Source organism: Coenobita brevimanus, unplaced genomic scaffold (assembly GCF_032717465.1).
Source record: "Coenobita brevimanus isolate Jiangsu-jjx unplaced genomic scaffold, ASM3271746v2 jjx.HiC_scaffold_151, whole genome shotgun sequence".
In the NCBI taxonomy this organism is placed as follows: domain Eukaryota; kingdom Metazoa; phylum Arthropoda; class Malacostraca; order Decapoda; family Coenobitidae; genus Coenobita; species Coenobita brevimanus.
The window spans coordinates 66955-139043 of record NW_027642352.1 but is presented as its reverse complement, the minus strand read 5'-3'; the positions used below and the strand labels follow the sequence as shown (position 1 = coordinate 139043).

General features: G+C 42.9%; 1 protein-coding gene across 1 annotated transcript; it reads right to left on the bottom strand.

The window, feature by feature from the left end:
* Window positions 1-18648: 18648 nt before the first annotated feature.
* Window positions 18649-70010, bottom strand: LOC145389608 (pre-rRNA-processing protein TSR1 homolog). The gene is made up of 13 exons (XM_080264852.1): window positions 69998-70010; window positions 69393-69663; window positions 68746-68824; window positions 63858-64055; window positions 56016-56178; window positions 53239-53466; window positions 43090-43304; window positions 36486-36557; window positions 31902-31977; window positions 30980-31090; window positions 19638-19727; window positions 19109-19322; window positions 18649-18718 (listed from the first exon to the last, which is right to left on the bottom strand). The coding sequence occupies exons 1-13, from the start codon at window positions 70008-70010 to the stop codon at window positions 18649-18651; spliced, it is 1800 nt and encodes a 599-aa protein (XP_080120978.1).
* Between the last annotated feature and the right edge of the window lie 2079 nt (window positions 70011-72089).

Here is a 72089-nt window from a genome sequence, read left to right as displayed (position 1 = left end):
AGGGAAGGGGGAATCTATGTTTGGAAGTGTGAATGGAAGATTGTCAGGTGTTGATAGAGGAAGGGCAAGAGAAGGTGTGGCCTTGTTAGTGAGTCCGGAAGTACAGCAGTGTGTGATTGAATGGAAGGAGGTGTCATCGAGACTGATGTGGGTGAAAGCGAAATTTGAACGTGAGTTGTGGGTGTTTGTGAGTGCATATGGGCCTGGTAGTGAAAGGGATGAACAAGAGAGGGAGTCTTTCTGGAATGATGTTGATGAGTGTCTGCAGAGTTTTGGAGCGAATGTGAATGTGGTAATGATGGGAGATCTGAATGCTAGAGTGGGAAATGTAGCAGTTGAAGGCGTAGTTGGTATGCATGATTGTGCCTGGAAGAAATGAAAATGGGGAACGAATGATAGCGATGTGTGTTGAGCGAGAGATGGTGATTGGGAATACGCTGTTTGAGAAGAAAGATATTTATAAGTATACATGGGTGAGACAGGAGGGTGGAAGGGTTGTTGATAGAGCTTTGATGGACTATGTGGTTGTGTCTAGGAATGTAATAGGAAGATTGTTGGATGTGAGAGTTCTGAGAGGGGAGGGTGGAGGTATGTCTGACCACTACCTGGTGGAGGGAAAGTTAAGAGTAGGTAAGAGATGGGTGAGAGCTAGGAGGGTTAGGTGTGGCAGGGAGATTTTGAAAGTGAGTGAGTTGGATAAAAGAGAGAAAAAGATAGAGTATCAGGAGAAATTGAAAGGTGAGTGGAACGCAGTGAAAGATCGGGAAAATGGCAGCGTGGAGGAGGAATGGCAATTGTTTAAGAGTGCTGTGGTGGGGCATGCAGAAGAGGTGTGTGGTGTGAGACGTGTGGGTGGTGGTGTAAGAAAAGGAAATGAATGGTGGTGCGAGGAAGTAAGTATGGCTGTGGCAGAGAAGAGACGTGCATATGAAGTGTGGCTGCAGAGGAAGGATGAGATGTCATATGAAAGGTATAAGGAAAAGAGGAATAGAGCGAGAAGGGCTGTGCGTGATGCTAAAGTGGCAGCAGATGAGAGGTGGGGTAGGCGGCTGACAGAGAATTTTCAACAGAATAAGAAAATGTTTTGGAAGGAGGTGAAAAGGGTGCAAAAGGGAGAGTCTGGGAAGGAAGAACGAGTAAAAGCAGAGGATGGAAGGATGTTAATTGAGAAGGATGCAGTAAGGAAGAGATGGGCAGAGTATTTTGAAAGATTATTAAATGTAGAGGAGGAAAGGGTGGCTGAGATTGTGGCGGATGGAAGGGTGCAAGGAATAAATGTGTTGGGAGAGTTGAATGATTCTTTGATCACGAAGGAGGAAGTGGAGAAGGCAGTAAAGGAGATGAAAACAGGGAAAGCTGCAGGTATGGATGGGTGTGCTGTGGAATGCCTGAAGGGTGGTGGAGTGACTATTGTTGACTGGTTAGTAAGATTGTTGAATGTGTGCTTTGAGAAAGGTATGGTGCCAATTGACTGGGCAAGTGCTTGTGTGGTCCCATTGTATAAAGGCAAGGGTGATAAGTATGAATGTACTAGCTTTAGGGGTATAAGTCTGTTGAGTGTTGTAGGTAAGGTGTATGGTAGAGTGTTAATTATGAGAGTTAGAGAGGGTACAGAGGGAGTGATTAGTGATGAGCAGTGTGGCTTTAGGAGAGGGAGGGGATGCGTTGATCAGGTGTTTGCTGTGAGACAAGTGTGTGAAAAGTATTTAGCGAAAGGCAAGGATGTGTTTTGGGCATTTATGGATTTACAGAAAGCGTATGATAGAATTGATAGGGAGGCTTTGTGGACTGTTTTAAGATTGTATGGACTTGATGGTAGGTTACTAAAAGGGGTGAAAAGTTTTTATGTAAATAGTAGAGCATGTGTAAGAGTGGGAAATGCTGTGAGTGATTGGTTTCCCGTGAGAGTGGGGCTGCGACAGGGATGTGTGGTGTCACCTTGGTTGTTTAATATTTACATGGATGGTGTTGTAAGGGAGGTGAATGCAAGAGTTTTAGGTGGTCTGAGTCTGGTAAATGTTGATGGTGGAGATTGGAATCTGAAGCAGCTGCTGTTTGCAGATGATACTGCACTGGTGACTGATTCAGAGGAGAGATTGAGACAGTTGGTAGAGGAGTTTGGAAGGGTGTGTGAAAGGAGGAAATTGAAAGTAAATGAGAATAAGAGTAAAGTGATGAAGTGTACGAGGTTGATAGATGGTAGGGGGATGAATATAGTTTTGAATGGTGCGTTGCTTGAGGAGGTAGATTGTTTTAAATATCTAGGGTCACATGTTGCTGTGGATGGAAGAATAGATGCAGAAGTGAAGTTTAGAATAAATGAAGTAGGAAAGGTGCTGGGAGGAATGAAAAAAAGTGTTTAAATGTCGTTCGCTTAGAATGGATGTAAAGAGAAGGCTGTATGAGGGTGTTGTGGTACCGACTGCATTATATGGGGCTGAAACATGGAATATGGGTGTAGCAGAGAGGAAAAGTTTGAATGTAATGGAGATGAGGTGTCTGAGGAGTATGTGTGGAGTGACGCATATGGATCGGGTGCGAAATGATGAAGTGCGAAGGAGAACTGGAGTTGTTCAGGAGATGGCTGGTAGAGTTGAGCAGAGGGTGTTGCAATGGTTTGGGCATATGGAGAGAATGGATAATGAGCGATTGGTGAAAAGATAACTAGATCTGATGTGAGAGGTGTAAGGCTGAGAGGAAGACCACGAATAGGATGGATGGACAGTGTGAAGAGAGCGCTGGATGCGAGAGGGATGTCTGTTGAGCAAGGAAGAGTGGCTGTGCGTGACAGAAATAAATGGAGAGAAATTGTGAATAAATAAGTGATGACGCAGCCCTGAGGGGATATTCTCCCGCATTTGGTCTGATCAGTTAGTCAGGTCAGGTGCGGGTAAGGGGATGGGTATGTTATGATGTGGCAGGGGTAAACCAGTTCTGCTGTCGGGCCCTGCTGCGGATGTCACTGATTGCATTGCGCAGTTGACCCTTGTGCGGTGTGGTGCGGTGAGGATCTGTCCGTTCTCCCCTTTGGGGCTAAGATGTGAATGAATGTGTTTAAATGGATAAGTAAATGGAGAGTGTGTCGTCCTGTCTCGGCTACCTCCCTTTCCTTGGGGGAAGCAGCCTAGGTATATAGATAGATAGATAGATAGATGACTATGAGCAGTGCATCTGACAGAGGAAGTATGGATGCTAGTAGGGATGCACTGGAATGTCATTTTGCATGCATTTTGCCTAGAGAAAGGGGGAAGGGCACTGTTACATGAAAAAAAAGTTATGAGATATAGTGTATACATTTAAAGAAATCCAGAAGTCTTCATGCAGTTACTGACTCACCACCAGTGCTAATAACTGCCACTATGTTGTTGTTCTTGCTGCTCCAAGCTCATTTAAATATAAACCTGGTGGAATGCAGGCTGAAACTGTCCTTCTCCTTAAGTCCAACATCCTTCTTTTGGGGTATAACGGGGAAATTGGGGGATGACTTTTTACTGCTGCATGAAGGCATCTCTCTCCATTATCTCTCCACTGCCAAATGTCAGTTATGATAAATGGAGGCTCATGCCATGTTTGCCATTACTGTGCTGTTTGTACCAACTCTCTTTTGATTTTTCTTGTGCAATTCATGTATACAGTAGTGCAAAGATTGTGTGATTAGGTTCTGTACCTTCTTTACTTCATCAAAGAGCACCAGACCTAGCTATGGTATTTACAGTTACAAATAAGCTCCTCAAAATGTGGGTCCCCCAAAAAAACATCTATCAGCAGAGCATTTTCAGGCAACAGATTAAATAAAATGCTAACTTAGCTCCATATGTACCAACAATCACTTAGGTATTCTATCTTGATTACTGTAGATGATTTTCTTTGGTGTAGAAATGACAACTACCAATCAAAGGTAATTAAAACACATCTACTTGAACAAAGTTATGCTAAAAAGTAAGGGGGGGGTCAAGAATAATCCTATGGATATCCTGACACCTTAGTTTCATGTGGAAGGGTTCATGACACTAATCTCAAAGTATCTGGAGTCACTGGAGAAAGAACTTCATACTGTACCTTTTTCTTTTTTTAAGACATTTGGGACGATAAGTTTATGACTAATGTTTGGGAGGGAATGGGATACTACCCTACCATCAGCAAATATCAGCAAGCTCATTTTCACTTCCCTGTCTCTGCTAAACAGAATTTTCCAAGATGGCAAGCACCGATCAAAGCAGAGCAATCATATCCACATGAAAGATCAACCCATATTGTACCCTTACTATGGCTCAGCCATTGATATTCAAGTTAGTAAAAATAAATACAATTTCTACCTTATGACTGACCACTTCAAGTTATGAGTTTTTTAAAATCTCACATCCAACACATTCATTCAGGCAACAATTTGTTGCTTTCTTCTTCAAAAGATGTTGATGACAGTCACAAAGTTATTGCATTTTGTCCACAGTGTCATAGAATGGAAAATGTTGGGAACAACTGCTATACAAAGGTTTTGCAATTAGGGCCTTATTCTAAATGGTTTTCATGATTCTGTAACCTATTAATGATTAGCCATGATGATGACTGAAGCTGCCATGGCTCAGTGGGTTAGAGCGTTCTGAACGAAAAGTCAGAGATTCGAATCCACCCAAGGGTCACTGGTAGATGTCAGGAAGGGCATCCGGTCATAAAGTGCTACACACTCCAAAAACCTAAGTCCCCTACCCAGGGGCAACACCTTAGCCTTTATTGACAAAAAGGGACAAAGCGTAAAACTAAGAAAATAAATAAATCTATCTATCTATTGCCAGACGCCTCAATCCCGTTTGGGGTGGCCACAAACAAATCGCCTCCAAGTCGCCCTGTCCCCCGCCATTTCACTCCCCTGCTCCGAACTCACACCCCCCTCTCTCATATACCTCTCCACCCCATCCTTCCATCTCATCCTTGGCCTCCCCCTCCCTCTTCCCCCCTCCACCTCACTCACATACACTCTCTTCGTCAGTCTTTCACCCTCCATCCTCTCCACATGGCCAAACCACCTCAGTGTGTTCCTCATAACACTTCCTATCACATCCACATCAACACAACGCTCCTTTATATGCTCACTCGTCAGCCTGTCTCTCCTTGTGACTCCACAGGGTCCTCTTAAATAACTCATTTCCACTGCTCTCACTCTTGACTGTGTCCTTCCAACAACGTCCAAGCTTCACTTCCATATGTTGGAGTTGGTATCACAATACTGTCATGTAGTAACTTTTTCACTTCCATGCTCACTTCCCTGTTTCTTATCACTGCTTTCAAGGAACCAGCAACCTTTCTTCCCTACTGTACCTTTTCAAACACTTCATCCTCCAAACCTCCATCCTTACTCATCACACTACCCAAGTACTTAAACGTACTCACATTTTCCAATTCCTCATCATCCAACCTCGCTGTCCATTCACTGACTTCACCTCTCTCAAAGACTATCACTTTACTCTTCCCTACATTCACCTTTAGATTCCGTTTCTTACACACTCTCCAAAACTCATCCACCAAGCCTTGCCGCTCCCCTTCGTCTTCACTCAACAACACAGTATCATCTGCAAACAACAGTACAGGGAGTTTCCAAACTCTATCCTCTCTCACCAGGGCCACTCCAACATCCACTACCTTACCTTGTACCTCTTTTATTTCCCCATCCATGTACAGATTGAACAACCATGGAGACATGACACATCCCTGTTTCAACCTAACCTTCAAAGAGAAAAATTCACTTAGTTCACCATCAACACGCACTGCAGCCTTAGCAACATCATACATACTCTTCACAGCATTCAACAACTTCCCATCTACTCCATATATTCTTAATACTTTCCACAATCCTTGTCTATCCACCCTGTCATATGCTTTCTCCAAATCCATGAAAGCCGCATACAACTTCTTTCCCTTCTCTAGAAACTTTTCCCTAAAGATCTAAGAATGAGTCATGGCACCATTAAATTTAATGAGTCTTTTCTGTCCAACTCTAATGAAAGAATTAACAGATACTTCCAGTCCTTCATGAATGCAACAGGTCAACTCTGGAACTGTCTTCCTTTTCCTGTATTTCCCGCCAGTCTTTTCAGCACACTGTGTCTTGGTATCTCTAAAATCTAAATGAACAGATTTTGAATTAATCACTTCTTATTTTTTCCTGAAGGGAACAATTTTATAGGCTTTCAGCCTCTGCTTCCTTCTTCCCTGGCTAAACAAACAGAAGAAAAAAATAAAATGGAGGATAGACAACTTATTATTATTATTATTTTTTTTTCATGGCACCTTCAGAGTTCCACCACAGAGCAGCGTTGTTTCAATATGTTTATACAGGCTCCAACATGCTTAATGTGTTGGCCTTTGTCACTTTATGGTTCTCCATCCTGCTTGATTTCTAACAGCCTCTGTTCAGTCCCTTATCCCTGGGGTCACAATGTATGACTTCATCCCCCCGTTTCTTCTCTCTCTCTCTCTTTTTTTTTTTATCTCACAACTCTACACTGTGTGGTAATGTATGTATTCAATATCTCTCTATCTGTTTATGTACCTATATGTGCATGTAAATATGGTTGTATATGAATACATATGTATAAATGTGGCTCAGTGTATGTGAATTTCAATGTGACTATGCATATCAAAACATGACTATATGTATGTGTACATAAATGTGCCTGTATCTGTACGTATATGTACAGTAAATGTGCCTATATGTGTATAAGTATGGTACGTAAATTTGGCTGTATGTGTACGTGTAAGCAAATGTGCACGTATATGGACCTGTATGTGCATGTGTACATGCATATGCCTGCATGTGTATGTGTAGGTAAATGTGCATGCATATACGAGGTCTATTCAGAGGGTATCTAACCGTAGACATGACAAGCTTAGAGCAAATCCTGTATAATACAGTTACGTAAACTAGGTAGGTAAATACACAAACACAAAATCATCAGGTGGCTGCTTACTTGATAGTGGAAGCAGTTGACTGAGAAGTGGATGACCGTCAAAACAGTTATTTTCAACAACGGAGATTCCATGACCATGAAGCTTCCATAAGGCAGATTCAATGTCAGAACCTGAAGAATATATTATAAATTAACACTTTTCATCCAAGACCCTTGATTAATTCACTGACCCTCAGGTGATATCTATCTTTAGTTAGTATCATGTGATTTCATTCAACCCAAGCAAGGCCTCGTATGTTGGGAGTCGGGACTTATAATCGCCCCTCCAGTTTGAAATGCCTATTCTAAGCTGAGAATAAAATGGTTAGAAGATGTTAAGAATAAAATTAAAAAGACACTGGCAGGAATAAACTGAGCGAGATAAAGTGAACAGAAACATGTGATGGTAACACGATTAAAATCACCTTTGGGTAATTAGTCCGATCACCTGGCACTATCGTACATAAATTAAGTCTATCATGCTGATAGGAGAAAAAAAAAAATTCCTGTAAGCTGAATATAACTGCTCTTTTTACAAGGAATAATGCTGCAGAGGGATGCCTTCATATGGTGTGGAACATGTATAGTTGGACAGCTCCCCTCCTGGGTCTACAAACACCCCTAATCCCCTCCCTATCCACCAAAGTGATGGTAAAATACACGAGCAATTTCAATCTTCAGTCCACCAGGTTCACACACATACACACACAAAAAAAAAAAACAGTTATTAAATAGTACTAGGGTTAAAAAAAAATTTCCCATACGCTGAATTTCTCTGCCTTTCAACAGGAAGAGACAATAGGAAGAAAATTATATCCATCATCATAATCATCATCATCCTGACCTCTTTCTACCTGCAGTAGGGTTAAAAAAAAACAAGGAAAATCAAGACAGGAAACCTATCAAGAGCATACCTAATCAAATCCCCACATATTCACTGACTTACCATTCAAGCCATCAGAATCCTGACTCACCTCAGTACTAAAAAAATAAAAAATAAAAATAAAAACAGGACCACCAAATTCATCATGTCCAGATGGGCCTAGAGCCAAAACATAACAATGCAGACACATTCAGACACTTACTAGAGAGTGAAGACAGACTGACAAATGAGGAAGTGAAGGAGCGTTGTGGTGAGGATGTGGATGTGATAGAAAGCATTAGGAGAAATACCGTACAATGAGGTGGTTTGGCCATATGGAGAGGATGGAGAGTGAAAGACTGACGAGGAGAGTGTATGTGAGTGAGGTGGAAGCAGGGAGAGGGAGGGGGAGGCCAAGGATGAGATGGAGGGATGGAGTAGAGAGGTATATGAGACAGGGGGGCATGAGGTGGGAGCAGGGCAGTTAGATTGTGGGGGAGAGGGCAGTATGGAGGTGATTTGTTTGTGGCCACCCCTTACAGGATTCAGATGTCTGGCCAAGACAGCCTATCAGACCTTTAAGCAGAGCACAGTTACATGCAACAACATTCTGATGTGCTAAGTGTGTGGTCCTGCGGAGGAACTCTGCTGCCCCAGGTCCAAGTTGTTGTGTTCCCAGATGAAGACGCATGGAACCCACACACTTCCTGAGCCTCAAAGTTACTGAACAGTGACCCTTCCACCCCACCTGACATAGAAAAACCATAATACTGTAACATCATCATTATTACTATTACTGTACAGTATATGGATGGGGTGATGAGAGAAGTAAAAACATGAGTAATGGAGAGAGGAATGGCATTGGTAATGAATGGTGATGGATAGAATATCTCAAATTTGTTGTATGCTGATGATGCAGTACTGCTTACAAGCACCAGACAAGAACTTAGTAGGCTAGTGCAGAGTTGTGCTGATGTCTGTGAGCATCGTGCCTTGAGAGTAAATGCAGAAAAGAGTAAAGTGATGGTTACTGAGTGAGAAGGTGACTCCCAGTGTGATGTTAGTGTATGGAGAGAGACTGGAATTGGTGAGAGAGTTCAAATACCTGGGTACAGTGATAGAAAAGAGAGGAAAATGTGCAAAAGAAGTTGAAAGTAGTGTGACATAAGGAAGAAAAGTAGCTGGTGCAACGAAGTCCTTGATAAGAAACAGAGGCTTGAGTGTTGCAGCTACACGAGGCTTACATGAAGGACTGTTAGTGTCAACTTTAACATATGGATGTGAGACTATGGTGTGGCATGGAAATGAAAAGTCAAGAGTAGGAGCAGTGGAGATGGGACTGCTGGGGAATGTATGTGGAGTACAGACAGTGGACAGGATACTATATAATGTGATTCATGAAAGATGCGATGTGAGAAAGTCTGTGGACACCGGAATCGAAGAGAGTGGTCTGAGATGGTATGGTCATGTGGAGAGAATGGATAACAAACGAGTGTTGAAAAAGGTATATCTGAGCAAATCTGAAGGAGGGAGAAGATGAGGCAGCCCAAAGAGAAGGTGGAGGGATATGGTGGATGAGTGTGTGAGGATGAGAGGTATGGATGTTGATGAGGCTAGGGGACTGCCAAGAGATCGAGCTGGCTGGATGAATGTTGTGAGAAGCAATACATGATCAGTGATTTGTCATCCCTTTTTAATGTGACAGGGTCTGGACTGACTCTATCTGATACATTTATGTGAAGCTACAGAATGAGGTGAATGTTTTTGGGATATCAGATACAGCCAGGATTCTGGGGGCTTGAATGATGAGAGAATGGATTTGTGGCCCATTGGACTGGGCAAATTTAGGCTGTCTGGACGTGCTACTCCTCACCTTGCCCTAGGGTGGGAGAGGAGGTCCGGATGATGATGATGATGATAATGATAAAGTGTTCCCTCCATCTGCTCACTTTTTCTCCCTTCTCCACTAGCAATCAGCCACTTTTATCTTTATTAACCTATCTAACTCTCTTTACCTTCTTCCAGAACATTTTCTTACATTTCTTCCACTTTACACTCAAATTCCTTCCAAACTCCTCATCCTCTCTCTTCTTATTAATCTTTTCACCTCTCTTCTTCTTCTCTATATATAACTTCCTTCTCTCAATTTCCTTCATGCCTCCGCTTCCTATCCACTCACTATATGTTTGCTTTCTTTTGCACCAAAGCTTGTCTCACCTCTTCTAATAATTTTAATGGTGGTAAATGACTGCATACTACTGATTTTGCTTTCCCTGTTCTTTTTATCAATGTTCATTCTGATTCACTCCTGCTTGTTTTTCAAGTATTATGGCAGTTTCTAAATCTACTCAGATCTATTTATCTATTGCCAGACGCCTCAATCCCGTTTGGGGTGGCCACAAACAAATTGCCTCCAAGTCGCCCTGTCTCCCGCCTTTTCACTGCCCTGCTCCCAATTCACACCCCCCTCCCTCATATACTCAGATCTACCAAAATTTATTACTAGATGCCTAACCTTACATATTCATACCTTAGCTTTACCTTAAAAATATCTATAGTAATCTGCCCACTATTCAGACATTTTGGGCCCGGGACTTCGTAACCCCCAAATTGCCCCCAAAAGTAAAAATGTTTTAAAAATCCGATTTTTTTTCACACGTAATTTGAACTTGGCGCGGCGAGGACCAGCTGTGTTTTGCCAAGTACAGTAGTTCCGTCGACGTCTGGCAGGGTGACACTGCCTCCTCCCCACTTACCGCTCATCCATTGTCGTGAGTGCACGCTCATCACCATGGCAGCCCATGCGCTTGCTTTTGTGGTGGTGCCCTACCTGCTGCAGGCTCTGCTGTTCCCCTCCTGCCCCTTGTGTGTGTGATGATGGCCCGCCGCCCAAGAAGAGGAAATGAGTGGTTCTGACCCTGGAGAAGAAGAGGGCGATAGGGTGATATTGGACAAGGTGGATGCGGGATGGTCAATGTCATGCATCCTCTGTGAATTTAACCTGGCCCACTCTACATTGTTTGATATCAAGAGATCCCAGGACAAGCTCACCCATACACGGCTGACTTCACATCGAAGACCAAACGCAACGTGGAGAGGTAGGTTATGTTCACTTCCCCATTTGCAGAAATCAACTGCTCCATGCCGATTTGGTACCGACAACAATGTGCTGCTGGTGTGATGGTGCGTGGTACAGATTTGAAGGCTGCTGCTGAGAAGTTCACAAGGTTACACGACACCCCAGACTTCAAAGCATCCAAGGGTTGGCTTCTTACTTTCAAGTTACGGCATGGCCTTGCCAACCATAAGGCCCATGGCAAAGCTCTGGATGCCAATAGGGAGGAGTAGAAGAGTTTCGGCAGAAGATGAAGGGCTTGATCGACAGGGAGGGCATCACTCTCGGTCAAGTTTACAACTGATGAAACTGGTCTATTCTATTGCTCTATGCCAATGAACACTCCAGCATAGGAGACGGAGAAGCGTGTAACGGGCCGCAAGCTTTGCATGCAACGGATATCTGCTATGTGTTGTACCAATGCTAATGGCAAGCACTGGCTCAAGCCCGTTATTGCTGGCCTTGCAAAGCAGCCTTGGTGTCTTCATGGGGTGATGGATGTCCTTCCTGTCATTTGGTACCATTCTGTGAAGGTTTGGTTCACAGCCAAGATCTTCAAAGATCAGTTTCACCGCCACTTCGTCAAGGAGGTCATCCGTTACCAGATGAACACACTGGGAATCCCACGCGACCAGGTAAAGGCCTCCCTTCTTCGGGACAATGCACCAGTGCATCCGTCTGACAAGGACTTGGTGGCTGAGAATGGGTGCATTAGGTGCATGTTTTTGCCACCTAATGCAACTGCTCTCATCCAACCAATGGACCAAGAAGTGATCGTGGCAACGAAGAGGCTGTACCAAAGGAAGTTCCTGGACGAGGTGATGGTTGTTCTCGAGGACGAGAACAGGGAGGGACGGGACACGCGAGGCCAGCAAACTGTGGAAAACATTCGCCGCTACAACATCAAGTCAGCCATCTACAACTGGACCACAACATGAGGGAAAGCTCTGTTAAGACTCTGGAAAGGGGTTTGTCTCACCTGCTTCAGAGCCGATGTGCTGCATGACTTTCTAGGTTTTGACGTGGATGACTTCCATGCACGTCTTCGTGCGGCTGGCAACAACGTTGACGTGGACGATGTGCATGAGTGATTGGATGACGACGAGGGTGATCCTGGGTATGAGATCATGTCTGATATCAAGATCGCATCTTCAGCTGCCAGTACAGGTACCCAGCTTGAAGATTCCAGCGAGGACAGCGACGATGATGTGGACTCTTCTCAGCGTGCCACTACTCCAGCCATCCCTAAGCTAACCGCACTCCAGGAGCACGTCGAGTTTGTTCTCAACTACCCGGAACACCCGGACTGCGACAAGGAGATGGGGCCCTTGGGGATTGTGGAGGAAGTGCGCGCTTTCAGGCAGCTTATCATCAATCGCCAGAATCGCCATTCCTTACGTCAATCAACCACTGACACTTTCTTCAGGCCCGTGACCCCTGCTGTGCCCAGCCCTGGCTCCACACCACTGCCTTCCCAAGACAGGTCTTCCACCTCCGTGCCACAGCACAGCACATCAGCCACGGTGGAGTCGCCACTGGACGTGGGGTTGTGCCTGTCTTCGAACTTGCCTGCAGTGGGTAGTCCATCACCACGTCCCAGTGATGTGCCCCTTGGCCACCTGCACCACCTACTCTTGGACTCTGAGAGTGAATAAACAGCAAAAACTTACCACTAGACCACATGGGAATTTACAGTGCTATGCAGTGTAAAGAACATAATGCGCAATGTTAAGAAATTAGAATTCAGAGTGCAAAGACTTAAATGCAGAGTGCAACACTGTTGAGAGTCAAGTTCAGTAGAGCTTAACCCCTTGGTTGCTGCAAGCATCTGAGAAAGATCAGTCGACAGATTGCTACAAACCTCTCAGATGGCTCTTAACGAATGTTAACGGAAAATAGCCGCACCAGGGCATGACTTAGCTCAGAGCTCTCAGCAGCCTAGAGGTTAGGTGAGAAAAGAATGCGCAGTGTTAAGAAATTAGAATTCAGAGTGAAAAGGCTTCAGTGCGGTGCAGAGTGTAACAGTGTTGAGAGTCAAGTAAAGCACAAATGAAAAAAGAATGCACAGTGTTAAGACTTGAGTTCAGAGTGCACATGATTAAGTGTAGTGCAACACTGGATTACTGTTGGTGCTTCAGGTGCACCTTATTACTGTCAGAGTCTGAGAGGGGGCGGGTTATTCATCGTGACGGCCACGGACTTGTTGTAAGTACCCTGGATAATGCTAAATACTGTACAGTATTTTCCATACCCACCTCTAAATCCTCATTCTCTGGTTCCTTTTTGTTTATTTCATGCTTTCTGTCCTTTATTTGTGTGATTAGGGCCTTAAATAGGTGGTATGCAGGTCTGGTAGGTAGTTATGAAGGTGGTTTCCCGAGTTAGGCTGGGTTAGAGTCCATAAGTAGCGGTCCAGGAGGCAGGGGCCCACTATCCGGAAGGACCCACTTTCCGGACATGCCTTTGGCTGTATTACATCGGATAATGGGTAGATTACTGTATCTATCTACCTACGGACCGACGTCCTAATCCTGCAAGGGGTGGCCACAGACAAAACGCCTCCAAGTCGCTCTGTCACCCACCATTTAACTGCCCGGCCCCCAGCCCACTCCCCCCTCCCTCAAATACCTCTAAGCTCCATCCTTCCACCTCATCCTCGGTCTCTGCCTCCCACCACTTCACCAACATACACCCTCTTAGTCAGTCATTCATATATATATATATATATATATATATATATATATAACAACCTTCCACCATCCAACCCCATGTTGCCCTATGAGGAGCATAGGAACCCAAGGTTAGGCAAGTTGATCCTGACACTGAAGATGAGTGACCAGCCTCATTCATCCCTGAGTGACATTACATGAGGAATAAACCCCAAACACCCCTTGGATACAAACTTACACAGGCTCAATCCAACTGGAGCACCTTCAATACCCAGTAAACCACCCCAACCAAAAATAACCTACTCTACCCACACTCAGCCTAACCAAATCAAACCCAGTCTAACCTAACCATTACTTAACCATCACCTAACACAGCCTAACCTAACCTAACCAACAGTAACTTAACCAAACATGCAAAAATTGAAACCCAAATGAATTTTGGGGTAATGAGTGAAGGAGACATTGGACCACCTCTTAAACATTGTATTACCACAAATTTTGACCTGCCTTTGAATTGATTCAGTGACTTTGAAAAGATGTACAAAAGTGAGCTTTCATGTTAGGAATGAATCCATCAATAAACAAGGGAAACACAATTGCTGTATTTAAGGGATGGGTTAGGTTAGGTTAGGTTAGGATAAATCTGTTTAGGTTAGCATAAAATATATTAAATTAGGTTAGGATAAATTACGTTATGAAAATTTAAGTTACGTTTGGATAAATCAGCAAAGAAGAGGATAATTTCATTCCAAACATATCATTCCACGATGGTTTCTGCATCTCTTTAGTGCACCACAAGATGGTGTGTGTGTGTGTGTGTGTGTGTGTGTGTTTTCAGTGTACCACAAGATGACATCTCTCTGTCACCAGTGCCACTTTTTTTTTTCTTTCTTTCTTTCTTTTTTTATGCGAGGAAGAAGGAACCAAAGGCCATGAGCCTGGGGAGTGCAAACATCATTTACTACCACTGTGGCAATCATTTATCACCATAAAAATAATAATAAGAATATGGAAAACAAACTTTAGAGGGAAGTAGTAAGGTTTTTCTGTTTGAATTATTCATACTGTTTATAAAGGCTCCAACATGCTTGCAAGCGCTGAACTTCGTCACCTAATGGCAGCTCTCCACGCTGCTCGATCTCTGGCAGCCTCCCTATTCAGTCCATTATCCCTAAGCTTACACTCTATGGCCTTGTCCCAGGACTTTTTCAGTTTGCCCCTTGCAACCCCACCCCCGACATTTCCATATCTCACCTTCTGCACCCAACTGTTATCCTCCATTCTCTCAACACGCCCAAACCATCTCAATTTACCCCTCCTCATCACAACACCAATACAATCCAGTCACATCCTTCCTTTCAGATCTTCAATTGTAATCCTAGCCCCCCTGGCCTCACATTCAAGGAAGCACTACAAATCCATCTAATCACTGTCATTTCTGTATGTATGAGCTTACGAATATCCTCTTCCTTTACTGCCCAGGTCTCATTACCAAACAGCAATACATTCCTAACACACGCCATGTACAAAGAACTCTTAGCATGAAGGGAGAGCCCTCTCGATGTCAGAAGGGGCAACATCTCCCTAAATACCTTCCAACCATGCCATGGCTACAAAGCTAGCTCCAGTCTCACACTCCAGCACATAACATATCCCCCAAACAACAAAACTCTTCCATACGCTCAAGCAACTCACCAGCAAGATGAATCCTTTCACACCTGACATTCTCTACATGCTCTCCCTGAAACATGACACCCATGAAATCAACATTATTTTTTTGTCAACATCTGATGTCACTACATCTCTTATGCAGCCACTTATCACAAAACACTGCACAAGATGGAGTTACTTCCCACAATCTTGTGGCATGCCACACATGGCCACACTTGCTATGTGTTGACAGTACCACCACCAGCCCTAGATATCTTTTGTTTAACCGCATTTACTCTCAAACTCTTGTTCCCCATTCTGTCTCTCCATTTCTTAACTCTTCCTCTGTCTCCTTTTCATTCTCTGCAATCAGCACCAAGTCATCAGCATACAATCTCTCCCATGAGTCCATCTCTGAAGTCATGTGATAGAGTCTCAAGCCATCCATCCATCATCCAATCCTACGTTGCCCCACAAGGAGTGCAGGAGCCCCGGGCTAGGCAAGTTGGTCCTGACATTTAAGATGAGAGCACCATGACAAATAATACAGGGCTTAAGACTGACCCTTGACGGATGCAAACATTCACGGAAAGCTCATCACTCAAATTTCCATTCACTCTCACCTGGGTGCTAGCACCCACATACTTAGTCATAACCACTGTAACCACCCACTTCTCGATACCAAGCTTTCTCATTGCCAACTTCGCCACACCACCTCTCTAGGAACCATGTCAATGGCTTTCTCCAAAAAACAAGGTACTGTACAGCTCCCTCTCCTCTCCTCAATATTTTCCCTGAATCTGCTGGACAATAAATATGGCATCAGTGGTCTCACTGCCTGGTACAAACTGAAGCTGCATCTCATCAATATTCACTCTTTCCCTAATCATACCTTTTAGGACTCTCTGAATTACCTTCATTATCTGGTCCAAAAGTTTTATCCATCCATCCATCATTCAATCGCATGTCGCCCCATGAGGAGCATAGGAACCTGGGGCTAGGCAAATTGGTCCTGACATTTAACCCGTTAACTGCTCTATACATCCTAAGTTGTTCCGAGTGCAATTGCTCAATACAGCCCTGGCTGCGCAGGTGAATTTCGAATATAGTGCCATGGTGACCAAGGCCGACCCATGCAAGCACGTTTGAGCCTTCAAAACCGAAATCAAAACCGAAAAAGAAAACAAAAACCATACATTCCAACAGGGAATCAGACACTTCAATGTTCATCCATGGCTTTACCAAGGTAAATATTGAGCTAATATTTCGTTACTATATACTTTGGCATGTGTTTTCTCAATTCCTAACACAAAACTTCACCTTTGGGAAATTTCATTTTTACCCCTATGTCTGTGCACCACGGACACCTCCAAAAAACTGCCATGAGCAGTTAACGGGTTAAGATGAGAGTGACCAGCCTCACTCATCCCTACGTGGCATTACATGAACAATAAACCCTAACCACCCTTTGGTTATAAACCTACACACATTCAATCTGACTGGGGCACCTTAATTACCCACTAAACCACCAGATGCCATAATCTGGTAATATGATTACCACCCAACGTAGTAAATGGTTTCCTGGCATACAGGAAACCATTTGGCTTGTCACTCAGTGTAGAGTCACCCAAAGGCAGAAGTAAGAGGAAAGAATGACAGAAGAGGAAGGAAAGAAGATAGAAAAGGGCAGACACCCAAAGCAGCACCACACTGACTGAGTGGATGGTATGCCTTTATAATTTCCATTTTCCCCTCACAGACATATACAATCACACTCTCCAGCCAGTCATCTGCAACAACACACTCATATATGATCATATTTATCAAATCAGCAACTAAACCCACTCCTATCTCTCCCGAGGTCTTCAGCGTTCCACCAGTCATCCCAGACATACCCGCCACCTTCCCCAACTGCATGCTGTGTATTGCCATGCTCACGGTAGCAGCAGCAATCAAAGACCAAGGACCAAACACTGGATCCACTGACTCCAACCCTTCCTTGTTGCAGTCAAACTCCTTCTTCAGCAACCAGTTATAAATACTCTCTCCAGGCATCTTTTTAATATCCTCACTGTCCACCACTACCTGTCCTTCATCATTCTTCACACACTGCCAACCTATGATATCCCTGTTTTCCCTCTTCATCTGATTTGCCACCTTAAATACCATATTCCTCCTTCCAACCCTGATTTGGTTATCCAGTAAAAGTCTCTGAGACTCAGAGTTTGCACTGTACACACCCCCTTTCTGGCCCAATGCTTGGCAGCCAAGTATTCCTCTCTGTTATCATCCCTTTTTCCATTCCTGGAAAAGTCTTCATTTCTCCTTAACTGCGGCTTGTACACCCTCGTCCCACCATCGTGTAACCCTGTATCTTGGTGGGCTCCTTGTCCATCCACACACCGAATCAGAAACTCTCAAGAGACTGTTCTTGAGAGCTCTATACTGCTAATTTACACTTCTGTCTACAGCTCTGTTTGGTCATCACTCATCTCGCTATAGGAGGCATCCCTTACTGTTATGCAGCCGAAGATCCTTTTCTTCACTATGTGCTCCTTTAATACCATGTCACATACCAGTAATTTGTGTTGCTGCACACACTCTTTGCTCCCTATAACTTTACCATCCTTCAATAACCTTCCATTAGCTCTCCTGACCAGAAAATAGTCAGTCTGGCTGCTACTACTGTTCCCAGACTCATAAAGCAATCAGTCTACTCTCTTTTCCTAAAATGCATGTTGCACACAATCATGATTACTGCCTCCCAGAATTCCAATATTCTTTCCTCTTCCACATTCCTCGTATCTTATACACATCTCCCATGCACCCTGTCTTATCCTCGAGATGCTCTACCCACATGACCATATAAATCCACATCCACAGTACAACCTAATCATTCCCAGTAATATCAAGAACATGTAACAAATCATCCCAGAATCCACCCTCTTCTTCCTCATCCAAGCCAACCTGTGAAGTGTTTGCTAATTCTACCGAGATCAGGAGCTCTTCAAACAACATTTTCAATGCTATAATCACTCTTAACACATACATAAGCACACTCTACCCACTCCCCTTCTGGAGGCATGCCCACACCACCATATCTGTCCACACCTGCCTCCCAAAGTATCTTACACCTACCATCTTTCCCAAAATTCATCCTTGCTGACTCCCCCTATACCTAACCTCCTATACGCAGCATCAACCTGCCTTCTGTTTAGGGCCTGCACCACTTATCCCTTTCTACCCTTCAAGCTATAAACATTCCAAGATGCCCTTCTGAACTCCTTGGGTGATTTGGTGTCCTCAGGCTTGCTTTTTACAGTGCTTAGTTTCGAAGTCATGTCAGTAGTTAAAGGAGGAGACAGATCACAAGCCCCACCACACACAACCCCAGGTCCAAGCAGAGGATCAGGGATCCATAGCCCACCAGCCATGGCCAGTGGCTGTGACAGTGGCCTCGGGGACCCAGCCAGGACAGCTACAGGAATACCCTACAGGCACCCCTTGACACTAACTGCTCCGTCATTATACTTTCATTGATAAGGTAGCCTCCTGGGTGGCTACTTCCAGGTTTAAGCCCCTCTCTACTGAGCAGAAGCAGCAGCCTAGGAACCACAATGCTCGGTACCCTCTGGCGGGGCCAGATCAGAGCCCTATACCATCCCAGTCTCAAATGTGTGCTGACGAAGCCTGTGCTATGCCTCTCCCCTCAAGTCTGCCACTAGGTAATGGGAACAAAGTTTTCTGGTTGCATGCCCTTGCTGGTGTCAACCCCTGTGATGTAGTAGGGTATGGTGTGTAGTATGGAAAGTGTGTGTAGTGTAGCGTATAAGACAGTCAAAGAAAGTTTTTGCAATTAAAAACTCACCAGCACCCCTCCTCTTCATTCACCATCCGTTTTCTGGTACGGTTGAAGTTTTCAAACTGAAATATCCTGGCATAGTCTTCTGGAAGGTTCTCATCAGGGTTCCATGGGGAAGTGCGGAAGCTCTGGAGGCCACGAAACTTTTGAAGGTGAACCTGAGCCGGAATGGTTTTTGGTGTATCCATTTCATCAGGAAACATGGCATCCTCTCGAGCCACTGTGAATGTAATTGCTCATATTAGCAATGCCCAATGAAAATGAATGTTGTGTCCCAGTTTAGTATGAAGACTATAAATCTCTTGTAAAATATAAGGGCTTTGTCACACCTAATTATTGGCATTTTGCAAACCTAAAAACCTTCTAGCTTTACTATACTCCATTTCACCGAGTTTGGCACCATCTCTGATACCTGAATGCCTGTGGTGTTCATGTAAATCCTCTGTACTAGGTAAACCTCTATGTATTACCTTGAGAACCAGTATATAAAGGATATATAAAGGCAATACAAAAAGGTACATCCAGTATGGAGGACCTTTATCAGTGCTACAGGCGTTGACAACATCACTGATGGTGCCAGACTCGGTGAAATGAAGTACAATGCCGTTGTTGATGTAGTAATAACCTGGTAGTGACATATGTATTACTGTTGCTAAAAAGTAATGATCTACCCACAGATTTAGTGCTCTCTAGAAATTAGTACCATTTTAAAAATATTAATTTATGATTCAAATGCACTGGCCTATTGATATCTGTACTGTATTTACCTATTTACCTATTTGTAGTATACAGGAATTGAGCTAAGCTCGTGTTGTCCTGTCTCCATATCTACATTTATCCAATCTAGTTTTAAACACATGAATGTTTTTTGCCTAAACCACCTCCCCGTCTAAGTCATTCCAAATACTTATGCTTCTATTCGGGAAATTGAACCTTTTAAGATTATTAAGACATCTACTTTTCCTCAACTTGAAGTCATGACCTCTTGTTCTTCCATCATCCAACCCAAAAAGATCCTCTCTATCCACCCTTTCCAATTCTCTTACATTTCTAAATATCGTGATCAAGTCACCTCTTTCTTTTCTCTCACGCAGCGTTGGTAACTTCAGTTTTTCCAGTCTCTCCTCGTAAGTGAGTTCCCTTAAACATGGTATCATCCTTGTTGCCATCCGTTGAACCCTCTCTAGTTTACTAATATGCTTCTTCAAATGAGGTGACCATACCACAGCCGCATACTCTAGCCCTGGTCTTATCATGGTCACTATCAACTCCCTCAGCATTTCCTCGTCCACATAATTAAAAGCCACTCTCATATTGGTCAGTAATCCATAAGTTCCTCCAGTGATCTTGTTTATATGTTTTCTAGTGACAAATCATCCTGAATAGTCACTCCCAAGTTTTTCTCATCTGTTCTCTTACAAATTATCTCACTGCCCATTTTATATGTCCAGTGTGGTCTTTTTTCACTCATTCCCATTTCTAATAAATGACACTTCTTGGCAAGTCTGGCTCCAGCTGTCCTCTTGCAGTTTTTTACAACTATCAGTGCCTGTAATATGTTTCATGATTTTAGCATCATCTGCAAACATACTCATGTAACTATTTAAACGCTCTGGTAAATCATTTACATAAATCAGAAACATTACTGGGGCTAAGATAGAGCCCTGGGGTACTCCATTAGTCACGTTTCTCCACTGTGAAGCCCTGTCGCTTATAACTGTTCTCATCTGCCTTCCTATCAAATAATCTTCCATCCACTTTAATAGTTTCCCATGCACCCCTCCAAAGGTCTTCAACTTCCACAGCAGTCTCCTATAGGGAACCCTGTCAAATGCTTTTTTGAGGTCAAGATAGACGCAATCTGCCCATCCCTCTCTCTCTTGTATGACATCTATTACCCTGCTGTAGAAACTTAATAGGTTAGTAACACATGATCGTCCTTCCCTAAAACCAAATTGTCTTGGTGCTATCACTTCATTTTCTTCTAAATACTTTATCCATCTTTTTCTAATAATTTTCTGGCAGATCTTACAAACAATACTAGTAAGTGATACAGGTCTATAACTGAGTGGATCTTTCCTATCTCCTCCCTTGAAGATTGGCACAATACTTGCTCTTTTCCAATCTTTAGGTAACTGTCCATTTTCCAGTGATGTCTTGATGACAAACAGGCCACACTAACTGGTCTGCACATTCCTTCAGGATCCATCCAGACACACCATCTGGTCCCATTGCTTTTCTTACATCCAAATCCCTCATCAACTGCAGCACCTCATTCACATCCACTGTAACTTCTGCCATTACCGTCACCCTGGGTTCTATTTCAGGTTCCCTAAATTCCCCTTCCAGCACATAGACTGACTGCAGTTTGTTGTTCATTATTTCACACAATTCTTCTTCTCTTTCACAGGTTTCATCTCCATCCCTCAATCGTATTATACTGTTCTTAACTTTCATTTTACCATTCACAAACCTATAAAATAATTTTGGCTCCTTTTTACATTTAGTTACAATATCTTTTTCATATTTCCTTTCTTCTTCTCTCCGTACCCATATATATTCATTTCTTACCTGCTTGTACTCCTCCCAAGCCCTTTCACTATATTGTACCTTCTTTTCACTTTATTCTATGCTCTTTTTCTTGCTTCATGTGCCACTCTACATCTGTTCTTAAACCATTCTTTCTTCCTTTCCATAACTGCGGAAAATATTGGGACATTTACTAACTCCTGTTATATACACTTCTATCAGAAACTCATATTTCTCGTCAACATTTGTGATCATTAATCCAGTCTACATTTTGGGAAAAGTTCCTCAGGGAAGGAAAGTCTGCCTTCCCGTAATAGCATCTATTCTTCCTGTGTTTTTCATCCTTTTCTTCTTCCCTTAGTCCCACCACTTCCATCTCAACAACCAGATGATCACTTTTACCAAAGGGGCATTGGTAGGTTATGTTCCTCACATAAGTTATCCTCAAGGACTCTGCCCCCTCCTCCCCAACTTCATTCTGATGATGAAGTTTTCAATCATGCTATCTGTGGACATATGAGGCCCCTAATAACATAGTGTACTGAGCGCCACTGCAAGCGAAACCAAGTTAAGTATACCAGTATGTAGCCCAAACCCTCTTTGATCTGGAAAGCAACCACGAGGTACAGAAAGCAAATGGCATTAGGGTCCTAATTCCCCTTCTGTAACACAGTCTCACTGCCCGCTTCACCTCAGTGGATTGACAAGCCTTCATGCTGGTCACAGAATGTACCAAGTGCCTCCCAGCAAGGTGTTGTCTGGTGTTATCAGATACAGTACTAGCATTATTTTATGCTCACAGTCATGCAGTTTTTTTTATGGCATTATTAATTTTTGTACCTCATTCTAACATAATGGAATATTTTAGCATAAAATTGCATGATTTTAAGGGTAAGTTAGCCATAATGTACAGAAAATGGAAAAGGCAGAGAGCTCAGCAAGATATTGGCAACTGTGATCTGGGAATCTGTTGCCATGTGATGCAGTTTTTTGTTTACCAGCCGGCCTAGAACACTGCAAGGATTAACTGGCTATTTTCAGAGCTGTTTTGGTGTTTTTTCTCACTGTCTCGAGAACATGAGTGACTCTAGTAGTGAGCAAAAAGCTGCTGGTCCTTCTCATAACAGAAAAAGAGTGAGGAGGCCACAGATGTGGGCACAAAACATTAGTAAGAAGCTCAGGAACACTTCATGCTAAAAAAAAAAAAAAAAAAAAAGCACTAAAAAATATTCACTAGTTCTAAAGTTATGGCATTTTGAAAGTAATGCAACTTTAACTGCGTTTTTCTCCATTTTCAACATGTGGCGTTCGGTACACTATGTTATTAGGGGCCTCATATGTCATAGGGCCATCCACCCCCCCCCATTTAGGTCCAGGACTCTGCAATGGTCTCCTCTTCTGACTCCTGCCTCCGATCCATTGACAGCACTTTTTTTCCAATCTATATAATATTACCTGCTGGATACTTCCCTCTCTGACATCTTAGACCAATTATGGCCACAGCTGAAAGACTATGGATGTTCTCCATGGCTGTCATCCCAATTAGTTTCACTGTTGCTCTCTGGAATGTTTCAAGCTTCCTACCTGCTAATATTGTTGTGATTAGTTCACCAGACCACTGCATGGATCTTGGCCACTTCTGACTAGCTGATGGCGTGCATTAAATGTGGACTTCCAAACTACCATAACATAGGGCCATGGTATCTGTCAAATCTCTTCAAACCAACAAGACTGAATTTCTATGACTATAACAAAACACTCAACCATACTTTACAAGCAGTAAATTTCATGAAACCATTTACTACGCTGAGTGGTAACCATATAACCAAATTTTGGTGCCTGGTGGTTTAGTGGGTAATTATGCACTCCAATTGGATTGAGCCGGTGAATGTTTATATCCAACGGGTGGTTAGAGTTGACTGCTCATGTAATGCCACTCTGGAATGAGTGAGGCTGGTCACTCTCATCTTAAATGTGGGGACCAACTGCCTAGCCCCGGGCTCCTACGCTCCTCATGGGGCAATGTAGGACTGGATGATAGGCGGGGGGGACACAGCCTGGCCGCATTATGGGGTGGTACTACTACTCTGCGGCCAGGTTGTGTTAGGAAGAATACTGCCACCGTATTCCCTGCGTGTCGTAAAAGGCGACTAAAAGGGGCGGGGTGAGGGGACTAGGGACCCCCTCCTCTGTTTTTTAGTTCCTAAAAAGAGACAGGCCAGAGAAAGGGATGGGGGATGGAGTTATCCCCGTACCCTGAAGATTGGGTCTATGAATGTGCGTGGATGTAGTACGATTGAGGCTAAAAGGGAGGAGATTGGGAGAATGTTTGTGAGAAGAAAGTTGGATGTGTTAGCTTTGAGTGAAACGAAGATGAAAGGGAAGGGGGAATCTATGTTTGGAAGTGTGAATGGAAGATTGTCAGGTGTTGATAGAGGAAGGGCAAGAGAAGGTGTGGCCTTGTTAGTGAGTCCGGAAGTACAGCAGTGTGTGATTGAATGGAAGGAGGTGTCATCGAGACTGATGTGGGTGAAAGCGAAATTTGAACGTGAGTTGTGGGTGTTTGTGAGTGCATATGGGCCTGGTAGTGAAAGGGATGAACAAGAGAGGGAGTCTTTCTGGAATGATGTTGATGAGTGTCTGCAGAGTTTTGGAGCGAATGTGAATGTGGTAATGATGGGAGATCTGAATGCTAGAGTGGGAAATGTAGCAGTTGAAGGCGTAGTTGGTATGCATGATTGTGCCTGGAAGAAATGAAAATGGGGAACGAATGATAGCGATGTGTGTTGAGCGAGAGATGGTGATTGGGAATACGCTGTTTGAGAAGAAAGATATTTATAAGTATACATGGGTGAGACAGGAGGGTGGAAGGGTTGTTGATAGAGCTTTGATGGACTATGTGGTTGTGTCTAGGAATGTAATAGGAAGATTGTTGGATGTGAGAGTTCTGAGAGGGGAGGGTGGAGGTATGTCTGACCACTACCTGGTGGAGGGAAAGTTAAGAGTAGGTAAGAGATGGGTGAGAGCTAGGAGGGTTAGGTGTGGCAGGGAGATTTTGAAAGTGAGTGAGTTGGATAAAAGAGAGAAAAAGATAGAGTATCAGGAGAAATTGAAAGGTGAGTGGAACGCAGTGAAAGATCGGGAAAATGGCAGCGTGGAGGAGGAATGGCAATTGTTTAAGAGTGCTGTGGTGGGGCATGCAGAAGAGGTGTGTGGTGTGAGACGTGTGGGTGGTGGTGTAAGAAAAGGAAATGAATGGTGGTGCGAGGAAGTAAGTATGGCTGTGGCCGAGAAGAGACGTGCATATGAAGTGTGGCTGCAGAGGAAGGATGAGATGTCATATGAAAGGTATAAGGAAAAGAGGAATAGAGCGAGAAGGGCTGTGCGTGATGCTAAAGTGGCAGCAGATGAGAGGTGGGGTAGGCGGCTGACAGAGAATTTTCAACAGAATAAGAAAATGTTTTGGAAGGAGGTGAAAAGGGTGCAAAAGGGAGAGTCTGGGAAGGAAGAACGAGTAAAAGCAGAGGATGGAAGGATGTTAATTGAGAAGGATGCAGTAAGGAAGAGATGGGCAGAGTATTTTGAAAGATTATTAAATGTAGAGGAGGAAAGGGTGGCTGAGATTGTGGCGGATGGAAGGGTGCAAGGAATAAATGTGTTGGGAGAGTTGAATGATTCTTTGATCACGAAGGAGGAAGTGGAGAAGGCAGTAAAGGAGATGAAAACAGGGAAAGCTGCAGGTATGGATGGGTGTGCTGTGGAATGCCTGAAGGGTGGTGGAGTGACTATTGTTGACTGGTTAGTAAGATTGTTGAATGTGTGCTTTGAGAAAGGTATGGTGCCAATTGACTGGGCAAGTGCTTGTGTGGTCCCATTGTATAAAGGCAAGGGTGATAAGTATGAATGTACTAGCTTTAGGGGTATAAGTCTGTTGAGTGTTGTAGGTAAGGTGTATGGTAGAGTGTTAATTATGAGAGTTAGAGAGGGTACAGAGGGAGTGATTAGTGATGAGCAGTGTGGCTTTAGGAGAGGGAGGGGATGCGTTGATCAGGTGTTTGCTGTGAGACAAGTGTGTGAAAAGTATTTAGCGAAAGGCAAGGATGTGTTTTGGGCATTTATGGATTTACAGAAAGCGTATGATAGAATTGATAGGGAGGCTTTGTGGACTGTTTTAAGATTGTATGGACTTGATGGTAGGTTACTAAAAGGGGTGAAAAGTTTTTATGTAAATAGTAGAGCATGTGTAAGAGTGGGAAATGCTGTGAGTGATTGGTTTCCCGTGAGAGTGGGGCTGCGACAGGGATGTGTGGTGTCACCTTGGTTGTTTAATATTTACATGGATGGTGTTGTAAGGGAGGTGAATGCAAGAGTTTTAGGTGGTCTGAGTCTGGTAAATGTTGATGGTGGAGATTGGAATCTGAAGCAGCTGCTGTTTGCAGATGATACTGCACTGGTGACTGATTCAGAGGAGAGATTGAGACAGTTGGTAGAGGAGTTTGGAAGGGTGTGTGAAAGGAGGAAATTGAAAGTAAATGAGAATAAGAGTAAAGTGATGAAGTGTACGAGGTTGATAGATGGTAGGGGGATGAATATAGTTTTGAATGGTGCGTTGCTTGAGGAGGTAGATTGTTTTAAATATCTAGGGTCACATGTTGCTGTGGATGGAAGAATAGATGCAGAAGTGAAGTTTAGAATAAATGAAGTAGGAAAGGTACTGGGAGGAATGAAAAAAGTGTTTAAATGTCGTTCGCTTAGAATGGATGTAAAGAGAAGGCTGTATGAGGGTGTTGTGGTACCGACTGCATTATATGGGGCTGAAACATGGAATATGGGTGTAGCAGAGAGGAAAAGTTTGAATGTAATGGAGATGAGGTGTCTGAGGAGTATGTGTGGAGTGACGCATATGGATCGGGTGCGAAATGATGAAGTGCGAAGGAGAACTGGAGTTGTTCAGGAGATGGCTGGTAGAGTTGAGCAGAGGGTGTTGCAATGGTTTGGGCATATGGAGAGAATGGATAATGAGCGATTGGTGAAAAGATAACTAGATCTGATGTGAGAGGTGTAAGGCTGAGAGGAAGACCACGAATAGGATGGATGGACAGTGTGAAGAGAGCGCTGGATGCGAGAGGGATGTCTGTTGAGCAAGGAAGAGTGGCTGTGCGTGACAGAAATAAATGGAGAGAAATTGTGAATAAATAAGTGATGACGCAGCCCTGAGGGGATATTCTCCCGCATTTGGTCTGATCAGTTAGTCAGGTCAGGTGCGGGTAAGGGGATGGGTATGTTATGATGTGGCAGGGGTAAACCAGTTCTGCTGTCGGGCCCTGCTGCGGATGTCACTGATTGCATTGCGCAGTTGACCCTTGTGCGGTGTGGTGCGGTGAGGATCTGTCCGTTCTCCCCTTTGGGGCTAAGATGTGAATGAATGTGTTTAAATGGATAAGTAAATGGAGAGTGTGTCGTCCTGTCTCGGCTACCTCCCTTTCCTTGGGGGAAGCAGCCTAGGTATATAGATAGATAGATAGATAGATGACTATGAGCAGTGCATCTGACAGAGGAAGTATGGATGCTAGTAGGGATGCACTGGAATGTCATTTTGCATGCATTTTGCCTAGAGAAAGGGGGAAGGGCACTGTTACATGAAAAAAAAGTTATGAGATATAGTGTATACATTTAAAGAAATCCAGAAGTCTTCATGCAGTTACTGACTCACCACCAGTGCTAATAACTGCCACTATGTTGTTGTTCTTGCTGCTCCAAGCTCATTTAAATATAAACCTGGTGGAATGCAGGCTGAAACTGTCCTTCTCCTTAAGTCCAACATCCTTCTTTTGGGGTATAACGGGGAAATTGGGGGATGACTTTTTACTGCTGCATGAAGGCATCTCTCTCCATTATCTCTCCACTGCCAAATGTCAGTTATGATAAATGGAGGCTCATGCCATGTTTGCCATTACTGTGCTGTTTGTACCAACTCTCTTTTGATTTTTCTTGTGCAATTCATGTATACAGTAGTGCAAAGATTGTGTGATTAGGTTCTGTACCTTCTTTACTTCATCAAAGAGCACCAGACCTAGCTATGGTATTTACAGTTACAAATAAGCTCCTCAAAATGTGGGTCCCCCCAAAAAAACATCTATCAGCAGAGCATTTTCAGGCAACAGATTAAATAAAATGCTAACTTAGCTCCATATGTACCAACAATCACTTAGGTATTCTATCTTGATTACTGTAGATGATTTTCTTTGGTGTAGAAATGACAACTACCAATCAAAGGTAATTAAAACACATCTACTTGAACAAAGTTATGCTAAAAAGTAAGGGGGGGGGTCAAGAATAATCCTATGGATATCCTGACACCTTAGTTTCATGTGGAAGGGTTCATGACACTAATCTCAAAGTATCTGGAGTCACTGGAGAAAGAACTTCATACTGTACCTTTTTCTTTTTTTAAGACATTTGGGACGATAAGTTTATGACTAATGTTTGGGAGGGAATGGGATACTACCCTACCATCAGCAAATATCAGCAAGCTCATTTTCACTTCCCTGTCTCTGCTAAACAGAATTTTCCAAGATGGCAAGCACCGATCAAAGCAGAGCAATCATATCCACATGAAAGATCAACCCATATTGTACCCTTACTATGGCTCAGCCATTGATATTCAAGTTAGTAAAAAAAAAATACAATTTCTACCTTATGACTGACCACTTCAAGTTATGAGTTTTTTAAAATCTCACATCCAACACATTCATTCAGGCAACAATTTGTTGCTTTCTTCTTCAAAAGATGTTGATGACAGTCACAAAGTTATTGCATTTTGTCCACAGTGTCATAGAATGGAAAATGTTGGGAACAACTGCTATACAAAGGTTTTGCAATTAGGGCCTTATTCTAAATGGTTTTCATGATTCTGTAACCTATTAATGATTAGCCATGATGATGACTGAAGCTGCCATGGCTCAGTGGGTTAGAGCGTTCTGAACGAAAAGTCAGAGATTCGAATCCACCCAAGGGTCACTGGTAGATGTCAGGAAGGGCATCCGGTCATAAAGTGCTACACACTCCAAAAACCTAAGTCCCCTACCCAGGGGCAACACCTTAGCCTTTATTGACAAAAAGGGACAAAGCGTAAAACTAAAAAAATAAATAAATCTATCTATCTATTGCCAGACGCCTCAATCCCGTTTGGGGTGGCCACAAACAAATCGCCTCCAAGTCGCCCTGTCCCCCGCCATTTCACTCCCCTGCTCCGAACTCACACCCCCCTCTCTCATATACCTCTCCACCCCATCCTTCCATCTCATCCTTGGCCTCCCCCTCCCTCTTCCCCCCTCCACCTCACTCACATACACTCTCTTCGTCAGTCTTTCACCCTCCATCCTCTCCACATGGCCAAACCACCTCAGTGTGTTCCTCATAACACTTCCTATCACATCCACATCAACACAACGCTCCTTTATATGCTCACTCGTCAGCCTGTCTCTCCTTGTGACTCCACAGGGTCCTCTTAAATAACTCATTTCCACTGCTCTCACTCTTGACTGTGTCCTTCCAACAACGTCCAAGCTTCACTTCCATATGTTGGAGTTGGTATCACAATACTGTCATGTAGTAACTTTTTCACTTCCATGCTCACTTCCCTGTTTCTTATCACTGCTTTCAAGGAACCAGCAACCTTTCTTCCCTACTGTACCTTTTCAAACACTTCATCCTCCAAACCTCCATCCTTACTCATCACACTACCCAAGTACTTAAACGTACTCACATTTTCCAATTCCTCATCATCCAACCTCGCTGTCCATTCACTGACTTCACCTCTCTCAAAGACTATCACTTTACTCTTCCCTACATTCATCTTTAGATTCCGTTTCTTACACACTTTCCCAAACTCATCCACCAAGCCTTGCAGCTCCCCTTCGTCTTCACTCAACAACACAGTATCATCTGCAAACAACAGTACAGGGAGTTTCCAAACTCTATCCTCTCTCACCAGGGGCACTCCAACATCCACTACCTTACCTTGTACCTCTTTTATTTCCCCATCCATGTACAGATTGAACAACCATGGAGACATGACACATCCCTGTTTCAACCTAACCTTCAAAGAGAAAAATTCACTTAGTTCACCATCAACACGCACTGCAGCCTTAGCAACATCATACATACTCTTCACAGCATTCAACAACTTCCCATCTACTCCATATATTCTTAATACTTTCCACAATCCTTGTCTATCCACCCTGTCATATGCTTTCTCCAAATCCATGAAAGCCGCATACAACTTCTTTCCCTTCTCTAGAAACTTTTCCCTAAAGATCTAAGAATGAGTCATGGCACCATTAAATTTAATGAGTCTTTTCTGTCCAACTCTAATGAAAGAATTAACAGATACTTCCAGTCCTTCATGAATGCAACAGGTCAACTCTGGAACTGTCTTCCTTTTCCTGTATTTCCCGCCAGTCTTTTCAGCACACTGTGTCTTGGTATCTCTAAAATCTAAATGAACAGATTTTGAATTAATCACTTCTTATTTTTTCCTGAAGGGAACAATTTTATAGGCTTTCAGCCTCTGCTTCCTTCTTCCCTGGCTAAACAAACAGAAGAAAAAAATAAAATGGAGGATAGACAACTTATTATTATTATTTTTTTTTTTTCATGGCACCTTCAGAGTTCCACCACAGAGCAGCGTTGTTTCAATATGTTTATACAGGCTCCAACATGCTTAATGTGTTGGCCTTTGTCACTTTATGGTTCTCCATCCTGCTTGATTTCTAACAGCCTCTGTTCAGTCCCTTATCCCTGGGGTCACAATGTATGACTTCATCCCCACGTTTCTTCTCTCTCTCTCTCTCTCTTTTTTTTTTATCTCACAACTCTACACTGTGTGGTAATGTATGTATTCAATATCTCTCTATCTGTTTATGTACTTATATGTGCATGTAAATATGGTTGTATATGAATACATATGTATAAATGTGGCTCAGTGTATGTGAATTTCAATGTGACTATGCATATCAAAACATGACTATATGTATGTGTACATAAATGTGCCTGTATCTGTACGTATATGTACAGTAAATGTGCCTATATGTGTATAAGTATGGTACGTAAATTTGGCTGTATGTGTACGTGTAAGCATATGTGCACGTATATGGACCTGTATGTGCATGTGTACATGCATATGCCTGCATGTGTATGTGTAGGTAAATGTGCATGCATATACGAGGTCTATTCAGAGGGTATCTAACCGTAGACATGACAAGCTTAGAGCAAATCCTGTATAATACAGTTACGTAAACTAGGTAGGTAAATACACAAACACAAAATCATCAGGTGGCTGCTTACTTGATAGTGGAAGCAGTTGACTGAGAAGTGGATGACCGTCAAAACAGTTATTTTCAACAACGGAGATTCCATGACCATGAAGCTTCCATAAGGCAGATTCAATGTCAGAACCTGAAGAATATATTATAAATTAACACTTTTCATCCAAGACCCTTGATTAATTCACTGACCCTCAGGTGATATCTATCTTTAGTTAGTATCATGTGATTTCATTCAACCCAAGCAAGGCCTCGTATGTTGGGAGTCGGGACTTATAATCGCCCCTCCAGTTTGAAATGCCTATTCTAAGCTGAGAATAAAATGGTTAGAAGATGTTAAGAATAAAATTAAAAAGACACTGGCAGGAATAAACTGAGCGAGATAAAGTGAACAGAAACATGTGATGGTAACACGATTAAAATCACCTTTGGGTAATTAGTCCGATCACCTGGCACTATCGTACATAAATTAAGTCTATCATGCTGATAGGAGAAAAAAAAAAATTCCTGTAAGCTGAATATAACTGCTCTTTTTACAAGGAATAATGCTGCAGAGGGATGCCTTCATATGGTGTGGAACATGTATAGTTGGACAGCTCCCCTCCTGGGTCTACAAACACCCCTAATCCCCTCCCTATCCACCAAAGTGATGGTAAAATACACGAGCAATTTCAATCTTCAGTCCACCAGGTTCACACACATACACACACAAAAAAAAAAACAGTTATTAAATAGTACTGGGGTTAAAAAAAAATTTCCCATATGCTGAATTTCTCTGCCTTTCAACAGGAAGAGACAATAGGAAGAAAATTATATCCATCATCATAATCATCATCATCCTGACCTCTTTCTACCTGCAGTAGGGTTAAAAAAACAAGGAAAATCAAGACAGGAAACCTATCAAGAGCATACCTAATCAAATCCCCACATATTCACTGACTTACCATTCAAGCCATCAGAATCCTGACTCACCTCAGTACTAAAAAACAGGACCACCAAATTCATCATGTCCAGATGGGCCTAGAGCCAAAACATAACAATGCAGACACATTCAGACACTTACTAGAGAGTGAAGACAGACTGACAAATGAGGAAGTGAAGGAGCGTTGTGGTGAGGATGTGGATGTGATAGAAAGCATTAGGAGAAATACCGTACAATGAGGTGGTTTGGCCATATGGAGAGGATGGAGAGTGAAAGACTGACGAGGAGAGTGTATGTGAGTGAGGTGGAAGCAGGGAGAGGGAGGGGGAGGCCAAGGATGAGATGGAGGGATGGAGTAGAGAGGTATATGAGACAGGGGGGCATGAGGTGGGAGCAGGGCAGTTAGATTGTGGGGGAGAGGGCAGTATGGAGGTGATTTGTTTGTGGCCACCCCTTACAGGATTCAGATGTCTGGCCAAGACAGCCTATCAGACCTTTAAGCAGAGCACAGTTACATGCAACAACATTCTGATGTGCTAAGTGTGTGGTCCTGCGGAGGAACTCTGCTGCCCCAGGTCCAAGTTGTTGTGTTCCCAGATGAAGACGCATGGAACCCACACACTTCCTGAGCCTCAAAGTTACCGAACAGTGACCCTTCCACCCCACCTGACATAGAAAAACCATAATACTGTAACATCATCATCATTACTATTACTGTACAGTATATGGATGGGGTGATGAGAGAAGTAAAAACATGAGTAATGGAGAGAGGAATGGCATTGGTAATGAATGGTGATGGATGGAATATCTCAAATTTGTTGTATGCTGATGATGCAGTACTGCTTACAAGCACCAGACAAGAACTTAGTAGGCTAGTGCAGAGTTGTGCTGATGTCTGTGAGCATCGTGCCTTGAGAGTAAATGCAGAAAAGAGTAAAGTGATGGTTACTGAGTGAGAAGGTGACTCCCAGTGTGATGTTAGTGTATGGAGAGAGACTGGAATTGGTGAGAGAGTTCAAATACCTGGGTACAGTGATAGAAAAGAGAGGAAAATGTGCAAAAGAAGTTGAAAGTAGTGTGACATAAGGAAGAAAAGTAGCTGGTGCAACGAAGTCCTTGATAAGAAACAGAGGCTTGAGTGTTGCAGCTACACGAGGCTTACATGAAGGACTGTTAGTGTCAACTTTAACATATGGATGTGAGACTATGGTGTGGCATGGAAATGAAAAGTCAAGAGTAGGAGCAGTGGAGATGGGACTGCTGAGGAATGTATGTGGAGTACAGACAGTGGACAGGATACTATGTAATGTGATTCATGAAAGATGCGATGTGAGAAAGTCTGTGGACACAGGAATCAAAGAGAGTGGTCTGAGATGGTATGGTCATGTGGAGAGAATGGATAACAAACGAGTGTTGAAAAAGGTATATCTGAGCAAATCTGAAGGAGGGAGAAGATGAGGCAGCCCAAAGAGAAGGTGGAGGGATATGGTGGATGAGTGTGTGAGGATGAGAGGTATGGATGTTGATGAGGCTAGGGGACTGCCAAGAGATCGAGCTGGCTGGATGAATGTTGTGAGAAGCAATACATGATCAGTGATTTGTCATCCCTTTTTAATGTGACAGGGTCTGGACTGACTCTATCTGATACATTTATGTGAAGCTACAGAATGAGGTGAATGTTTTTGGGATATCAGATACAGCCAGGATTCTGGGGGCTTGAATGATGAGAGAATGGATTTGTGGCCCATTGGACTGGGCAAATTTAGGCTGTCTGGACGTGCTACTCCTCACCTTGCCCTAGGGTGGGAGAGGAGGTCCGGATGATGATGATGATGATAATGATAAAGTGTTCCCTCCATCTGCTCACTTTTTCTCCCTTCTCCACTAGCAATCAGCCACTTTTATCTTTATTAACCTATCTAACTCTCTTTACCTTCTTCCAGAACATTTTCTTACATTTCTTCCACTTTACACTCAAATTCCTTCCAAACTCCTCATCCTCTCTCTTCTTATTAATCTTTTCACCTCTCTTCTTCTTCTCTATATATAACTTCCTTCTCTCAATTTCCTTCATGCCTCCGCTTCCTATCCACTCACTATATGTTTGCTTTCTTTTGCACCAAAGCTTGTCTCACCTCTTCTAATAATTTTAATGGTGGTAAATGACTGCATACTACTGATTTTGCTTTCCCTGTTCTTTTTATCAATGTTCATTCTGATTCACTCCTGCTTGTTTTTCAAGTATTATGGCAGTTTCTAAATCTACTCAGATCTATTTATCTATTGCCAGACGCCTCAATCCCGTTTGGGGTGGCCACAAACAAATTGCCTCCAAGTCGCCCTGTCTCCCGCCTTTTCACTGCCCTGCTCCCAATTCACACCCCCCTCCCTCATATACTCAGATCTACCAAAATTTATTACTAGATGCCTAACCTTACATATTCATACCTTAGCTTTACCTTAAAAATATCTATAGTAATCTGCCCACTATTCAGACATTTTGGGCCCGGGACTTCGTAACCCCCAAATTGCCCCCCAAAAGTAAAAAATGTTTTAAAAATCCGATTTTTTTTCACACGTAATTTGAACTTGGCGCGCGGCGAGGACCAGCTGTGTTTTGCCAAGTACAGTAGTTCCGTCGACGTCTGGCAGGGTGACACTGCCTCCTCCCCACTTACCGCTCATCCATTGTCGTGAGTGCACGCTCATCACCATGGCAGCCCATGCGCTTGCTTTTGTGGTGGTGCCCTACCTGCTGCAGGCTCTGCTGTTCCCCTCCTGCCCCTTGTGTGTGTGATGATGGCCCCGCCGCCCAAGAAGAGGAAATGAGTGGTTCTGACCCTGGAGAAGAAGAGGGCGATAGGGTGATATTGGACAAGGTGGATGCGGGATGGTCAATGTCATGCATCCTCTGTGAATTTAACCTGGCCCACTCTACATTGTTTGATATCAAGAGATCCCAGGACAAGCTCACCCATACACGGCTGACTTCACATCGAAGACCAAACGCAACGTGGAGAGGTAGGTTATGTTCACTTCCCCATTTGCAGAAATCAACTGCTCCATGCCGATTTGGTACCGACAACAATGTGCTGCTGGTGTGATGGTGCGTGGTACAGATTTGAAGGCTGCTGCTGAGAAGTTCACAAGGTTACACGACACCCCAGACTTCAAAGCATCCAAGGGTTGGCTTCTTACTTTCAAGTTACGGCATGGCCTTGCCAACCATAAGGCCCATGGCAAAGCTCTGGATGCCAATAGGGAGGAGTAAAAGAGTTTCGGCAGAAGATGAAGGGCTTGATCGACAGGGAGGGCATCACTCTCGGTCAAGTTTACAACCGATGAAACTGGTCTATTCTATTGCTCGATGCCAATGAACACTCCAGCACAGGAGACGGAGAAGCGTGTGACGGGCCGCAAGCTTTGCATGCAACGGATATCTGCTTTGTGTTGTACCAATGCTAATGGCAAGCACTGGCTCAAGCCCGTTATTGTTGGCCTTGCAAAGCAGCCTTGGTGTCTTCATGGGGTGATGGATGTCCTTCCTGTCATTTGGTACCATTCTGTGAAGGCTTGGTTCACAGCCAAGATCTTCAAAGACCAGTTTCACCGCCACTTCGTCAAGGAGGTCATCCGTTACCAGATGAACACACTGGGAATCCCACGCAACCAGGTAAAGGCCTCCCTTCTTCTGGACAATGCACCAGTGCATCCGTCCGACAAGGACTTGGTGGCTGAGAATGGGTGCATTAGGTGCATGTTTTTGCCACCTAATACAACTGCTCTCATCCAACCAATGGACCAAGAAGTGATCGTGGCAACGAAGAGGCTGTACCAAAGGAAGTTCCTGGACGAGGTGATGGTTGTTCTCGAGGACGAGAACAGGGAGGGACGGGACACGCGAGGCCAGCAAACTGTGGAAAACATTCGCCGCTACAACATCAAGTCAGCCATCTACAACTGGACCACAACTTGAGGGAAAGCTCTGTTAAGACTCTGGAAAGGGGTTTGTCTCACCTGCTTCAGAGCCGATGTGCTGCATGACTTTCTAGGTTTTGACGTGGATGACTTCCATGCACGTCTTCGTGCGGCTGGCAACAACGTTGACGTGGACGATGTGCATGAGTGATTGGATGACGACGAGGGTGATCCTGGGTATGAGATCATGTCTGATATCAAGATCGCATCTTCAGCTGCCAGTACAGGTACCCAGCTTGAAGATTCCAGCGAGGACAGCGACGATGATGTGGACTCTTCTCAGCGTGCCACTACTCCAGCCATCCCCAAGCTAAGTGCACTCCAGGAGCACGTCGAGTTTGTTCTCGACTACCCGGAACACCCGGACTGCGACAGGGAGATGGGGCCCTTGGGGCTTGTGGAGGAAGTGCGCGCTTTCAGGCAGCTTATCATCAATCGCCAGAATCGCCATTCCTTACGTCAATCAACCACTGACACTTTCTTCAGGCCGTGACCCCTACTGTGCCCAGCCCTGGCTCCACACCACTGCCTCCCCAAGACAGGTCTTCCACCTCCGAGCCACAGCCCAGCACATCAGCCACGGTGGAGTCGCCACTGGACGTGGGGTTGTGCCTGTCTTCGAACTTGCCTGCAGTGGGTAGTCCATCACAACGTCCCAGTGATGTGCCCCTCGGCCACCTGCACCACCTACTCTTGGACTCTGAGAGTGAATAAACAGCAAAAACTTACCACTAGACCACACAGGAATTTACAGTGCTATGCAGTGTAAAGAACATAATGCGCAGTGTTAAGAAATTAGAATTCAGAGTGCAAAGACTTAAATGCAGAGTGCAACACTGTTGAGAGTCAGGTTCAGTAGAGCTTAACCCCTTGGTTGTTGCAAGCATCTGAGAAGGACCATTCGACAGATTGCTACAAACCTCTCAGAAGGCTCTTAATGAATGTTAACGGAAAATAGCCGCACCAGGGCATGACTTAGCTCAGAGCTCTCAGCAGCCTAGAGGTTAGGTGAGAAAAGAATGCGCAGTGTTAAGAAATTAGAATTCAGAGTGGAAAGGCTTCAGTGCAGTGCAGAGTGTAACAGTGGTGAGAGTCAAGTAAAGCACAAATGAAAAAAGAATGCACAGTGTTAAGACTTGAGTTCAGAGTGCACATGATTAAGTGTAGTGCAACACTGGATTACTGTTGGTGCTTCAGGTGCACCTTATTACTGTCAGAGTCTGAGAGGGGGCAGGTTATTCATCGCGACGGCCACGGACTTGTTGTAAGTACCCTGGATAATGCTAAATACTGTACAGTATTTTCCATACTCACCTCTAAATCCTCTTTCTCTGGTTCCTTTTTGTTTATTTCATGCTTTCTGTCCTTTATTTGTGTGATTAGGGCCTTAAATAGGTGCTATGCAGGTCTGGTAGGTAGTTATGTAGGTGGTTTCCTGAGTTAGGCTGGGTTAGAGTCCATAAGTAGCGGTCCAGGAGGCAGGGGCCCATTATCCAGAAGGACCCACTTTCCGGACATGCCTTTGGCTGTATTACATTGGATAATGGGAAGATTACTGTATCTATCTACCTACAGACCGACGCCCCAATCCTGCAAGGGGTGGCCACAGACAAAACGCCTCCAAGTCGCTCTGTCACCCACCATTTAACTGCCCTCCCCCCAGCCCACTCCCCCCTCCCTCAAATACCTCTCAGCTCCATCCTTCCACCTCATCCTCGGTCTCCGCCTCCCACCACTTCACCAACATACGCCCTCTTAGTCAGTCATTCATATATATATATATATATATATAACAACCATCCGCCATCCAACCCCATGTTGCCCTATGAGGAGCATAGGAACCCAAGGTTAGGCAAGTTGATCCTGACACTGAAGAAGAGTGACCAGCCTCATTCATCCCTGAGTGACATTACATGAGGAATAAACCCCAAACACCCCTTGGATACAAACTTACACAGGCTCAATCCAACTGGAGCACCTTCAATACCCAGTAAACCAGCCCAACCAAAAATAACCTACCCTACCCACACTCAGCCTAACCAAATCAAACCCAGTCTAACCTAACCATTACTTAACCATCACCTAACACAGCCTAACCTAACCTAACCAACAGTAACTTAACCAAACATGCAAAAATTGAAACCCAAATGAATTTTGGGGTAATGAGTGAAGGAGACATTGGACCACCTCTTAAACATTGTATTACCACAAATTTTGACCTGCCTTTGAATTGATTCAGTGACTTTGAAAAGATGTACAAAAGTGAGCTTTCATGTTAGGAATGAATCCATCAATAAACAAGGGAAACACAATTGCTGTATTTAAGGGATGGGTTAGGTTAGGTTAGGTTAGGATAAATCTGTTTAGCTTAGCATAAAATATATTAAATTAGGTTAGGATAAATTATTTTATGAAAATTTAAGTTACATTTGGATAAATCAGCAAAGAAGAGGATAATTTCATTCCAAACATATCATTCCACGATGGTTTCTGCATCTCTTTAGTGCACCACAAGATGGTGTGTGTGTGTGTGTGTGTGTGTGTGTGTTTTCAGTGTACCACAAGATGACATCTCTCTGTCACCAGTGCCACTTTTTTTTTTTTTTTTTTTTTTTTAAATATACGAGGAAGAAGGAACCAAAGGCCATGAGCCTGGGGAGTGCAAACATCATTTACTACCACTGTGGCAATCATTTATCACCATAAAAATAATAAGAAGAATATGGAAAACAAACTTTAGCGTGAAGTAGTAAGGTTTTTCTGTTTGAATTATTCATACTGTTTATAAAGGCTCCAACATGCTTGCAAGCGCTGAACTTCGTCACCTAATGGCAGCTCTCCACGCTGCTCGATCTCTGGCAGCCTCCCTATTCAGTCCCTTATCCCTAAGCTTACACTCTATGGCCTTGTCCCAGGACTTCTTCAGTTTGCCCCTTGCAACCCCACCCCCCACATTTCCATATCTCACCTTCTGCACCCAACTGTTATCCTCCATTCTCTCAACACGCCCAAACCATCTCAATTTACCCCTCCTCATCACAACACCAATACAATCCAGTCACATCCTTCCTTTCAGATCTTCAATTGTAATCCTAGCCCCCCTGGCCTCACATTCAAGGAAGCACTACAAATCCATCTAATCACTGTCATTTCTGTATGTATGAGCTTACGAATATCCTCTTCCTTTACTGCCCAGGTCTCATTACCAAACAGCAATACATTCCTAACACACGCCATGTACAAAGAACTCTTAGCATGAAGGGAGAGCCCTCTCGATGTCAGAAGGGGCAACATCTCCCTAAATACCTTCCAACCATGCCATGGCTACAAAGCTAGCTCCAGTCTCACACTCCAGCACATAACATATCCCCCAAACAACAAAACTCTTCCATACGCTCAAGCAACTCACCAGCAAGATGAATCCTTTCACACCTGACATTCTCTACATGCTCTCCCTGAAACATGACACCCATGAAATCAACATTATTTTTTTGTCAACATCTGATGTCACTACATCTCTTATGCAGCCACTTATCACAAAACACTGCACAAGATGGAGTTACTTCCCACAATCTTGTGGCATGCCACACATGGCCACACTTGCTATGTGTTGACAGTACCACCACCAGCCCTAGATATCTTTTGTTTAACCGCATTTTACTCTCAAACTCTTGTTCCCCATTCTGTCTCTCCATTTCTTAACTCTTCCTCTGTCTCCTTTTCATTCTCTGCAATCAGCACCAAGTCATCAGCATACAATCTCTCCCATGAGTCCATCTCTGAAGTCATGTGATAGAGTCTCAAGCCATCCATCCATCATCCAATCCTACGTTGCCCCACAAGGAGTGCAGGAGCCCCGGGCTAGGCAAGTTGGTCCTGACATTTAAGATGAGAGCACCATGACAAATAATACAGGGCTTAAGACTGACCCTTGACGGATGCAAACATTCACGGAAAGCTCATCACTCAAATTTCCATTCACTCTCACCTGGGTGCTAGCACCCACATACTTAGTCATAACCACTGTAACCACCCACTTCTCGATACCAAGCTTTCTCATTGCCAACTTCGCCACACCACCTCTCTAGGAACCATGTCAATGGCTTTCTCCAAAAAACAAGGTACTGTACAGCTCCCTCTCCTCTCCTCAATATTTTCCCTGAATCTGCTGGACAATAAATATGGCATCAGTGGTCTCACTGCCTGGTACAAACTGAAGCTGCATCTCATCAATATTCACTCTTTCCCTAATCATACCTTTTAGGACTCTCTGAATTACCTTCATTATCTGGTCCAAAAGTTTTATCCATCCATCCATCATTCAATCGCATGTCGCCCCATGAGGAGCATAGGAACCTGGGGCTAGGCAAATTGGTCCTGACATTTAACCCGTTAACTGCTCTATACATCCTAAGTTGTTCCGAGTGCAATTGCTCAATACAGCCCTGGCTGCGCAGGTGAATTTCGAATATAGTGCCATGGTGACCAAGGCCGACCCATGCAAGCACGTTTGAGCCTTCAAAACCGAAATCAAAACCGAAAAAGAAAACGAAAACCATACATTCCAACAGGGAATCAGACACTTCAATGTTCATCCATGGCTTTACCAAGGTAAATATTGAGCTAATATTTCGTTACTATATACTTTGGCATGTGTTTTCTCAATTCCTAACACAAAACTTCACCTTTGGGAAATTTCATTTTTACCCCTATGTCTGTGCACCACGGACACCTCCAAAAAACTGCCATGAGCAGTTAACGGGTTAAGATGAGAGTGACCAGCCTCACTCATCCCTACGTGGCATTACATGAACAATAAACCCTAACCACCCTTTGGTTATAAACCTACACACATTCAATCTGACTGGGGCACCTTAATTACCCACTAAACCACCAGATGCCATAATCTGGTAATATGATTACCACCCAACGTAGTAAATGGTTTCCTGGCATACAGGAAACCATTTGGCTTGTCACTCAGTGTAGAGTCACCCAAAGGCAGAAGTAAGAGGAAAGAATGACAGAAGAGGAAGGAAAGAAGATAGAAAAGGGCAGACACCCAAAGCAGCACCACACTGACTGAGTGGATGGTATGCCTTTATAATTTCCATTTTCCCCTCACAGACATATACAATCACACTCTCCAGCCAGTCATCTGCAACAACACACTCATATATGATCATATTTATCAAATCAGCAACTAAACCCACTCCTATCTCTCCCGAGGTCTTCAGCGTTCCACCAGTCATCCCAGACATACCCGCCACCTTCCCCAACTGCATGCTGTGTATTGCCATGCTCACGGTAGCAGCAGCAATCAAAGACCAAGGACCAAACACTGGATCCACTGACTCCAACCCTTCCTTGTTGCAGTCAAACTCCTTCTTCAGCAACCAGTTATAAATACTCTCTCCAGGCATCTTTTTAATATCCTCACTGTCCACCACTACCTGTCCTTCATCATTCTTCACACACTGCCAACCTATGATATCCCTGTTTTCCCTCTTCATCTGATTTGCCACCTTAAATACCATATTCCTCCTTCCAACCCTGATTTGGTTATCCAGTAAAAGTCTCTGAGACTCAGAGTTTGCACTGTACACACCCCTTTCTGGCCCAATGCTTGGCAGCCAAGTATTCCTCTCTGTTATCATCCCTTTTTCCATTCCTGGAAAAGTCTTCATTTCTCCTTAACTGCGGCTTGTACACCCTCGTCCCACCATCGTGTAACCCTGTATCTTGGTGGGCTCCTTGTCCATCCACACACCGAATCAGAAACTCTCAAGAGACTGTTCTTGAGAGCTCTATACTGCTAATTTACACTTCTGTCTACAGCTCTGTTTGGTCATCACTCATCTCGCTATAGGAGGCATCCCTTACTGTTATGCAGCCGAAGATCCTTTTCTTCACTATGTGCTCCTTTAATACCATGTCACATACCAGTAATTTGTGTTGCTGCACACACTCTTTGCTCCCTATAACTTTACCATCCTTCAATAACCTTCCATTAGCTCTCCTGACCAGAAAATAGTCAGTCTGGCTGCTACTACTGTTCCCAGACTCATAAAGCAATCAGTCTACTCTCTTTTCCTAAAATGCATGTTGCACACAATCATGATTACTGCCTCCCAGAATTCCAATATTCTTTCCTCTTCCACATTCCTCGTATCTTATACACATCTCCCATGCACCCTGTCTTATCCTCGAGATGCTCTACCCACATGACCATATAAATCCACATCCACAGTACAACCTAATCATTCCCAGTAATATCAAGAACATGTAACAAATCATCCCAGAATCCACCCTCTTCTTCCTCATCCAAGCCAACCTGTGAAGTGTTTGCTAATTCTACCGAGATCAGGAGCTCTTCAAACAACATTTTCAATGCTATAATCACTCTTAACACATACATAAGCACACTCTACCCACTCCCCTTCTGGAGGCATGCCCACACCACCATATCTGTCCACACCTGCCTCCCAAAGTATCTTACACCTACCATCTTTCCCAAAATTCATCCTTGCTGACTCCCCCTATACCTAACCTCCTATACGCAGCATCAACCTGCCTTCTGTTTAGGGCCTGCACCACTTATCCCTTTCTACCCTTCAAGCTATAAACATTCCAAGATGCCCTTCTGAACTCCTTGGGTGATTTGGTGTCCTCAGGCTTGCTTTTTACAGTGCTTAGTTTCGAAGTCATGTCAGTAGTTAAAGGAGGAGACAGATCACAAGCCCCACCACACACAACCCCAGGTCCAAGCAGAGGATCAGGGATCCATAGCCCACCAGCCATGGCCAGTGGCTGTGACAGTGGCCTCGGGGACCCAGCCAGGACAGCTACAGGAATACCCTACAGGCACCCCTTGACACTAACTGCTCCGTCATTATACTTTCATTGATAAGGTAGCCTCCTGGGTGGCTACTTCCAGGTTTAAGCCCCTCTCTACTGAGCAGAAGCAGCAGCCTAGGAACCACAATGCTCGGTACCCTCTGGCGGGGCCAGATCAGAGCCCTATACCATCCCAGTCTCAAATGTGTGCTGACGAAGCCTGTGCTATGCCTCTCCCCTCAAGTCTGCCACTAGGTAATGGGAACAAAGTTTTCTGGTTGCATGCCCTTGCTGGTGTCAACCCCTGTGATGTAGTAGGGTATGGTGTGTAGTATGGAAAGTGTGTGTAGTGTAGCGTATAAGACAGTCAAAGAAAGTTTTTGCAATTAAAAACTCACCAGCACCCCCTCCTCTTCATTCACCATCCGTTTTCTGGTACGGTTGAAGTTTTCAAACTGAAATATCCTGGCATAGTCTTCTGGAAGGTTCTCATCAGGGTTCCATGGGGAAGTGCGGAAGCTCTGGAGGCCACGAAACTTTTGAAGGTGAACCTGAGCCGGAATGGTTTTTGGTGTATCCATTTCATCAGGAAACATGGCATCCTCTCGAGCCACTGTGAATGTAATTGCTCATATTAGCAATGCCCAATGAAAATGAATGTTGTGTCCCAGTTTAGTATGAAGACTATAAATCTCTTGTAAAATATAAGGGCTTTGTCACACCTAATTATTGGCATTTTGCAAACCTAAAAACCTTCTAGCTTTACTATACTCCATTTCACCGAGTTTGGCACCATCTCTGATACCTGAATGCCTGTGGTGTTCATGTAAATCCTCTGTACTAGGTAAACCTCTATGTATTACCTTGAGAACCAGTATATAAAGGATATATAAAGGCAATACAAAAAGGTACATCCAGTATGGAGGACCCTTATCAGTGCTACAGGCGTTGACAACATCACTGATGGTGCCAGACTCGGTGAAATGAAGTACAATGTCGTTGTTGATGTAGTAATAACCTGGTAGTGACATATGTATTACTGTTGCTAAAAAGTGGTGTTGGAAACGTTGGAAGAGGGGGAGAGAAGTGTAGATGAGATGTGGGAGCATGTGAACAAAGTTTTGCATGAGACTGCTGAATGTACGATTGGAAGGAGACATAGCTTCAGGAGAAAGAAATGGATATCAGAGGAAACATGGGATATGATAAAAAAGAGAGGTGAGGCTAAATTGAGGAGTGAGATGCAATGCATTGATGAACAAGAGATTGAATTAGCAAGAGCTGCATACTGGAGTTTGAATTCAGAAGTAAGAAGGTTAGCTAGGAGAGATAAAAGAAGATGTGTGGATGAAAAGGTTGCAGAGACTGAAATCTTAATAAACAAAAATGATGGACAGAGTCAAAGAATAGCATATGAATCGATTAGAGAACTGAGTGGTAATGCAGGAAAACGCAAGGAAATACCAGTTAGAGACAGGGAGGGAAATTTATTGACCAAAGATGGAGATATTAAAAATAGATGGAAAGAGCATTTTGAGACAGTTCTTAATAGACCAATACCACCAGAAGAGAATATACCGTCTGCTCAGGAAGATTTAAATATAGAAACAGGAGAGTTGAGGCTTACAGAAGTGGAGAAAGCAGTAAAACAGTTAAAGAATAATAAGGCACCAGGGGAGGATGGTTTATTTCCGGAAATGTTTAAAGTGGAGGGGGATAGATTAATAATGATCTTGACCAAACTATTCAATAAGATATGGGTGACGGGGTTACTACCATCAGTTTGGAAGAATGGTGTGATTGTTAAAGTTCCGAAGAAGGGAGACCTGAGTGAATGTGGTAATTGGAGGGGAATCTCTTTGTCACCGATAGCTTTGAAAGTTTTCAGTACAGTGTTGTTAAATAGGTTGGAGCCAGTGGTTGAGGGTATTCTGAGGGATGAACAGGCTGGTTTTAGAAAGGGACGTGGTTGCAATGATCAGATCTTTATAGTTAGGCATTTGATGCAGCAAGTTAATGAAATGAGAGTACCGTTAAGTCTTTGTTTTGTTGATTTTGAAAAGGCTTTTGATAGTGTTTCGAGAGAGACTATGGGGAAGATCATGAGACATTATGGAATACCAGAGGAGTTTGTGAGGGTCATTATGAACATGCATGAGGACACATTTTGTAAAGTGATGGTTGATGGTTGTCTGAGTGATTCGTATGAAGTCAAGTCCGGAGTAATTCAAGGTGGTGTTCTATCGCCTTTACTATTTATATTGGTCATTGATTACATTATGAAACGCGTTGGAACAGAAACCGGTGCAGGTATACTATGGGGAGAGAACAGGAAACTTTTGGATTTAGATTATGCAGATGATATAGTTTTGATTTGTGATGGCCCAGAAGAGATGCAGAGAGTGTTGGACTGTTTGGTGAGTGAAGGTTGCAAGGTGGGTTTGGTTATTAATTGTGGAAAAACTGAAATAATCAATATGAATATGGAAAATGCGCAGGAATGTGTAATTGGAGGTATGGTTGTAAAGCAAGTTGATAGGTTGAAATATTTAGGTACTTATTTAGCCAAGGATGGTTCTTTGAACTTTGAATTCGAGGAAAGGTTAAAGAAGGCTAATCAGGCAATGGGAATGCTTAAAAATATTTGGAATAATAACAATTTCTCTGTGCATACAAAAATCAAACTTTATAAGGTAATGGTTAGGAGTAGGTTAGGAGTATCTTAATTTATGGACACGAGTCTTGGTACAGCACAGTGACTATGGAAAATAAATTCTTGGTGTTTGAAAATAAAGCACTTAGAAGAATATTAGGAGTTAAGTGGTGGGAAAGGATACCAAATAGTAGAATTAGAGAAATAACGGGAGTGCAGCCGGTCGATGAATATGTTAGGTTCTCACGATGGAAGTGGCTAGGACATGTGTATAGGAGACAGGGAATAGTACGAGGTACACCAGGGTGGGTGGCACTTGGTAGGAGAGGTAGAGGAAGGCCAAAAGAGACGTGGGTGAGGACAATGAGACGGGAAGCTGGAGATGAATGTTGGGGAGATCTTGAGGAGTTAGCACAAGATAGGATGTGGTGGTGTGAGTTCATCGAGGCCCTATGCATCCCCGAGGGTGCCACAGGAAATGATTGATTGAAAAAGTAATGATCTACCCACAGATTTAGTGCTCTCTAGAAATTAGTACCATTTTAAAAATATTAATTTATGATTCAAATGCACTGGCCTATTGATATCTGTACTGTATTTACCTATTTACCTATTTGTAGTATACAGGAATTGAGCTAAGCTCGTGTTGTCCTGTCTCCATATCTACATTTATCCAATCTAGTTTTAAACACATGAATGTTTTTTGCCTGCACCACCTCCCCGTCTAAGTCATTCCAAAAACTTATGCTTCTATTCGGGAAACTGAACCTTTTAAGATTATTAAGACATCTACTTTTCCTCAACTTGAAGTCATGACCTCTTGTTCTTCCATCATCCAACCCAAAAAGATCCTCTCTATCCACCCTTTCCAATTCTCTTACATTTCTAAATATCGTGATCAAGTCACCTCTTTCTTTTCTCTCACGCAGCGATGGTAACTTCAGTTTTTCCAGTCTCTCCTCGTAAGTGAGTTCCCTTAAACATGGCATCATCCTTGTTGCCATCCGTTGAACCCTCTCTAGTTTACTAATATGCTTCTTCAAATGAGGTGACCATACCACAGCCGCATACTCTAGCCTTGGTCTTATCATGGTCACTATCAACTCCCTCAGCATTTCCTCATCCACATAATTAAAAGCCACTCTCATATTGGTCAGTAATCCATAAGTTCCTCCAGTGATCTTGTTTATATGTTTTTCTAGTGACAAATCATCCTGAATAGTCACTCCCAAGTTTTTCTCATCTGTTCTCTTACAAATTATCTCACTGCCCATTTTTTATGTCCAGTGTGGTCTTTTTTCACTCATTCCCATTTCTAATACATGACACTTCTTGGCAAGTCTGGCTCCAGCTGGGGAATTTGTCCAAGTCCTCTTGCAGTTTTTTACAACTATCAGTGCCTGTAATATGTTTCATGATTTTAGCATCATCTGCAAACATACTCATGTAACTATTTAAACACTCTGGTAAATCATTTACATAAATCAGAAACATTACTGGGGCTAAGATAGAGCCCTGGGGTACTCCATTAGTCACGTTTCTCCACTGTGAAGCCCTGTCGCTTATAACTGTTCTCATCTGCCTTCCTATCAAATAATCTTCCATCCACTTTAATAGTTTCCCATGCACCCCTCCAAAGGTCTTCAACTTCCACAGCAGTCTCCTATAGGGAACCCTGTCAAAAAGGTCAAGATAGACGCAATCTGCCCATCCCTCTCTCTCTTGTATGACATCTATTACCCTGCTGTAGAAACTTAATAGGTTAGTAACACATGATCGTCCTTCCCTAAAACCAAATTGTCTTGGTGCTATCACTTCATTTTCTTCTAAATACTTTATTCATCTTTTTCTAATAATTTTCTGGCAGATTTTACAAACAATACTAGTAAGTGATACAGGTCTATAACTGAGTGGATCTTTCCTATCTCCTCCCTTGAAGATTGGCACAATACTTGCTCTTTTCCAATCTTTAGGTAACTGTCCATTTTCCAGTGATGTCTTGATGACAAACAGGCCACACTAACTGGTCTGCACATTCCTTCAGGATCCATCCAGACACACCATCTGGTCCCATTGCTTTTCTTACATCCAAATCCCTCATCAACTGCAGCACCTCATTCACATCCACTGTAACTTCTGCCATTCCCGTCACCCTGGGTTCTATTTCAGGTTCCCTAAATTCCTCTTCCAGCACATAGACTGACTGCAGTTTGTTGTTCATTATTTCACACAATTCTTCTCTTTCACAGGTTTCATCTCCATCCCTCAATCGTATTATACTGTCCTTAACTTTCATTTTACCATTCACAAACCTATAAAATAATTTTGGCTCCTTTTTACATTTAGTTACAATATCTTTTTCATATTTCCTTTCTTCTTCTCTCCGTACCCATATATATTCATTTCTTACCTGCTTGTACTCCTCCCAAGCCCTTTCACTATATTGTACCTTCTTTTCACTTTATTCTATGCTCTTTTTCTTGCTTCATGTGCCACTCTACATCTGTTCTTAAACCATTCTTTCTTCCTTTCCATAACTGCGGAAAATATTGGGACATTTACTAACTCCTGTTATATACACTTCTATCAGAAACTCATATTTCTCGTCAACATTTGTGATCATTAATCCAGTCTACATTTTGGAAAAAGTTCCTCAGGGAAGGAAAGTCTGCCTTCCCGTAATAGCATCTATTCTTCCTGTGTTTTTCATCCTTTTCTCCTTCCCTTAGTCCCACCACTTCCATCTCAACAACCAGATGATCACTTTTACCAAAGGGGCATTGGTAGGTTATGTTCCTCACATAAGTTATCCTCAAGGACTCTGCCCCCTCCTCCCCAACTTCATTCTGATGATGAAGTTTTCAATCATGCTATCTGTGGACATATGAGGCCCCTAATAACATAGTGTACTGAGCGCCACTGCAAGCGAAACCAAGTTAAGTATACCAGTATGTAGCCCAAACCCTCTTTGATCTGGAAAGCAACCACGAGGTACAGAAAGCAAATGGCATTAGGGTCCTAATTCCCCTTCTGTAACACAGTCTCACTGCCCGCTTCACCTCAGTGGATTGACAAGCCTTCATGCTGGTCACAGAATGTACCAAGTGCCTCCCAGCAAGGTGTTGTCTGGTGTTATCAGATACAGTACTAGCATTATTTTATGCTCACAGTCATGCAGTTTTTTTTTATGGCATTATTAATTTTTGTACCTCATTCTAACATAATGGAATATTTTAGCATAAAATTGCATGATTTTAAGGGTAAGTTAGCCATAATGTACAGAAAATGGAAAAGGCAGAGAGCTCAGCAAGATATTGGCAACTGTGATCTGGGAATCTGTTGCCATGTGATGCAGTTTTTTGTTTACCAGCCGGCCTAGAACACTGCAAGGATTAACTGGCTATTTTCAGAGCTGTTTTGGTGTTTTTTCTCATTGTCTCGAGAACATGAATGACTCTAGTAGTGAACAAAAAGCTGCTGGTCCTTCTCCTAACAGAAAAAGAGTGAGGAGGCCACAGATGTGGGCACAAAACATTAGTAAGAAGCTCAGGAACACTTCATGCTATAAAAAAAAAAAAAAAAAAAAAAAAAAAAAAAAAAATATTCACTAGTTCTAAAGTTATGGCATTTTGAAAGTAATGCAACTTTAACTGCGTTTTTCTCCATTTTCAACATGTGGCGTTCGGTACACTATGTTATTAGGGGCCTCATATGTCATAGGGCCATCCACCCCCCCCCCCATTTAGGTCCAGGACTCTGCAATGGTCTCCTCTTCTGACTCCTGCCTCCGATCCATTGACAGCACTTTTTTTCCAATCTATATAATATTACCTGCTGGATACTTCCCTCTCTGACATCTTAGACCAATTATGGCCACAGCTGAAAGACTATGGATGTTCTCCATGGCTGTCATCCCAATTAGTTTCACTGTTGCTCTCTGGAATGTTTCAAGCTTCCTACCTGCTAATATTGTTGTGATTAGTTCACCAGACCACTGCATGGATCTTGGCCACTTCTGACTAGCTGATGGCGTGCATTAAATGTGGACTTCCAAACTACCATAACATAGGGCCATGGTATCTGTCAAATCTCTTCAAACCAACAAGACTGAATTTCTATGACTATAACAAAACACTCAACCATACTTTACAAGCAGTAAATTTCATGAAACCATTTACTACGCTGGGTGGTAACCATATAACCAAATTTTGGTGCCTGGTGGTTTAGTGGGTAATTATGCGCTCCAATTGGATTGAGCCGGTGAATGTTTATATCCAAGGGGTGGTTAGGGTTGACTGCTCATGTAATGTCACTCTGGAATGAGTGAGGCTGGTCACTCTCATCTTAAATGTCGGGACCAACTGCCTAGCCCCGGGCTCCTACGCTCCTCATGGGGCAATGTAGGACTGGATGATAGATAGACAGAAATTTCCTGAAGGAAGATAAATACATTTTATGACTATGAGCAGTGCATCTGACAGAGGAAGTATGGATGCTAGTAGGGATGCACTGGAATGTCATTTTGCATGCATTTTGCCTAGAGAAAGGGGGAAGGGCACTGTTACATGAAAAAAAATTTATGAGATATAGTGTATACATTTAAGGAAATCTAGAAGTCTTCATGCAGTTACTGACTCACCACCAGTGCTAATAAGTGCCACTACGTTGTTGTTCTTGCTGCTCCAAGCTCATTTAAATATAAACCTGGTGGAATGCAGGCTGAAACTGTCCTTCTCCAAACATCCTTCTTTTGGGGTATAACGGGGAAATTGGGGGATGACTTTTTACTGCTGCATGAAGGCATCTCTCTCCATTATCTCTCCACTGCCAAATGTCAGTTATGATAAATGGAGGCTCATGCCATGTTTGCCATTATTGTGCTGTTTGTACCAACTCTCTTTTGATTTTTCTTGTGCAATTCATGTATACAGTAGTGCAAAGATTGTGTGATTAGGTTCTGTACCTTCTTTACTTCATCAAAGAGCACCAGACCTAGCTATGGTATTTACAGTTACAAATAAGCTCCTCAAAATGTGGGTCCCCCAAAAAAAACATCTATCAGCAGAGCATTTTCAGGCAACAGATTAAATATAATGCTAACTTAGCTCCATATGTACCAACAATCACTTAGGTATTCTATCTTGATTACTGTAGATGATTTTCTTTGGTGTAGAAATGACAACTACCAATCAAAGGTAATTAAAACACATCTACTTGAACAAAGTTATGCTAAAAAGTAAGGGGGGGGTCAAGAATAATCCTATGGATATCCTGACACCTTAGTTTCATGTGGAAGGGTTCATGACACTAATCTCAAAGTATCTGGAGTCACTGGAGGAAGAACTTCATAGTGTACCTTTTTTTTTTTTTTTTTTTTTTTTTTTTTAAGACATTTGGGACAGTAAGTTTATGACTAATGTTTGGGAGGGAATGGGATACTACCCTACCATCAGCAAATATCAGCAAGCTCATTTTCACTTCCCTGTCTCTGCTAAACAGAATTTTCCAAGATGGCAAGCACCGATCAAAGCAGAGCAATCATATCCACATGAAAGATCAACCCATATTGTACCCTTACTATGGCTCAGCCATTGAAATTCAAGTTAGTAAAAAAAAATACAATTTCTACCTTATGACTGACCACTTCAAGTTATGAGTTTTTTAAAATCTCACATCCAACACATTCATTCAGGCAACAATTTGTTGCTTTCTTCTTCAAAAGATGTTGATGACAGTCACAAAGTTATTGCATTTTGTCCACAGTGTCATAGAATGGAAAATGTTGGGAACAACTGCTATACAAGGGTTTTGCAATTAGGGCCTTATTCTAAACGGTTTTCATGATTCTGTAACATATTAATGATTAGCCATGATGATGACTGAAGCTGCCATGGCTCAGTGGGTTAGAGCGTTCTGAACGAAAAGTCAGAGATTCGAATCCACCCAAGGGTCACTGGTAGATGTCAGGAAGGGCATCCGGTCATAAAGTGCTACACACTCCAAAAACCTAAGTCCTCTACCCAGGGGCAACACCTTAGCCCTTATTGACAAAAAGGGACACAGCGTAAAACTAAAAAAATAAATAAATCTATCTATCTATTGCCAGACGCCTCAATCCCGTTTGGGGTGGCCACAAACAAATCGCCTCCAAGTTGCCCGGTCCCCCGCCATTTCACTGCCCTGCTCCCAACTCACACCCCCCTCTCTCATATACCTCTCCACCCCATCCCTCCATCTCATCCTCGGCCTCCCTCCCTCTTCCCCCCTCCACCTCACTCACATACACTCTCTTCGTCAGTCTTTCACCCTCCATCCTCTCCACATGGCCAAACCACCTCAGTGTGTTCCTCATAACGCTTCCTATCACATCCCCATCCACACCACAACGCTCCTTTATATCCTCATTCGTCAACCTATCTCTCCATGTGACTCTACAGGCTCCTCTTAAATAACTCATTTCCACTGCTCTCACTCTTGACTTGTGTCCTTCCAATAACGTCCAAGCTTCACTTCCATATGTTAGAGTTGGTATCACAATACTGTCATGTAGTAACTTTTTCACTTCCATGCTCACTTCCCTGTTTCTTATCACTGCTTTCAAAGAACCAGCAACCTTTCTTACCTGCTGTACCCTTTCAAGCACTTCACCCTCCAAACCTCTATCCTTACTCATCACACTGCCCAAGTACAGGTAAGCCCTTAATTCACGCGAGGGTTAGGTTCCCAGACCCTTCGCGTATGTGGTAAATTCGCGTATATGTTCTGCCCTTGTGTGCACATAATTACGCATGTCTATTAAGTATATTACATCTGAATAATACTGTTTATGCACTACATACACCTTATAAACTAGCATAAAGTATGAAAAACAACAAAAATGTAAGAAATTTAACACTGAAACCTGACAAGCACAGGCATAGGTGGAGACACTTCAGCAGCCTGGTGCACAAGCCCTCACTGCCTCCCATATGCTACATTCTGCCTTCTTGATTGTATGAACAGTTGACTCATTCACCCCAAACATACGGTTCCAAGACAATTCACAGGTTCCAAGACAATTCACAGGCGTAGGTGGAGACACTAGCAGTCTGGTGCACTAGCCCTCACTGTCTCCCTTATGCTGTTCTCCTTCTTTACTATATGAACAGTTGACTCACCCCAAACATACGGTTCTGAGACATTTCACCATCAAGTCAATTCACCGTCAAAACATGGACAATTCCCCATCATTCTATTAATATACTTATTATTGATTAATTAATACTTTAATAACTAATTTTCAGGGGGATTTTATTACTCATATAAGTAAAAAACTAATGTACTGTACTTGCTAAATAAACTGGTATGTAAATAAATGACGGGGAATTGTCCTGATGGAGAATTGTCGCCGACATTCCTCCCTGAAGTTTGTCCAACACTTTAACTTTCTCTGTCAGCAACATCACTTTACTAGTCCGTTTTGGTGTGTTACCACATGCATCACTAGCACTACGCTCATGCCCCATGTTGGCAGATAAGGCAAGCAATCACTGGAAGGCAGAAAAATAAGCCACAAATAACGATTGGCCGTCATGCATGGTTCGACCGTCGGATTCAAACTGACTGTGGTGGGTGGTAGGTAGACCGACCTCCCACACACACACACATACACACATTTGTATGCACACGGGCAGCAGGTAGGCATTTTTATATTTTGTTTATTTCTCTTGTATATTAAAATTATTTATTTGAATACTATAATTTTGATTTAATTATTGTACGAAAAATTCGTGGATAACCGAAATCGTGTGAAAAAAGTTCGCGTGAATTAAGGGCTTACCTGTATTTCATAAGTGGTACCTACGAAGCCAAACCATATCATTACATGAACTGTCTTCACTGATCCGAGACTTACCTCTTAACTTTTCCAAGGCATCCATCTCAGCCCCATAGTCCATTTTATCATCATAGTTAACTCCCTCGGCATCTGTCATTGTCATTGTCTCGTATTCCTCCTCATCTTCATCTTCCTCACAGGCATTTTGAGAACCATCTTGAGAGAGGGTGTCAACAGGAGCCAATTGATTATCACCTTCCATGATGGCACTATCATCATCTCCATCACCCTCAATACTTTTCTCTTCTGTCAAGAAAAACATAGAATGAAAGCTATTAGTAATGGAATGTTCAAATAATGCAGCTTAAAACAATGTATACATCATCATCATCATCATCATCATCTGGACCTCCTTTCAGGCAGGTGAGGAGTAGTTGCATCCACATTACCAAAGTTTGCCCAATTCAAAGGGCCACGCTTCCATTCACTCATCACTCAAGCCCACGGAATCCTGGCTCCATCTGATAGGCCACAAGGTTTCCACCACGTACTGTAGCTTCACATATACAGTACCTATCCGATCGAGTCAGTCCAAATGCTGTCACTTTAAAATGGGGTGCCAAATTCCTGTCCATACGCTTCTCTCCACAAAATTCATCCAGCCAGCTTGATCGCTTGTCAGTCCCTTAGTCATACCAAATTCCATACCTCTCTTCCTCCCATGCTCATTCACCATATCTCTCCACCTTCTTCTTGGCCTACTTCACCTCCTCCCTCCTTCATATTCGCTCAGATATTTTTTCACCACTCTATTGTCATCCATTCTCTCCACATGACCATACCATCTCAGTACACCTGTACACTCTCTTTGATTCTTGTGTCTACAGACTTCCTCACTCAGCATCTTTCATGAATAATATTATTCTGTATCCTATCCACTCTCTGTACGCCACATACATTCCTCTTCAGTCTCATCTCCACTGCACTTTTCATTATCATGCCACACCATAGTCTCACACACCCGTATGTTAAAGCTGGCGCTAACACTCCTTCATGTAAGCCTACAAATTACTGTAACTGTGTTACAAGGAAGTCTTCATGTAACTGAACTTGCTAGAAGCTTAGACATTCTGAAATGATAATGGATATTATTAATATTCCATGCATGGCTGTACAAAAATGCATGTGAGCAGGTACAAATGCATGTAACTAGTTGTGCAGCACGACATGCTAAGGTGAAGCGGCTGGAGGTAAACAAAGCTTTTGAAACTTTGATGGTCAGCTGATAACTTAGTGAAAAGTGAAAATACTGATGTCCTGCCAACAAATTTTACTTATCCTCTGACTGACAATGTGATGATCCATGATAATGATGCATTTGATGATGATGATGTGATGACAATGAGATGATGATGAGATGAAAAGATAATGCACTGGGATAGGATAACGTGTGAAAGGTTGATTTCGGAGGGAGTGCAGCAAAGTGTGCATGAGATACCTAGCAGCCAGAAGCAGAAACTTTTGTGGTGCAATATTTTAAATTCAATCAGCAGAAAGAATCCCATCCAGAAAAAAAAAGAAAGAAAGAAAAAAAAGCAATCAAATTCACAAACAAAATTCCTGAAAAAAATAAGGGATTAGTGTAGTTTTTCAAGTTCTTGTGTTTCCTCAACATCATTCCTCACTATCACACATATTAAACTAGTTTACACTATCTTTTTCTTGGCTTCTGATGCCTGCTCTAACCCATAAACCCTTACGTGCAGCTGCTGTTGTGATCCCATGCTCAACTGAACATGAACCCAGTGAACTGCAGGCTAAGGTTGCCCTTCTAATGCAGTCTACCTTCCTACTGCTAGAGTTAGGATGGGAGATGAAAGATGTTTGTATACCTGGCCAACAGAGCCACCTGATTATATCAGTGCCATCTCATGAATGCATCCTTCTCCAGCGCCTATAATGTCTACGGTAAAATCCTTATTATGTGCCTCCCTTTTTTCTTTTTTTTTGCAATTAGGGAAAAAAATCATCATCATCTAATCCTGTGTTGCCCCGTGAGGAGCATAGGAGCTCGGGGCTAGGCAAGTTGGTCCTGACATTTAAAATGAGAGTGACCAGCCTCACTCATCCCTGAGTGGCATTACATGACCTATAAATCCCAACCACCCCTTGGATATATACCTGCCCAGGCTCAATCTGACTGGAGTGCCTTAATTACTCACTAAACCACCAGGCGTCATAATTTGGTTATGTGGTAACCACCCAGCGTAGTAAATGGTTTCCTGGTGTACAGGAAACCCTTGTCACTCAGTGCAGAGTCACCTGTAGACAGAAGGAAGAGGAAAGAATGAAGGAAAGAAAGACAGAAGGGGAAGGAAGGAAAGAAGGAAGGAAGAGAAGAATGGGCAGTGGGCCAAGAGCAGCACTACATCGGGGGCGGGAAGCCTATTAAAAGCACATTTGCTACCTATAAATCAGATTTACCACTTTCACCTAATGCACAGCTGTATGAAAAAAGTATTGATATTCTGTACCACACCACTGATATACTGTATACACTTCCATCATCCTTGTCAAGTCAAATTATATCTAAACAGTATTGGTGAAAATATTAAGAGGGTGCAGTATCTATAAACTGTTAACTGTATTTCTGATAACCAAGAGATGTGGCTATTCATAATATACTAAAGACTGACATAAATCAGTACCCATAGAATGTATCAATAATACTATACACTACAGAAGTCAACACACCTCTCCAGTGAGAATATTATACCAGTCAACCCTTTTCAGTTGAGGGAGCTTAGACTTACCAGAGTGATTAATCAATAAATCATATTTCTGTGTCACCTTACCATCATCACTGTCAATAATCCATGCTGCCTGGTACTCTGAAGTGCCCCGAGGAACACGTTTGGTGCGGGTCTTGGCTGTGGCGAGAGCAGCTGCCATGACATCTTCAGCCTCAGCAATCTCATCATCACTTGGATAAGTTTGCTCTCTCTCCAATGGATTAACCTGACAAACAAAATAACTGTAGTATGAAACAGGGGCGCAGCCAGAAATATAATTTGGGGCGGGGGGCCACAATGACTAACTATCTATCTATCTATCTATCTATTGCCAGACGCCTCAATCCCGTTTGGGGTGGCCACAAACAAATCGCCTCCAAGTCGCCCTGTCCCACGCCATTTCACTGCCATGCTCCCAACTCACACCCCCCTCTCTCATATACCTCTCCACCCCATCCCTCCATCTCATCCTTGGCCTCCCCCTCCCTCTTTCCCCCTCCACCTCACTCACATACACTCTAACCATGAGAAATATAAAAACACAATGCACTTCACACACAACGCACTGCACTATACATATTCCGTAGTTAAGAGTTCCGCTAAGTTGCCTGTAGCTATTCATGCTGAAATATTTCACTGAGAAATATACTTTTTATAATCATGAAAGGCTTTGTCCACCTCTTGCATCGTAAAAGGTACAGTTCCTGCTAATAAGACAGGTCCACCAATGATTGATATACTGCTGAAAATCATCATCAGTATACATTGTATCATCACAAACTGGCCAGTTGCATTTCTCAGTTCCTCTCCTTTCCAAAAATTTCATTGTACAGCTCTTTTTCCCTACTTTTAACATTATACCAATATATTCTTTTTTGCCATAATTCATATCACAGTATTTTCTCTCTTTAGGCATGTATGCAACCTGAAAATGAGAAATATCTACTTGTTGACAACCAAAACCACCAAAAATACTGCAAACTACAAAATATAGTACTGTAGTATATAATGCATGAAAAATAGGTTTTTCCTTCTGAAAATCACAAATGAAATTGTTGTCCCAGCTCACCCTGGGTAAAAAAAAAAAAAAAAAAAAAATGGTGGGCGAGTCGGGACATCTGTCTATTAATCCTTCAGCTCTGCTCTGCTGTAAAAATGCATTTTCTGGAGAGAGAGAGAAAAAAAAAAAAAACTAAAGATTTCACCCACCAAAAAGTAGACCTTTATCTCTAAAACTGACTGTAGGAGAGGAAAATTGACAAAATATGTATTTTTTTTTTTAAATGAAATTCTACACAGGTCAAAATGCTACCCTTTCACATTTGCACACTTTTCATGCATTATTCATGGTTCTGTAGAAAACTAGTATTAACAACATTTGTAAAGCTGGGGCAGGGATGTTGAACGGGCACCATAAAATGGAAATGTCTTGGCATCTGGCATTGCAGTGCCCACTGTTCCAACTCATCCCGCGTCCTGAACTGTCCCAACTCACCACACTCAACGCTAATGTCTATGAAAATCCATCGTCTGTTAAATACTTCACTTAGTTCAGTGAGGATTAGTTTACTTCAGTGATGGTTGCCACACAAGGCACAGGTAGCTAAAGCCTGAAACATATCACACAAAAGATCTTAAATCAATCATTGGCTTCCACTTTCTGTGTGCACCTACACTTATATCCCATTGGAGCCCAGTGTCCTCAATATGGGACAGAACTGGGAATTTTCAAATGTTAAAAAAGTAGGGAACCCCCGGGTAGGGACCTATTAGCTTCGTGACTACGAGTCGACAGGCGGAGGGCAGTACGCTTAGTACCCTGCCAGCACAATGCCTTGCCCAGTAACCCTTGGATCCAATGGGTTAATGACCGGCAAATCCGTCAGCTTCTTTAACCCATTGGAGCCCAGTGTCCTCAATATGGAACAGAATTGGGAATTTTCAAACGTTAATAAAGTAGGGAACCCCCAGGTAGGGACCTATGAGCTTCATGACTACGAGCCGACAGGCGGAGGGCAGTACGCTTAGTACCCTGCCAGCACAATGCCTGGCCCAGGGAACCCTGGGATCCAATGGGATATAGAGCTCATGGCATGACATTACCATTTGTTATTATTACTGGCGGTAATAATATCATCTACAATGTAATGCATTTGCAAAACATAAACTGACTTTTTAGAACTTGAACTCATGAAGTCCAACAAACAGTGCACTCGCATAACTCACGGACTTCTAACTCATGAATTATCTAACTCACGGTGTCCTTATCCAAGTCACCATTATCACCAAACTCATGGAAAATGCTATAACTCACATTTTTCCACTAGAAAATGGTTTATTTCTGAGGAGATGTTTAACTCACGGTATTGTAGCCGCAACTGGCGACTGGAAGCCAATCATTTAAGCACACAGTCCTTGTGATTGTGCAGACAATCAGAACAAAGCTTTCTCCACCCATGCTACCTACACCTAGTGGCCAGTACTGCAACTAGGCTAGCGTGCTAAAACAGCTACCCGTCTCGTTGACATAAGCATTGTCGTCAGTAGGATTTAGGTAAATGCTTTTCTGTACTTTTTACTATCTTACAAGGATATGTAATGTCTTTTAATATTGTTTATTATCATTATAAGATATGCAGTACATACTTCTGAGACAGGATGTTAGTGTTAAGTGGTGTTAAGAGGGGTTCTGTTAATGATATACTAGGCTACCTGACACCATGGCAGAATCAAATATATTTTTCCCCATAAGGTGTGTTTTTTTTAATTCACATTTTTCCAACTCATAGCATGAGTTCAGAAGGAAATTACAGTGAGTTAGGCGAGTGCAGTGTACTTGATTGCCGAGGCTGCTTCCGTTTCATAATAAAGTGATCCAGGGAAACCCACAGAATACGTCTTTTCACTTCTTGCCACAGTACAGCATGCAAGTAACGTAATTAACAAGTTGTATGGACTGGTCACTGGTGCAAAACAATCTGATGTGAGTTGACTGATGACTAATGGCGCAGGTGGGTGATGAGCGCTCGTTCATTTCGTTCGTTTTAAGATTCCCTCCACCTATAGTGGAGGCCGGGCCATACATTAGCCCGGTTGGTGGTGGTGAGCTTTTTCATAGTCAGGGGGAAGACAAGGCCTGGAGGGTCCTGAGGGGCTGCCCAGCACACATGCCCTGTCTTCTGCTGGTTTTTTGGCGTGTGTGGGTGATGAGCGAGCGACACTCAGCTGATGGCCAGTAAACATTGCCACGTTAGTTTATTTTTTTTGCCAGTTCTGCCACATGTAGACCTACATGCCCACAGGTACTCCTAACTAGTTAATTACATAAGCCTATTGGTACCAGAGATTCCCGTTTTGAAGATACTGTAATGTGTCATAAGGTACATATAAAAAGTGAAAATTTCGCAAAGCGGCACACGCTTCTTGCTTCCTCTCCTGCCTCCTCTCCACACTCATCCGGGAGCCAATGGCTCTCCGTGCGTAAATTTGAATATCTGTCTCGCACCTAAAGTAAAGTAAGTCTTAACCCCTAGGCGCTGGTCCACGTCATATGACGTTTTAATTTTTCGCGGGCATGTTTGAACTTTATAGCGCACCATATGGACTCAGAGTATTGTCCTGGCATGGCTGGTGCGTGGAGTCACGCTGGCTGGCTGGGGTGGGAGGGCAGCCCAGCAGGGAGGAGGGCTGTGGTGGAAGGTGGTTGAGGGTGGTGGGAGGCCAGCATAGGGAGTGTGTGGCCTTGGAACCAGCTGCTACTGGTTCGGGGTAGGGGTAGGGGTCGGGAGAGGTAGGGTGGGGAGGGCTACTAGGGGCCCATGAGGGGTGTGGGGGAGAGTGTATGGGTGCTTGAAAACACTTGTACTGACCATAGCCAGCCTTTAGGGAGTATCACATTGTCAAGAAGTACTAAAAACAGTGAAATAGTGTGTAAACAGTGTGTAAATAACTGTGAATACCTAAACAGAGATAAGCTTGTTAGAAAATAAATATAATGGAAAACATAAAATAAGCCAATCTTTATTAGTTACTTTCTTGTGTTTTTTTTGCTTTTTAGTTGTAATACTGTATTCCTACAGCATTGTGAATTAGTGAGAGAAACAAAGACACACTCAACACTTATTCTGGCACAAGATATCATCCCTCCTCCCTCCACCAACCACCGCCATCACACCACCGTGACCTTGAACACGCTCAGCCCAGCCGCCACACACCTGCTCCCTCACACCACACCACCACCTCCAAATCACCAACAGAGAGTAGGTACATGCTTTTTATGTGTTTTTTGTAATTTGTGATTGATTTGTAATGAAATAAAATATATATTTCAGAGAAAATCGATTATCCTAAACATAACCCCAAAAAACCTTCACCACATTCTGTTGCATCACCTAAACATACATGACAGAGTCAATCTCAATGCTGTCATGTTAAAAAGGAGTGCCAAATCCCTGATCATGCGCTTCTTCTCACAACATTCATCCAGTCAGCTCGATCTCATCAGTCCTTTAGCCTAACCGACTTCCATATCTCTCTTCCTCACACACTCATCCATCCTATCCCTTGCCACCTCCCTCCTTCAAATCGCTCAGATATACTGTACCTTGTTCACCACTCTATTGTTATCCATTCTCTCCACATGACCAAACCACCTCAGTACACTCTCTTCAATTCTGGTGTCCAATGACTTCCTCACTCCGCATCTTTCATGAATCACATTATTTTGTATCCTATCCGCTCTCTGTACCCCACATACATTCCTCAGCAGTCCCATTTCCACTGCTCTCACTCTTGACTTTTCATTTTCATGCCACACCATAGTCTCACACCCATATGTTAAAGTTGGCACTAACATTCCTTCATGTAGGCCCCATACAGCTGCCACACTCAAGCCTCGTGTTTCTTATCATGGCCTCTCTCTTCGATCACTGTACCCAGGTATCTGAACTCTCTCACAAATTGCAGTCTCTCTCCATTCACTGTAACATCACACAGGGAGTCACCTTCTCTCTCGATTACCATCACTTTACTCTTCTCTACATTTACTCTCATGACACGACACTCACAGACATAAGCAGAACTCTGCACTAGTCTACCAAGTTCTTGCTTGGTATCTGCATGTAGCACTGCATCATCAGAATACAACAAATTTGAGATACTCCATCCATCACCATTCATTACCAACACCATCCCTCTTTCCATTACTCGTGTTTTTACTTCTCTCATCATCCCATCAATATAAAAACTGAACAACCATGAGGAGATCACACAACCTTGTTGCACTCCTACACTGATCATGAACCATTCATTTAGATGCCCGTTCACCCTTAAACTGTACATGCCTCATTATCATCATAAAAACAATTGACGGCAGCTAGCAGCTTACCGTCTACACCGTACATGCGCAAAACCTTCCGCAACCCTTCTCTGTCTACTTTGTCGTATGCCTTTTCCAAATCCACAAATCACATAAACACCTTATAGTCATTCACACAAGCCTTCCCCACTATCTGTCTCACGGCAAAATATTTGATCCACGTATCCTCTGCCACTCCTAAAGCCACCTTTTTCATCACTCACTAGTTCTGATATCTCTCTTTCTTTTTCTATTATAATTTTCATACATCTTCCCTTTCACACTCAATAAACTTACGCTACGATAATTCTTGCACTCACTTCGCTCACCTTTATTTCTGTACGGGGGTACAATCACAGCCTTTTTCCACTCTGCTGGCGGAGTTTCACTCATCCAAGCCTTCTTACATGTTTCCAACAAGCACTTCAATCTGCTCTCTCCATTACACTTAAATCATCTCTGCATACACCTCATCAACCCCAGCTGCTTTCCCATTTTTCAGCTGCTTCACAGCGTTTTTCAACTGTGCAAGAGTCACGTTTCCTGGTATTGTATTCCTTCTCTGCACGCCTCCAAAACCAATCATGTTTACAGCTGCTCTGCTCTCTCTTTTCCCATTCATCAGCTTTCAAAATATTCTTTTTATCTGGTCCTTACTTTATCTTTATAGGTTAATATTCTACCACTTACATCCTTCACACTTTCGCATTTCTCTCCGCTGTCACTTCTACATTTCCACACCTCTTTCCAGAATAACGTCCAATTTTCAGGGTACGTAATTTGCATTCATTTTCTTCCTAGATCATCATTTACCTCCTCCTTCCTTTTCACTAGTCTCTTTACATGCTTCTTGCTCTCAAAATATTCCATTCTTATTTCAACAAAACCCCTGTTCTGTAACAACTCTAAGCACTTCTTCCTCTTTTCCTCCACTGCTCTCTTAACCTCTCCATCCCACCACGTCGTAACTTTCTTCTTTGCTGTTACTCTTGCCATGCCATACACCGCTTTAGCATCCCTAACTAAGCAATCCCTATATGCATTCCACACGCTGTCCAGATCCATTTCAATCCAATTCACTGATTCCAACTCCTCCCCTACCTTCGTCCTGTATTCATCTGCCATTTCTTTGATCCTCAGCTTCTCGACTTGCAGTCTTTCTCCCTGACTGCTCCTCTGTCTTCTGGTCCACCTCACTCCTCTCAGCTTGATCTTGCATACCAAAGTCATATGATCTGACAGATCTCTACATCACCCTCTCGCGGCCCTCATATCAGCAACCCTTCTCAGCATTGAGCATGTAATCAATTGGGCTCCTTTCAACACGATCCCCGTTCCCTATATACCATGTACAGTTTATTTATGTGCATCTTTGTGTTCGAAATATGAGTCACAAATGCACAACCTCCTTTCCTGACACACATCCTTCAGCCGCTTCCCAGTATCATTTTCTCCTGGTACTCTATTACAACCCATTATGTCATCCTCAGGACCAATGTCTACTCTTCCATTCATATCGCCCATTACAATCACTTTATAGCTCCCAGGCATTTCTTCCACTGCTTTATCCAGCTCATCCGAAAGCCTGTCTTTCTTTCTCTCACTCCTGTCAACACACGGTGCATACGCAACAATCACTGCCACTTTCACCTTCTCAAACTTGAACTTGACATTCATACATCTCGAGCTGACACAACTGTAATCTTTCATTCCACTCTGCCAAACCTGATTCATCAACAAAGCAACTTCTTCCTTGCATCTTCCTCGCCCATTCATGCCAAAACATTTCACACCCTTCCACACCTCCACTTCACATCTTTTAATCTTTGTTTCACACAATGCCGTCACGACATATCTTGCACACTTGAACTTATTCACCACTTCCACCCTCTTGCCTTCCTCATTCACACCTCTCACATTCCATATGGCAATGTAAATCTGCTCATTTGGGTGGGCCCTGGGCAGGTATTGGGCCCTACGAAAAATTTGCCATGACTAAATGATTTTTAGATGGGGAATCTGGGGGACACTTAACCCGGCCATAAACCCCAGTTATGTGGTTAACACCCAGCGTAGTAAATGGATTCCTGGGTACAGAAAACCATTTGTCTTGTCACTCAGTTTCCTGTACCCTGGGAACCATTTACTAAGCTGGGTGGAAACCATATAACCAGGGTTTTTGGCCTGGTTAAATGTCCCCCAGATTCCCCAATTTAAAATCAATTAGTCATGGCAAACGTTTTGGAGAGCCTTGGAGGGCCCAATACCTGCCCAGGGCCCCAACCAAATGGGCAGATTCACATGGTCATGTGCAATGCGAGAGGTGTGAATTAATGTCAAAAATTTTCATGTCTCCAGTAATGTACACCCTTACACTAGAGCACGTTCATCTCATGCCCCTAATTTTCACAATGCATACACTCCTTCAAACCAACTGCAACAAAGGATTTATAGGAACAACATGCTGAAGTGAGCTGTTTTCTTATAATCCAATAGGTTTGCATCCAGATGAGCCTGGGGCAACAACAGCAACAAAAACAGTAACATACCTCCTCCACAAATTCAACATGCTCTGCCATCATATGAGGCCTGTGATCACGAAAGAAGATTGGCCGTTGCCGCTGCTGTCCAATTTGTCGCAGAACTAGCAGTGCTTCCTGAGGCCGAGTGATGCTCATGACACGACCAGGCCCAGGAAATCGCACCTCTATCTCCCGCGCTAGTCGTTGCCTTCCCTGCTGCTGTCTCTAGAGGCCAAACAGTAAAAATTACAGTTTTCTACTTATTTATTCATTGCAGACATTGGCTGAAAATACACAGATCTTTTATCTACTATCCTAACCTAAGGGAGTCAACAGGTTACAATATTGCAATAAGGCATGAAAGGAAGATGTTCAATTGCAGTTTGTACTCTTTATATACTGCTTTATCTTTATATATGATTCTTGGCAATGATGTCCACTGCAAATTACAAAAGCACTGCCCATTAAAGCTCCAATGCGGCCTTTACAAACAATTTAATGTCCCACCAACCCCCCATTTAAAAAAACAGTTTTATAATCAAGTGGTCATAATATTTTGGCATATTTCTGATATATACTGAGGACTGACTGCATATGGATCATTTTGCTCTCTTAAGAGTATTGAAAACATTAAATGTCTACATCAATACACAAATATATACCTATGAAATACAAAAGGTAGTGCTGTAACTCCATATAAACACAAACAGTTTTCTACACTCAGTAACTAAAAGACTGTACCATGAAGTCTCCAGATACAGTAATAATATCACACCGGCAAACACATTAATATACTTCCAACTTCACAGTACTTTTAATACACAGGTATACAAAAAACATTCCCAAGCTTCAAAATGGTGTACAGAATGTCCTACTATCTGCCTTATCCACCAGTAGTACAGCAATTACTTGCTGATTCACATAAACACTACAGCAAAAGTTCTCATACCTTACTTCCTAGATTGCCAGGTCTAAATCCAACTGAAATGAAGGATGACAAGTCTCAACTGTTAAATTTTATTATATGTCCTTGATAGCATGTTAGACATTCCTGCTGTTGATTAATAACTACATCATAGAGGTAAAGCCAGGGCTCCAAGAGGTAAAGGGGCGAAACTGCCAAAGTGATGTTTTGAGTAAATTGCAATCAAAGTTTAGCTATCGGTACCACACAAAGTTTATGAGATGTCATGTACATGTTTATTACTCATTATACTCAGAGTTTAGTGGATTTCAAATATCAGGAAAAAAATTAATGTTGTGTAGGCATTTTTTTTTTCATGATTTTGCATACCCCCATTTGCCTAATGGTAAGTAAATAATAAAAAAGATAAAAAAAAATATTTGGACATCCTTACAATCTTCAGTGTATAACAGAACTACTGTATGAACCATTTCCTTCACAACTCAAAAACATATATATATTTTAATTTTTAAAATATTCTTGTATCCTGTATATGGTAAGCTGCTAGGTGCCGTCAAGAGTTTTTATGATGGTAACGAAACATGAGAAAGTTTTAATGGGCATCTAAGTGAATGGTTCACGATTGGTGTGGGCATGCGACAAGGTTGTGTGATGTCCCCATGGCTGTTCAATATATATATGGATGGGGTGATGTGAGATGTAAAAACACAAGTAATGGAGAGGGGGATGGCATTGGTAATGAATGGAATATCTCAAATTTGTTGTATGCTAATGATGCAGTAATGCTTGCAAATATCGAACAAGAACTTGGCAGACTAGTGTAGAGTTTTCTTGATATCTGTGAGTGTCGTGCCTCGAGAGTAAACATAGAAAACAATAAAGTGATGGTTACTGAGAAAGTGATTCCTAGTGTGATGCTACAGTGACTGGAGAGAGACTGGAATTGGTGAGGGAGTTCAAATACCTGTGTACAGTGATAGAAAAGAGAAGAAAATGTGCAAGAACTGGAAAGTCGAGTGACACAAGGAACGAAAGTAGCTGGTGCAATGAAGGCCTTGATAAGAAACAGAGCCTTGAGTGTTGCAGCTGTGTGAGGCTTACATGAAGGAGTGTTAGTGCCAACTTGAACATATGGATGTGAGACTATGGTGTGGCATCAAAATGAAGTCATGAGTGACAGCATTGGAGATAAACTGCTGCGGAATGTATGTGGAGTACAGTGGGTGGACAGGATACGAAATAATGTGATTCGTGAAAGGCGTGGAGTGATGAAGTTGGTGGACACCAGAATTGAAGAGAGTGTACTGAGAAGGTATGGTCATGTGGAGAGAATGGATAACAACAGAGTGGTGAAAAAGGTAAATCTGAGTGAATTTGAAGGAGGGAGGAGGCGAGGTAGGCAAAGGAGAAGGTGGAGAGATATGGTGGATGAGTGTGTGAGGAAGAGAGGTTTGGAAGTCAGTGAGGCTAGGGAATTGATGAGAGATCGAGCTGGCTGGATGAATGTTATGAGGAGAAGTGCATGATCAGGATATCTGGCACCCCTTTTGAACGTGGCAGCATCCGGATTGACTCAATCGGACACGTTTATGTGAAGCTACAGAACGTGGTGAAGGTTTTTGGCAAATCCAATAGGGCCAAGATTCCGGGGGCATGAATGATGAGTGAACGGAAGCATGGCCCATTGGACTGGGAAAATTTGGGCTGTCTGGACATTGCTACTCCTCACCCCGCCCATGGGCGGGAAAGAAGGTCAGGATGATGATGATGATCATCGTTTCGTTTCGTTTTGTTTTTAAAGGCTCCAACATGCTTGCATGCGTCGGCCTTGGTCACCTAATGGCGGTTCTCCATGCTGCACGATCCATTGCAGCCTCCCTGTTCAGTCCCTTAACCATGAGGTCACACTTAATGACCTCGTCCCATGTCTTTCTCAGTCTACTCCTCGTAACCCCACCCCCAATATTAACACTTCTCACCTTCCTCACCCAATTATCATCCCCCATCCTCTCCACATGTCCAAACCATCTCAATCTACCTCTCCTCATCACAACACCAATACACTCCAGTCCCATCCTACCTCTCAACTCTTCCATCGTAAACCCAGGCCCCCCAGACCTTGGACGCAGGGACGCACTACACATCCACCTGATCATTGTCATTTCTGTATGTCTGACCTGGCAAATATCCTCCTCCTTCACTGCCCAGGTCTCACTACCATACAGCATTACACTCCTAACACATGCTGCATAGAGACCCCTTAGCATGTAGGGGGAGTCCTCTCAATGTCAAGAGAGGCAAGAGCTCCCTGAACTTCTTCCAACCACTTCTCACCCTAGCCACAGAGCTACCTCCAGCCCCACCTCCAGCACACAACATGTCTCCCAAATAACAAAACTCTTCCACACACTCAGGAGATTCACTAGCAAGTTCAATTCTTTCACGTCTGACAATCTCCACCTGCTCTCCCCGAAACGCCGTACACATAAAATCAGCATTATCTCGCAGTCTACCTCTGATACCACTACATCTCTTATGCACCCATTTATCACAAACACCACACAAGGTGGAATTACTTCCCACGCCCTTGTGACAAACTGCACATGGCCACTCTCCCTCGTCTCTGACAGTACCGCCACCAACCCTAGATATCATCACTTTTGTTTTATCTGCATTTACCCTTAAATCCTTGTGCCCCATACTATCACTCCACTTCCTAAACCTTTCCTCCGCCTCCCTTTTGTTCTCTGCAATCAACACCAAATCATCAGCATAGAACAACTCCCACAGGAGTCCGTTTCTAAAGTCACGTGAAAGGGCTTCAAGTACCATGATAAACAACATGGGACTCAAGACTGACCTCTGATGCACACCAACATTCACAGAAAACTCATCACTCAAATCTCCATTCACTCTTACCTAGGTGTGAGCACCCACATACACAGCTACGAAAATATTATCTACAGTACAACTGCTAATTAATAAAAATCTTTGCATAATGCTTCAAGTACTTTGATCAACACAGTGTACTGATACCCTAACTACAGTGTCCAACTGGAAGCAAACCAAGGAGGATACAGGTATAGTATTTCATAAACACGTGAATTGTGTATGGTAGTATAGTGAATATACATTATTTCAAAACATGCAGAGTTCCTGCCAGAATATATGAACGAGGTTGCCCTCCTGCCAGTGCAACAGACTACATCACAGATACACATCCATAAACAAAGGTTTTTAAGATTTACCCTCAAACTAGCGGGTGCCTGGCTTCCCTTTACCCTTCCTACGCAACTTGAGATGTGTAGGATGAAAATGTGAAGTGTCTGAAGGTCAGCAGCTAAATGTTTGCCCAACACCTCCTTATCAATGTCTCCAGCTTCAGTATACTCAAAGTGTTTTGCCTCTGATGTCGCTGCTTAATAATGGGACACAAATATTCTACTGGGCTGATATCTGGCAAACTGCCTGGACAGCACTATTGTGCTTCACCTCACAGTTCTTGAACCACTGAGTAACACTTCTGGCTGTGTGGCAGGGCATACCACACCACATAAAAACATGAGCGTGACACCTATTGAATGAGTCAGGGAGGTATTTACAAAGAAGTCCGAGGCACTTAGCCTGGTTAATAGTTTCATTTCTGTACAAGAATACAAGCTCCCCAACACCATGGTAGGAAAAACACCCCCACACCATCACCAAGACCACTCTTATGGACACCTAGGAATTACAACTGTAATTAATGAGTATGATACTTCCAAGGATGTGTTTATGAAAACTAAATATACAGTAAAGGCCTGAATAAATTTTCATTAGCTATTAACTATGAAAAAAAAAATGCATCCATTCAGTTATCCTGCTTAAATATTTATTAGGGTCTTTTCATGTGTTGTGTATTTTCTTTTATCATTAAAAAAATGTACACCTGGCTGGCAATGAACTGATTTATAATTACATAAAAATAAAAAATGAAAATAAAATCCATACCTTTATGCTGTCTAATATTGCATACAGATCATTTGCAGGAGGTATAACGAACGAAAATCTTTGCTTGAAACGTGGTGAGCTGCAATAATTAAAAAAAGGACATGTGTCAAAAATCTGACTCACATCAATGTAATCTATCACAATCCAGCAAATATAGTATATGTAATGTATGATACACAGTGATAGGCTTGTACAAATCATATACTGTATTCAAACAGATTGATTTTTTAAGCAATGAATCATGTCAATACTCTTATTTTCACAAACAGAAAAAAGCTTGGGAAACAGTGCTCTCACTTTTAATCTCTGGTAAGCAGGTATCAATCCATATTACTAATGTAATCAGGAAATTTTAATGTAAAAGCTTCAAACAGAACATTTTTGTACTGTATTGTACTTCTTAAGCAATGATACTACAAAATGATGTATTATTACTCAAGTGCAACAAGTTTTTGTGATGTGCAGACTAATTTTCTTCTAATTCCATTCTTAAAGAAAAAATAAACAAAAATAAAAAAAACACTTAAAAACCAATTTACCAGGTACCCCACTTTACAGCAACAAAGGCACAAAACATCTGCAATATTCCAAAACATCCCTGACATACAGCACATGTAATACAGTATGTAAACTCTAATCATAGAGACCTGATATGTGTGATGCCTTGTGTGGTGTGAGTGGTAATGGCAGCATTGTCGCACTGCTTGAGCGCCTCCAGGACTGTACGAGGGTTGATATCTGGGCTGAGCGGAACCAAAGACACCAGGAAGGGTGGCTGGTGGGCACTACCAAGGGCTCTTTTGCGTGCTGCTGCCTCTTCCCGCTTGACTGCCCGTATCTGCCGGTTCTTGTTTTTACGTTGCTCTCGACTCAACTCAGTCTTGTGTTTCTTGGTCAATGCCTTGACAGTAACACGTCCTGGTGGTTGGGAAACAAAGCCAAACAGTAATAACTGTTAAATACAGTGAAGGAAACCTCATAATTAGATCCCTTAACTGCCAGGGGTCTCTTCACAGAGGAATATAATCATGTGGTGGTTGCATAAAATAAAATTAGTCATCCTAACAATCAAGGATTTCATGGAGACAGTTCCTGACAACAAGATTCTCTCCCAAAATAAAATAAAATAATTAGTAGTATCAATATTATCTCTCTAGCTATCATCCAATCCTTTTTTGTACCACCTGGAGCACTGATACTTGGGGCTAGGCTACTCAATCCCAACAGATAAGATGAGGGTGACTAGGCTCACCTCTGGGTGGCATTATGTGAGCAATAAACCCGAACCATCTCTCACATGCAAATCCTCATGGGCCTCATCTGGCTGGAACGCCATAACCCACTAGACAACCATGCATCAGCTAGCACAATGTTACTGCTCAACATGGCACAGTAAATGGATCCTTGGGTTCCAGGAAACCATTTGGCTTGTCATTTAGTCACCAGATGGTAGCACTGCATTCAGCAACTGGTTGGTGTGTCCTATCTATCACAATATACTGTACAATGATCCTTTGGTTATAACATGCTTGGTTTGAGCAGTTTTCAATAACACTGCAAATTTAAAATCTGAACTTCTGCCACTGAAGTGCATTGGAAAAAAAAAAAAAAAAACGATGAAGGAAAGACAGTGGTGGACAGTGTGGATATTACTGACACTAGTTGCTGAATGAGGAATTTGACAGGGATGGTTTGGAGTCAGCAGATCCAGAATTTGGCCCTTGGCCTTTGCTTGTTGCTGCTAATGTGAACAAGGCAATAGGAAGGATGCAGTTGAGGAAGGTGGTAGGTGTGTCTGGGTTGACTGCTGAAATGCTGATGACCTCAGGAGATTACAGGGGTGGGTTTAGTTACTGATCTGATATGGAATTCATGTTGTTCACGATGACTGGCCGAAGAGTGTGACTGTAAATGTGTACATGGGGAAGGGTGATGCTCTGGGAAGAGGAAATTATAGAGGCACAGAAGTATTGGACCAGATACTGAAAGTAATGGAGAGATTCCTAGAAGATATAATCAGGGAAAGAGTGAATATTACTGAGATGCAGTTTGGGTTTATGCCAGCCTCAGGATAAATATATAGGACACAAAAAGGAGTTGTACTTTGTTTTTGTTGAATTGGAGGTCTTTGAGAGTCCACAGGGAGGTCGTGAAGTGGGCAATAAGAAAGCTTGGGATCAAGAAGTGGCTAGTTTGAGTGGTTATGGTTATGTACATGGGTGCTCACAACACCCAGGCATAAGTCAATGGAGATATAACTGATGATTTCTCTGTGAATGCTGGCATGCATCAGGGGTCAGTCTTGAGCTCCTTTTTGTTTGTCACAGTGACTGAGGCTCTTCCACATGATTTCAGAAGTGGACTTTCATGGGAGATGCTGCATGCTGATGACTTGTTGATTGCAGAGAATAAAAGGGAGGCAGAGGAAAGATTTCCAAAGTGGAAAGGTGGTATAGGGCACAAGGGTTTGAGGGTAAATGTGGATAAAACAAAAGTGATGATATTTATGGCAGGTGGCAGTACTGTCATAGCAGAGGAAAAGTGGCCATGTGCAGTTTGCCAATAGGATGTGGGAAGTAACTCCATCTTGTGCAGTGTTTGTGATAAGTGGGTGCATAAGAGATGTAATGGTATTATGGGTAAACTGCGAAATACTGCTGATTTCACGTGTGCGATGTGTCAGGGGGAGCAAACAGAAATTGTAAAACGTAAAAGGACTATCTTGCTGGTAAGTCTCTTGAATGTGGGGATGAGTTTTGTTATTTGGGGGACATGTTATGTGCTGGAAGTGGGACGAGTTGGCTCTGTGGCTACGGTATGGAGTGGCTGGAGGAAGTTAGGGAACTGCTGACTCTCCTGACACTGACAGGGTTCTCTCTCCATGCTAAGGGATCTTTGTATGTGGTATGTGTTGTGAGTGTAATGCTGTATGGTAGTGAGACCTGGGCAGTAATGGAAGAGAATATTCACAAGCTCAAAAGTACAGAAATGACAATGATTAGCTGGATATGTAGTGCATCCTGGAATGTGAGACCTGGGGGGCCTAGGCTTATGACTGAAGAGTTGAGAGGAAGGATGGGACTGGGGTGTACTGGTGTCATGATAAGGAGGGGCAGATTGACATGGTCAAGGCACGTGGAGAAGATGGAGGATCACAACTGGGTATGGAAAGTGAGAAGTGTGAACATCCAGGATAAGGATGCAAGAGGCAGACCAAAAAAGATCTGGGATGACATCATAGAGTGTGGCCTTGAGGATAAGGGACTGAATAGGGAGGCTGCTGAAGATCGAGCAGCGTGGAGAGCTTTCATTACGTGACCAAGGCTGACGTATGGAAGCATGCT

Coding starts and splice junctions, on each gene's coding strand:
- LOC145389608 (XM_080264852.1), bottom strand. Junction 31,978..36,485: donor TGATGGACTACCCACTGCAG/GCAAGTTCGAAG, acceptor TTTTGGCTCTAG/GCCCATCTGGACATGATGAA. Junction 19,728..30,979: donor TCAACTGCTTCCACTATCAA/GTAAGCAGCCAC, acceptor TGTCACTACCAG/GTTATTACTACATCAACAAC.